General features: G+C 41.2%; 1 protein-coding gene across 3 annotated transcripts; it reads left to right on the forward strand.

Annotated features, from left to right (window-relative positions):
• Positions 1 to 14,668: 14,668 nt before the first annotated feature.
• GASK1A (golgi associated kinase 1A) lies at positions 14,669 to 53,939 on the forward strand. Of its 3 annotated transcripts, none has more exons than XM_081971139.1 (5): positions 14,669 to 15,175; positions 32,720 to 34,177; positions 50,158 to 50,280; positions 51,417 to 51,520; positions 52,633 to 53,939. In XM_081971139.1, the coding sequence occupies exons 1-5, from the start codon at positions 15,173 to 15,175 to the stop codon at positions 52,841 to 52,843; spliced, it is 1,899 nt and encodes a 632-aa protein (XP_081827265.1). In that variant the 5' UTR covers positions 14,669 to 15,172; the 3' UTR covers positions 52,844 to 53,939. The 3 variants fall into 3 exon arrangements, with proteins under 3 accessions (XP_081827265.1, XP_081827266.1, XP_081827267.1); XM_081971140.1 differs by having other exon boundaries at positions 51,417 to 51,556; positions 52,633 to 52,743; XM_081971141.1 differs by lacking the exon at positions 51,417 to 51,520.
• The last annotated feature ends 18,150 nt before the right edge of the window (positions 53,940 to 72,089 follow it).

Genomic DNA, 72,089 nt, shown 5'->3' on the forward strand with positions numbered 1-72,089 from the left:
AAGAGACACAGAAAGGAAGACTTTAATTGCATGCACTGCATTAGGATGAAACAAGCACACAAAATAATAGAAAAGGAAGATGACTGTCCTTTTCTGCATCTTCAACATCACCGACTGACCACCTTGCTCCAATGAATGGCCTGCACAAAGAGACACAGAAAGGAAGACTTTAATTGCTTGCACTACTATATTAAGGATGAAACAAGCACACAAAGCAATAAAGACAGCTACTTACATAGGAAAGATGATTGCCTTGCCGGTCTTCTACATCACTAAACCACACTTGCTCCAATAAATGGCCTGCACAAAGAAGAGACACAGAAAGAAAAACTTTAATTGCTTGCACTACTATATTAAGGATGAACCCAGCACACAAAGCAATTTAGACAGCTACTTACAGAGGAAGGATAATTGCCTTGCCGATCTTCTACGTCACTAAACCACATTTGCTCCAATGAATGGCCTGCACAAAGAAGAGACACAGAAAGGAAGACTTTAATTGCTTGCATTACTATATTAAGGATGAAACCAGCAGACAAAGCAATAAATAGAATAGAATAGAATAAATTTAATTTGTTAGCCGCTCCCTCTCCAAAAGGACTCGGGGCGGCGTACAATAAAAACCCATACAAATATACATATACATACAATACATATACACATACATATAAACACATACACGTACATGTACAAGGAGGAGGTAACAATCGTTAAAAGCATACAATAGTAATCATAGAATTAAAATTAACAATTAAAATACCCTCAGTTAAAATTACAAATTTAAAAAAGACTGTCAGGAGCAATGGGATAAAACTATGGTTGAGCCAGGCCAGCTAATTGGAAAAGGTGGGTTTTGAGCTTTACACGGAAGGAGCGGAGATCGGAGGTAATCCTGATGTCAAGGGGGAGGTCATTCCACAGGGCTGGGCCCATCACAGAGAAGGCTCTGCTCCTAGGCGTCGCCCCCCGACACTGTTTAGTGGACGGCACCTGGAGAAGTCCCTCTCTGTGCGAGCGGATTGGTCGCAGGGATGTATGGGGCAGGATGCGATCCCGCAGGTAACTAGGTCCTGTGCCATGGAGCGCTTTAAAGATCGTAATCAGAACCTTGAAACGCACCCGATAGACCACAGGAAGCCAGTGCAGCTCGCGCAGGAGAGGTGTTACATGGGAGTATCTAGTACACCCCATAATCACCCGCGCGGCCGCATTCTGGACCAACTGCAGTCTCCGAGTGCATCTCAAGGGAAGCCCCATGTAGAGAGCATTGCAGTAGTCCAGGTGAGACGTCACCAGCGCATGAGTGACTGTGCGTAAGGCATCCCGGTCCAATAGGGGGCGCAATTGGCGCACCAGGCGGACCTGGTGGAAGGCCCCCCTTGCCACGGCTGTTACATGGTCGTCCATGGACAGCCGGGCATCCAGGAGGACGCCCAAATTGTGCGCCCGCTCCATGGGGGCCAGTTGCACGCCCCCGATGGCCAGAGATGGAAGCAACTGGTTGAACCGGGGGGCCGGAAGCCACAGCCACTCCGTCTTGGAGGGGTTGAGTTTGAGTCGGTTGTCATCCATCCAGACCCGTATGGCTTCCAAGCACCGGGACATCATTTCAACGGCCTCGTTGGGGTGGTTCGGGGTGGAGATGTACAGCTGAGTATCATCAGCGTACAGATGATATCCCACCCCGAAACCACGAATGATCTCGCCCAGCGGCTTCATATATGTGTTGAACAGGAGTGGCGAGAGGACCGACCCCTGTGGCACCCCACAAGTGAGGGGGCTCAGGGCCGATCTCTGCTCCCCTGCCAACAAACGTTGCGTCCGGCCGGAGAGGTAGGAGCCGAACCACCGTAAAACGGTGCCCCGAACCCCCAACCCCTCCAGCCGGTGCAACAGGATACCATGGTCGATGGTATCAAAAGCCGCCGAGAGGTCTAATAGGACCAGGATAGAGGAACAACCCGTATCTCTGGCCCTCCAGAGATCATCAACCAACGTGACCAAGGCCGTCTCCGTGCTGTGCCTGGGTCGGAAGCCGGACTGGCGCGGGTCTAGATAATCATTTTCCTCCAGGTGTCGTGGAAACTGATAGGCCACCACACTCTCTACAACCTTCGCTAAAAAGGGAAGGTTGGAGACAGGACGATAATTGGCTAGCTCCGTTGGGTCCAGGGAAGGCTTCTTGAGTAAGGGCCTCACCACCGCCTCTTTCAAGGCGGCCGGCAGAGACCCCTCGCCCAATGAAGCATTCACTAGGCCCAGGAGCCAGTCGCGTGTAACCTCCCAGGATGCCAGTACAAGCCAGGAGGGGCACGGGTCCAATAAACATGTGGTAGGTCGCAGACGTCCACGTAACCTGTCCAAATCCTCGATGGCAACCGAGTCAAACTCCTCCCAGACTGGTCTCTCAAGACTCGCCTCGGACGTCTCCACTAGACCACTGAAAGGGACCCATTCCCTCCGGATTTGAGCGATTTTATCCTGCAGATATTTCCCAAATTCCTCTGCCCTGCCCTGTAAAGGGGCTTCCCGCGGCCTCTGAAACAGAAGGGAGCGGGTCACCCGAAACAGGGCGGCAGGGCGGTTCTCTGCGGATGCAATGAGAGCGGCACAATGTCGACGTCCTTAAGTGGGTTCGTACCTGTGCTCGGTCAAATTCGGAGGGGGAGGATCTCCAACGACTCTCTAGGCGTCTCTTGTGGCGTTTCATCACCCTTAGCTCCTCGGTAAACCAAGGGGCCAGGGTGGTTCGTTGCCGCAGGAGAGGCCGCAAAGGCGCCACTCGGTCTAGGGCCCCGGCAGTCGCATTATTCTATGCGGCTACCAGGTCCTCTACCCGGGGGCGGGTCAGGTCTACAGGAGGTGGCCCAAGCTCCATCTGGAACCTATTTGGTTCCATCAGGCACTTGGGGCGGAACCATCTAATATCTTCCGGCTCCGCCTCCCCGCAGTGGGGGGTAGCACCAGGGAAGTCAAGTCGGAGAAGTGAGTGATCTGACCATGACAGGGGAGTGATAGTTAAATCCCCTACTCCCAGATCACTCATCCACTGGCCAGAGACAAAAACGAGGTCCAGCGTGTGGCCTCCCTCGTGTGTAGGGCCCTGAATCAATTGAGTCAGGTCCATGGCTGTCATGGAAACCATGAACTCCCGAACCCCCTCGGACGCTTCTGCCACCGACGGCAGGTTGAAATCCCCCATCACTAAAAGACAACTACTTACAGAGGAAGGATGATTGCCTTGCTGGTCTTCTGCACCCCCACCTCACTACCTTGCTCCAATAACCTGCACAAAGAAGATACACAGAAAGGAAGACTTTAATTGCATGCACTTACACTTTACATAAGAATAACACAATGAAGGAGATACACTCAAGTACTTACTTGTGTTATTGGTTTTCTGGTTGTTGATATTTCCATATTGTTCTTAGGCTTCCAGACTCCTCAGTTGTAGCTTTCTTGGTCTTTACTCGTGGCTCATCAGCTGTCTGGTGGTGTGCTCTGAGCCATTTTTTCATTGCAGGAATTGGGTCCCATCTCTCAACAGGCATGCCAACAACACTTATCACCATCAGATTACTTATGTTTGGAACAAAATTAGGCTGGTTCTTTGTTCTGAACATATGAGGTTCATTTTTGAGAATCCCCTTTCTGCCTCTGCTGAAGTAACAGCAATTGTCCTGACAATATCGCTACCTTTTCTGATACCGTCAGGAATTTTGTATTTGTTTGGATTTTTGAGCACATTTTCCAAAAAATCTATGTAGTCGTTCAAATTAATTTTGCAATTAAAGATTTCACTAAATTCAACCAATGCTGCCTCTGTTTCTGCCCATGGAATGACTACATCTTCAATGTTCCACTAATCTGGCTCCAAATATGGGATAAAGTGTAACTTGTTTGCAGCTAGTAATTGGCTGTTTTTAGATGGTCGCAATCCATCAGCCGGCCACCCCCCAACCCCCTTTCGGCCACGTGGCGTATGCAAGACCGCGGTTTTCATGAAGGAAGGCCATGTGGCCTTCCTTCGCAAAAGCTATGGCCTCGCATACTGCAGGCTGCCACCGCCACTGCCACCCAACCCCCAACCCCCTTTTGGCCACGAGGCATACGTGAAGCCGCGGCCTTCCTTTGCGAAAGCTGCGGCCTCGTGTACCGCAGGCTGCCGCCACTGCCCACCCCTCTTTCAGCCACGAGGCATACGCGAGGCCGCGACTTTCACGAAGGAAGGCCACATATACTAAATGGAATCATACACCCAGACCAAAATGGATTTCTACTCAACAGACATATAAAAAACAATATATGAACGATAATGGACATATTAGAATGCTACAAAATACATTCAGAAAAACAAGCAGCATTGATATTTATTGATGCATAAAAAGCATTCAATAATCTGAATTGAGATTTTCTTATAAATCAATTAACTGTAATGAACTTTGAAGAGAAATTTATTGGGATGATCAGAGCAATATATTCTAGTCAGAGGGCAAAAATAATATTAAATGAAGAAACAACAGAAGGTTTCAGCATAACTAAAGGGGTAAGACAGGAATGCCCTCTATCCCCCCTGTTATTTATCCTCTCAATAGAGACATTGATGTTACAAATTAGACAGAACCAGGACATAAAGGGATTGAAAATTAGAATACAGGAATACAAAGTGCCTTTGCAGACGATCTAGCATTTATCATAGAGGAATCCCTAGCAACTGGATTAATATTATTACAAGACATAAACCAATTCGGTAAAGTGGCAGAGCTTAAAATAAATAAACAGGAATCTAAAATATTAACTAAGAATTTAATCAAAAGACAAAATGAAGAACTGGAGGAGAAACTGGGAATTTCGAGGGCCAAGAAAATTAAATATTTGGAATATGGTTATCGCCAAAATGTATTACAATAAACGAAGATAACTACAATAAATTGCTACGACAAATACAAAAAGATTTGGACAATTGGACTAAATTACAGATATCGCTAATTGGCAGAATTTCAACAATAAAAATGAATATATTACCCAAACTACTTTATCTTTTTCAAACAATACCAATTAAATTAGAGAATTATTTTTCAAACAACAACAAAAGTATCCAAATTTATTTGGTCAGGGAAAAAACTGTATTAAATACAAACTTCTACAAGATAGTAGAAACAAAGGCAGCTTTGGCCACCCAGACTTGGAGCTTTACTATCATGTGGCAGCCCTGACATGGCTCAAAGACTGGATTCAACTAAAAAATAAAAGGATTCTTATGCTAGAAGGCCATGACCTCCAACTAGGCTGGCATGGCTTCCTCTGGAAGGGAAAGAAAATCTCATTCATACTTCCAGAGACACATAGTAAGGGATGCCCTGTTGAAGGTTTGGGAAAAAATTTAAAAAACCCATTACATGAAAATCCCAATCTGGTTATCAACGATGGAGGCAATGACATATCCAAATACTATAGATCTCAGCAAAATGGTAAGCTATGCAGAACTCTTAGATGAAAAAGGAAAACTAAAATCAGTCCAAGATCTGAAAACACAAGGAATAAATATGGAATGGTGGCCCTATTTACAAATTAAAACAATATTCAAAAAGATCGGGAACAATATGGAGTACATGAGAAACTAATGAAATTGAATAAAATATTATTAGGAACGGGAGGAAAAATGATTACCAAATTATATAATTTTCTTCTAAGATATAAAATGGAGGAAGAGACAGTAAAGGAGACGATTAGCTTGGGAAGAAATTTTGGCCATAATATAGAGTTAGAAAAATGGGATAAACTATGGGAAAGAAATTATAAATTTACAATGGCAGTAGTTTACAAAGAAAACCTCTATAAAATGCTTTATAGATGGCCTTTGCCCCCAGCGAAATTGGCTAAAATGTACCCAAATTTATTCCCCAATTGTTGGAGATGTAGTCACAAGTCTGGAACATTCTACCATATGTGGTGGACGTGCCCCATCACAAAGAAATACTGATGCAAAATTTGGAAATGGAAGAAATTACGGAGCAAAAAATAGAACTAAAACCAGAAGCATTCTTATTAGGACTATTAGATCAAAAAATGGATAAACAACTTCAATACATAATATTACATATACTCATTGCAGCTAGGATTGCTTTCGCACAAAACTGGAAAAAAAGCAATACACCCGCAGATGAAACAATAATTAGAAAAGTACTCAAATGTGCAGAGATGGACAAAATGACAACAGAACTAAAAGAAAGAGAAGAATTGGATTTCTATAAAATATGGAATAGAATTTATAAGTGGCTAGAAAACAGAAGCCAAAACAGAAAATAGAGAATGTAAATATGAAGGTGATATAAATAATTAATATTATTATATTACTATTACTGTTTTTATATTATAGGACAAAGTAAAAGCAATAGGAAGGCAATGCAAAATGGAGAACTAGAAAGACTAAATATGAAAGCCAATAAAGAAGGCTGTATAATTGCTTTACAATATTATGTATGTTTTGTTTTTTGTTTTTTCTTGGTTTTTTTTTCTGTTTTTAAAGATTAAAATGTTCAATAAAAACTATTTTTAAAAAAGCCAATATGGAGATAGGCTAAAAATTAATATATTGAAATATTGAATAATTAAGGAAAGAGTATAGTACACAAAATATGTGTATTACTAATTAATTGTGTTGAATATGAAGGGTATTGTTTTATTTGTACTAAAATGTAACTCTGGTTCCACACTGTTCACACAATGATGTGTTTGTAGAAAAATAAAAATAAAAACTGTTTAAAAAAAAAAAAGAAAAATCTGGAGCTTCAAGTGATTGCTATGAATAGCAACATATCACAGGAAAATTGTGAGTGAATTCAAAACATACAATGTATGAAATTAGTGCAATTAGTGATTACCTGCATTTTGCAGTTCCAAATTGTACTTTTAAAGTGTTAATTGTGGAAAGCCCCTCCTCCTCAGAATAAAATATTCCCCAGAATATTAAAAGAGGCAGAATAGAATATTTCCCCTAAAGGAAAAGAGGAGAAAAATCACCTTAACAAAGGTAGAAAGCAGCCCCAGTCTTTCTGCTATAGGAACACAACCTCAAACAGAAGCCTGAAGAGGATAGGTTTTTGAATGGATATTCTGTACCCATTCATAAATCCAGGCCAATCTATTCATAAACAAAGGGCAGCCAGCAACTCCTAATAAGCAGCACAATAGGTAAGGAACCCAAAGATTAGCTCAGACAAACAAACACCCAGGATTTGCCTTTTGCCTGTAAAGCCAGTCATGACCCTAGAGGAATCTTGCAACAGCCATTAAAATATTAAAGGACATATTCTTGCACAGGAACAGACATCTCAATCATAAAGCCCCAAAATTGTATATAAAACCATCTACTCTCAACCTCAATTTGTCAGACACCCCAGAAACATGCTGCTCTCACTGTTGTTATTGGCCAACAAATAAACCGAGATCTCCTTTCCAAGTATATCCTGCCTCCAATTATTTATCCTGCATCTTTTCCCAGCTTGGAATAAAAACTGGACCAGATTTTACTTCCAATATTCTATTTTCAATATATATGCAACAGTGCTCAAATATAAAAAGAGCAGAGCTTTGATCTCATCATTGAGGCTGCATTCTTGATTTTTTTTTAAAAAAAACACGTCTTTATGGACACTCTTACAAAGCATATACAGCATGTGTAGCCAAATATCCATCATATGTATTGCAATTGCTTACAAAATATATGAAAGTACTGGTGATAGTAATATTTTTTAGGACACAGTATTAATATTTAAAGTTATTTGTGTTAAAAATGCATAATTACTTTGAATGTTTCTTGCACCTTCTGTATCATAAAACTTACACACTAGGCCATGATGGAGAACCTATGGCAGGTGTGCCAGAAGTGGCACACAGAGCCATCTCTCCAGGCACGCCAGCCGTCGCCAGTTATTCTTCCTGGTTCCAGTGTGCCATGCATGTCAGTCAGTTGGTCTTTGTGCACGCAGGGTGCTGGAAACCGGAATAGCAGATTCCTGGCGCACATGTGGTCTTCGCGCATACATGCATGCTAGAAACCAGAAAACCAGGTGACCAGCACTCATGCACATGCCAGAGAGCTGCTCTTCTGGTGCCCAGCACTTCCCCCACCCCACCCCCCAAGCACTGCCATTTTGACACTCGGTGCTGAAAAGGTTCACCAACACTGGACTAGGCTTTTTTTTAAAAAAAAAATGCTGTGCTTCATTAAGAAAAAAAACTCCACCAAAGTGCTCACCAAAAACCAAACTTTCATTTTTAAATGAAATCACTGTGAAGGAGTATATGAATCAATATGAATCAATATTGGCTTCTGCTTATATTATTGTATGCTGTTTGAAAATAGTTGTTTTCTATCTTAGCAAATTGTAACCTTAATACTTGACTGCAAATGTTATCTCACTGCTGTGTCTTGCTTCTATTCTTGGCTTCAAAGTTAGGGACATTCTTGAAAACATTGAAGAAACTGTTACATGGGCTGCATAGATAAAGGAACCAAACTAGGGAGTTTTCCTGGCTCATAAATCCTTAAAGCATTCTGCCGAAAAACAACTTGGCAAAGTGGGGCAGCCACCCCCTAAGATATAGGAATACTCTACAGATAAGGTAGACAGAAACAGGAACTTGAACAAAAGAACGCTTTAAAGATCACGTTGGTAACAAATCTTTGTCTCTGATTGGATAAACTTCATTTCTATCTGCCTAAAATGTATATAATACTCTGAGCCACTCTTGTTGAGTGTGGCTATTCCTTACATGCATTTGTTTGTATGCTTTGGATATAGTTTTGTCACCAGCTTTTGCTATGGCCATAAATAAAAGCTGATACTTTTTGAAAGCCTCGTCTCGAGTCTCTCTTTTTGGCATCTCAGTGGCTCGGAGGAAACTGCTGGAACCTTACAACTGGATAAAGAGCTAAAGCACCAGAGTGAAAGAATGGAAGGAAACCTCTTTATTCCAAATACAAAATCACAAAACCTGAAGACATACTGCACTTTCTCAAGAAGACTCATCATCATCATCTTCCTTTTAGCCATTGTCTATCCACTGCAGGATGAAGGTTTCCAACCAATACAGTACTGAGCTTTCTTTTACCAATTGGGCCTGCAATACATGCTGATATCGTCAATCCATCTTATTTTAAGTCTCTTTTGTGGACACTTTTTATCAAGTGGGATCCATTCTATGACTACCTTGGTCCACCTGCCATCAGTTCAGAGATGGGTTGCTCCCAGTTCGGCTCAATTCAGCTGAACCGGTAGTGGAATTCAGGCCTGGGTCGCAGAACCAGAAACAACCCAAGCCTGCCACACCCCCAAACCGGTTCCCTCACCGCCACTGAGCCATTGCCATTTTGGGTTTTAGTGAACTGTATGTACACAGTTCACTGTAAATTGTTCTGTGCATGCGCAAAGGACAATTTACATTGAATAGTGCACACACACACAAGTTGCGAACCGGTAGTAAAACCGGCAGCAACCCACTCCTGCATCAGTTCTTCTTGCTATGTGATCACCCATTTTCCATTTCAATTATTTTACTCTCTTGACAATAACATACTGTATACTTTTATTTGTTCTCTAATCCATGTGCAGGTCTTTCTGTCTTGTCTTGTAATGTCCGAACATGTGTCTTTTTATGGCTCTTTGTATCATTCATAGCTTTTGTATTGATTGTGAGATTACTGCCCATGTTTCACTGGCATATTTTAGAGCAAGGAATATATCTTAATCAAAAACTTTTATTTTCAGGCATAGTGGGATGTTGTTCTTGAAAGTTTTGCTTAGTTTGCCAAATGTCTGCCAATCACATTTAACATGCCATTCAATCTCCTTTACTGCATCACCTACCATTGAGATACATTGGCCAATGTAGTGGTCTACTATGTCTAGTTGTTCTCCAGATATAAAAAAAAATCTTTGGTGAATTTATTAGACATAACCTGGCTACATCTAGTGCATCTGATATCCCAGAATATATAAATGTCATACAATGTAGAGTTTACCATTTATCAAAGTCTAGTAACAAATCATCTATTGAATGATAACGGTAAATTTCAAATATAGCTTGTCAAATCTTGATATATCTTATCTTAAAACAATCTTACGTCTTTATGAAAACCTAGGTCAAAATTTGTTTTGTAAAATCAAAATCTATAAGTAGTGAAAACATTCAAAGTATTATTTGGCATCGTATTTACTGCCTATGCAAGTTCTGGCTTCAATGGCTTGTTATTATGGTATCTGTATTGAAATGAAGCCAATATTAGAGATAGCTGACAAGAAAGGACATTTCAAAATGTGATAAGAATGCCCTTCCTGGCATCTCCACATGAAATATAACACTATGATGATGGTTCAAATCCCTATTCATGTTTGTCAGGTAGTATTACTCAAATATTTCTCATGCTCTTCACAATTTTAAATGTCCCCATTATCTCTTTGAACATGAATTTTGCTTTGGCATAGAATACAGTTTTAATTATATTTAATTTTATATGTTTCAGTCTATCCCATGCTGCCTAGGCTATAGCTTTCATTATGTCCTCATGGGCAATTCCTGAAGAATTATGGCCATCTACTCATAAGCTAAGCCAAACTTGTGTTCAACAGGCTTTTGTATAAATCTATTTTTATTTTATTCCTTGTTTAATCTGGATTGGTTATAGAACAATATGTACAGTTGATATTGTATAAGACAACCACCACCATTCATTAAATAATATCTGGCCTTTTTTTCTATGTAAGATTTCCATCCTGCCTTTTTATATATTACTCAAGGCAATGGACAGTGAATAATCCTGTCTCTTATATTCCGCACACTAACACACTTATGGGTTGGACTGAGTTTTACTAGCCCAAAGTCACTCATTAGCTCTCATGACCAGAGGAGAAATAGAACTCACAATCTCCTGGGGTTTCTAGGCCAGACCTTAACCACAACATCAAATTGGCATTCATTTGTCCAGAAAACTTTACTTTCTATATTATTATGAAGCTATTCTCAACTTGAACAGAATTGGAGTAATACTCTGGTAGACAGATGATGAATGAATTTTATGACAAGTTGCAATAATTGTAATACAAAAATGTCACAAAATGTTCACAAAGTTTTCCTAAACAGAATGCAGTCTTCTCAACCTGGGGCTCAATCTAGGGAAGGGCAACATAATTTTTAGTTCTTTACAAATTAAATAAAATAAGTAATTTATAGACTACCTGACTTGTACACTTACCAGCTATTTGAATAGGCAAAGGAGGAACCAGACAATTGAAAAGAAGAAAGGGGAGGCGGGGATTGACGTCGCAATGACACGACATGCAATCTTGGGGCTCCAGGATTGCTGTCGATATCTCTGTTCCTGGATGGTCCTTTTGGACCTAAACTGTTCTGAAGGAACAATGATAGAGAAAAGCATGTCCTGCTGATCTCAGGGACATTGCAAAGCCCCTGATTGATCCAGGAGAAAGTTCTTTTTGCCAGCTACAAGAGAAGCAGCCAAAATGGCTGCAGAAGCTTGGGACAAGCCCCTAAAACAGAAGCAGTATAGGAGAGACAGTGTGTCAAAATGGTGAGAAAATTTTTTATTATTAGAGAAGGGAAAACCCCAAAAACTTGGAGTTTAAAATAAAATTGAAGACAGAAGAAAATAAGCAGCGAATTAACCCTGGTTTAAAAGTATCATGTTATCTTTTCTACCTTTTTTGTTTTCTATGGATGGACTTTTTACAAATGCCTTTTACTTTTAAACTGGACTGGTCTCTTTTTTTCCTTCTTCCTCTATATTTTTTCCATTTTTTGTATTCGTGGATTAAAAGTTTCTTCTCTCGTAAGGTTTGTTCAGAAGATAATTTTTAAACATTTTTTTCATCTTCGGAGTTTGGGGTTTACAGAGAGAGGCAAAAACAGATGGAAAAGATGTAACACTGCCAACTAGCCTCAGGCTAGAGGCTGAGTAATATCTGATATTACAAACCTATAGGCTTTGTTTACTGAAAGGGTCAGTGGAAAATGTTTTGTTTATACAGGTGTTCCTTTGAAGGAAAGAGAAAGCTTTGATTTGAAAAACTCCACTGAATTTGTTTGAAACCTAAAAAGTCTCGGATGTTTTGGCAGTGTTTATAACCTGGAAAATGGCACAATGTGAAGAAGAAAAGGCACTAACTTTGCAAAGAATTTTCTTAGAAATTCAAAAAGTTTTAATAATCACAGAGAGAATTGAAAAGAGATTTGAAATTATAGATCAAAATACAGAAAGTACGGGGACAGTGATGAAGTTTGAGGACAGAGCTGAAAAAATCACAGAGACATATGAAAGTGATAAGAAAATTGTTGACACTGACAACAAACTGGGAGTGGAGGGAAATGACAAGTGTGGAATATGGAAAGGAGCGATCGATGAACCGGAACTTTATTTCAGATGTCAGAACATAGATGAAGAAAGGAGACAAAATTTGGCAGAAATAATGAAAGTAATATCAGCAGAAGCACTAATGATAACAAAAGTTAAGCTGATAAAAGGAGCAGATAGAGGGTTTAGAATACTTATAAGACATGCAACGAACAACAAGTTATTAAGAGAAGTCCACATAAGACTTATCAAGAAAACACTTAGAATACAGACTTTACAAATGGCAAGAGATATTGGACTACACTATTTCTGGAAGGATACAGGATGATGAAATGAAATGTCACAATAAAATTTAGTTAAATATAGTTAAACTTTGAGTGCTATATACAACGTAATAATAGCTATAGTCAAATAAATGATTAATAATGATAACAAAGCATTTATATATACTAGATTTTATAATATGAAATTTTATACAAACTGTAAGTGAGGATTATGGAGATGATGTTGAAAAGCCTTTTTATAAAAGATAAACAATTATATATAGAATAGAATATAAAGATGTAATATCATTGGATGATTTCAGGATGATATAATGAAATGCCATAATATAAATTTACTTCAAATTTAATATGCCTTATGATGAAAGGATATAATAATAGCTAGGCTTAATGGATGTTTGTTTAATAATTATAACAATTTGAATACATGTATATTAGATTGATGATACTAATAATGGGAAAAAACATGGAATTGAAAATTATTAGAATGTTATCAATTCTAAAATAATAGAATGACTTAGAATAAGATAAAAAATAAATCTTTATTATTGGATATATTGAAGATAATATAATGAATTATTATAATATTAATGGTTATATATTTAGAATACCTTATCTAAAATGGAGAAACAATAGTGATAATCAAACAAACGAAGCATAATAACAATGTATACAAAGATATCTTGATTGACAATATGTGAATTTTGATAAAATTCAAGTGATGACTATGGAAAGGACGCAGAAAGACCTTGTAACCAATCAACACACTGTATGTAGTTGAAGAGGCTTTTATGTTATATGTGTTGTGTGTTTGTGTTTGTTTGAAAATAATAAAAAAAAAGAAAATGAGAAAGGAAGGGGAGAAGATGAGGGCACACTAACCATTTAGTTTTCTTGGCATCTGCAATCAAAATTATGGTGAAAACTGCAAGACAGAGAGGGGGAAGGGAGGGAGAGAGGGTAGGAGAGAGAGAGAGAGAGAGAGAGAGAGAGAGAGAAAGAGAAAGAGAGAGAGAGAGAGAGAGAATATCATACTTAACCCTAAATGTATATAAAATTACTTTTTAGTAGTCTAGATCTGGTTTTTTACTCAGAAGGATGTTCTAGAGACAGTTAGCTTAACTGGTTATTGTAAGATGTTGTCAATTTCAGACAGTAAGACTAATTGGAGGATACTTGAGATCACAGAAGGTGCTTGTAAGGTGGGGCCGGGGGAAGCTGCTCAGGAATACTTTGTTAGATATTCAAAAAGCTAGCAATATTTATATTTTAATTCTATGTCTACTAGACAGAGGACATGTGGACAAGAAGATTTGACTTTCAATGCTTGACTCTCAACAATTTTTGGTGGCTTACAATTAATCAGAAAAAAGCGTCAAAAGTTAAATTAATGTCTCTCCCATTAATGGGATGTATGATATCACAGAAATGTGAATTATATTATTTCTGGTGCAGGACAGAAATAGGATACACAAGGCTGGATCTGTTTTCTCCAAATTGAACAGTGGGACAATTTGCCTCCAGAACTTTTGGGTATTCTATCCATAGAGGTTTTTAAAGAAGAGGTTTTTCTGAAAAGGTATAGGGTTTCCCATTTGAGAAGGGGGTTGGATTAGAAGACATATTCCAAGGTCCTTTCTAACTGTTATTCTGTTATTCTGAGCTAAGAACCTAATCATTTCAGTGACCCAAAAATTCTGACTAGAGAACTACCTGTGCTGCAAGAGGCTCAGAATGAATGGATCCCTTTACTACACTTCATAAACTAAGGTCCTGATTTAAGACATTTTCATTCATCTTTGGCTATGTGGTTTTGTGCATGCATAATCGCAGTGTTTAGGGGGGATCCGAAAGGCAAGATGGCAGGAAGGAGAGTCATATTACATGTCTCTCCTCTTTTCCTCATGCCAGCGTGTGTGTGTGTGTGTGTGTGTGTGTGTGTGTGTGTGTGTGTGATAGGGCTTTTATTGTGAAAAGGACATCGACAATGAACAAATCTCCCCCTTACCCCTCTCCATAAGCCTGTAGGATCTGCAAACCTGGAGGACGTGAAAATTAAGTTGAGCTGGCTGCTTTAGCTCGATGTCACCAGACCTCTTTCTGGCTGTCATTAACGCACGTCTAAAATCAGTCCAGGAGAAACAAACGTTTCTTACTGCGGCCGCGCTGCGCCGTCCTAAACGGCTTAGCAACTGGTCGGCAGATATCTGGAGGGGAGGGGAAATTTGGCCTCTTTTTGGATGGGTGGGTGAATGTCAGGAAGCGTAAACTATTCGAGTTCTCTGGCGGGGTGTTATATTGGCGAGGGTGCGTGTGGTTGCAATTACTTCAAAGATAAATGTAGAAACACCAACTACTTGAATGCCTGGTGTTCTGAAAGACCAAATTGCTATTGGAAAAGAGATCGAGTGGAGTGGTAATGAATGCAAGCGAAAAGGAAGGAGATTAAAGCCCTGTCCCGGAGTTTTATATAGGATATAAAACAGGACGTGGCAAAAAGGAGTAGGCACGCCTGAACATGGTAAGCCATTGCCTTATTTTTACCAATATACTCCCAAGCATCTTTGTTGCGAAGTAATCCGACGGAGGTCAATGGAGAGAACTAATTGTGCAGTGGATTACTGCCTACTTAAATGTATCCAGATATTTAATAATAATCTATTAGAAAATCTTAACAGAAGATGCATTGATCCCTTCTTTCTGGCTATTTCTCTTGGCAGTTCCTCTGGTTACAACCACGAACATCCCATTTATTTTTTGCATTTCAGCGATGCTACCTTGAAGGATGCTATGCATTAAATTCGTTAGGTTAATTTTAAGAATGGGCCTGAAATAGCACAAAAGTTTTGCATCAGACCAGAACAAACCACCATTCCAGGATCTTCCAAACTATTTCAAGTGATCTACCATTTGACAGAACTGACATCCAGAATAGTTTGGATGTTTTGAGATTCAGATGAAAGATAATCTGAACACTATGAGTCAGGCTATGGCTGGCTTCATTACATGTGTTAACCATGGTTTGTTAAATGTTACAAGGACTGATTTAAGAACTAACACTCTACAGTATGTTGTCACTATGATTGGGTTCACACAACACACTGCTATTGTACTGTTGGAAGAAAAATCCATCTGGTTCAGTTCCAAGCTGGGAGAAAGACGCTGGAAACATGGAGGCTGATTGGAAAGAAAGGTTTATTGGTGAAGCAGAACCACCAACCACATGTGATTCTGGGCAGCTGACAAAATGGAGTTGAGAATGGGTGATTTCTTTTGGGCTTTGTATTTGAGCTTCCTGTTCTGTGCAAGAACATGCCCTTTAATATTCTATTGGTTGTTGTCAGATTCCTATGGGGTCATATTAGTGATGAAATTCATTTTTTTTTACTACCAGTTCTGTGGCATGGCTTGGTGGGCGTGGCAGGGGAAGGATACTGCAAAATCCACATTCCCTCTCTACTCCTCGGGGAAGGATGTTGCAAAATTTCCATACCCACCTCACTCTGGGGCCAGCCAGAGGTATTTGCCGGTTCTCCGAACTACTCAAAATTTCCGCTACCGGTTCTCCGGTACTGATTCAGAACCTGCTGAATTTCACTTCTGGGTCATGTAGTTATTATGTAGGGGTTACATAGGGGTCATAGCTGGGTCTATAAGCAAAAGAGGAAATGCAAATCCTAGGTGCTTGTCTGAGCTAATTTTGTCAAGCTTTTGTTAGTTGCTTATCTGAGTTTCTCTTTTGATCCAGTCTTTCTGAATGGATTACCAAATCTACATTTGTAAAAGTTGGCCTCCTCAGTTTCTGCTTGGTGGCAGGTAGACTGGTGCTGGTTTCTGCTTCCCTTAAGATCTCCCACCCCCCATTTCTTCTTTAGGGGAAATATTCTATCACACCTTTTTAAATATTCCCAAATTATTTTATTCTTTTTGGGTGGGGTGGGGGTGGGTTCCCACAGTACATAGACTGAAACAAGTCACATTATAATTTAATGCATCATCTTAAACCAGAAATGCAGAAAACTGTTGATGAGCATAGACATAACTGAGCAAAATTTGAAAATGTTGCTTTTTTGTATTTTAAGAAAAGAGATGGATACATGAAGACTGAGGGTTTTGGGAGGATCATACATTTCTAATAAGACTGGGAGAAAGCTGTGTCCTGGACCTTGAAGAGCTACTTATAATTGAACAACACCATTCTATTCAGCAACCATTAGACGTTACAACAGTGCTGAACAGAGGGACCTATGACTGATCCTCAAAGTGGCCATTATAGTGCCCCCATGGTCATATGATTGTGATCTCCTTGATTTACACTTAGAACTGGTTGCCAAGTTCCCCACAATCATATGATTTGCATAAGAATAGAACAGAATAGAATGGAATATGGAAGGTGCCTTGGAGTCTTCTAGTCCAACTCCCTACTCAATCAGGAGAACCTATACTACTTCAGATAAGTGGCTGTCTAATCACTTCTTAAAATGTTCCAGTGCTGCAGCACCATGATTTCGAAAGGCAAACTTTTCTGCTGGTTAATTGTCCTTACTGTTAGGAAGTTTCTCCTTAAGAAAAGAGGTTGCTTCTTTCTTTGGTTAGTTTCCAACCATTGTTTTTGTCCTACCATCTGGTGCTTTGTAGAATAATTTGACCCCCACTTCTTGTGACAGCCCCTCAAATACTGGAATATTGCTATTACGCCACCCCTAATTCTTTTCTTTAGACTAGTCAATGTGTGTCATATGTTGTAGTCTCTAGGCCTTTGATCATCTTAGTTGCTCTTCTCTGAACTTTTTCCAAGGTGTCAACATCTTTTTTGCAGAATGATGACCAAAATTGATTGCAGTATTCCAGGTGTAATCTTACTACCCTCACTCAAATGCACCTTGACCCCCCCTTCTTTCCTTTGCTCTCTCTCTCTCTCTCTCTCTCTCTCTCTCTCTCTCTCTCTCTCTCTCACACACACACACACATGTATGCACACGCATGCGCAAATGCGCCCCCCCCACTGCATTCTCCCCCACCTTCACTCACATGTATCACAGTATTTCCTCCAACTTGTGTGCAGCCTGCAGATCGAATCTCACCAGGCTCAAGGATGACTCAGCCTTCCATCCTTCCAAGGTTGGTAAAATGAGGACCCAGATTGTTGGGGCAATATGCTGACTCTGTAAACCTCTTAGATAGGCTGTAAAGCACTGTCTGTCTGTCTGAGTGAGCCTTGAGCCTGGTGAGATTTGAACTGCCAAATTGCAGTCAACCGGCAGTCAGCAGAAGTAGCCTGCAGTACTGCACTCTAACCACTGTGCCACCGTAATCCCAGTATATTTGAGACATACCAAGATGAAGGAATGATATTTGTTTATTAAAGAGAGAAATTGTGCTAGAGTAGCTATGATTGTATGCTTCTACCATTTCTTCAACATGATTGCTTGTAGTAATTCAAGATGCTTTTCAGCATACTTACTAAAATATAGCTAGGTAAAGAAAGTATTTTCTTTCTCATTTTTTGGTCCATTTACTGTACCATTATGCAGTAAGTTTTGTTTAATGTCTGCAAACATTCCTGGCAAAGGTACCTAATAATCCATTTAATCCATCTGATGTTAGCTGGACAGCAGGAAGAAAGCAGTTCAGCAATGGATAATGTAGGGGAGTTATTGGAAGAGAGAAATGCTGAGCCAGTTTTTTTTTGAAAGAATTTTAGCTTTTCATCAAATCTGCAAAGTTGCACTTTTCAGTACTAATATAAACACGGAGTGTGCATATTAAATTGAACCATAATGTTTTTGGTACTTCAAAGTGGTATTAATCCAGAACTGACAACCATGCAATTAATATTTCATAGTTGCTCAAGAATGGGTTACAGTACTAAAAATGGAACTGGGTATCCAATTTAGTCCACTGGATTATTTGGCATTTTCATTCTTTGTATTCCTACAGTGCATGTGAATAAAGTGTTTTGATGTGTTTTGGCCACTTTTATTGTGGTTCCTGAACCAACCAAAAATGTCATGGCTGGAAGATGGGTATTACTAACTACCAAAGAGCATTTGTCTATATCTATAGCTATTGGATACACCTAGGACAGGATTTCTCTTAATTTCTATTGCTATAAGTTGTTGCAAGTCTTTTGGATTGTTGCAGATTTGCAACCTGGAGAACATCTGATGTGCAATCAATCATGTGACTAGCCCAGAGGTGGGTTTCTATCGGTATGCACCGGTATGCCTGGACCGGTACCAGAAATTGGGCATATGTTTGCCAACCGTTAGAGTTGGAGGCCCCATACAAGTATGGTCTCTCCCCTGGCCTGTACCCCCTCACTCCCCCCACCCCCCTGCTCGCCACTCTCTCTCTCTCTCTCTTGCCCCACCTGTCCACACCATGGTTGTCCCACCCACCCACTTCCATTGCTTCTGCTAGGGACAGCCTTCTCCTCCTTCTCCCCCTGATTTCTCTACAGGTTATGCTTGCCTGCACCGCAGCAAGCATGGTGTGTGTGTGTGGGGGGGCTGGATGGGACAAATCAGCTGTGAGGCTGGCAAAGGAGCATCGGTTTCCCCCTCCACCATGGCTTTTGAAGGAAAGAAGCAGGGATGATGGCCAGTGCTTGCTTCCCTTACGGCGTTACTGCTCCCTCTCCACCGGCTGCAGCCCCACTGCCCAGCTTATCTGGGCAGCTGGCGGAGAAAGCAGCGAGCTGACAGATGGAGCTGGCCTGGCTTCCAAGTAGGAAAATGAGTGCCTAGACCCGGCAAGTCTAAAAGAGAGAGGCAGCTGAAAACAGCTGTGTTTGTGTTCCGTTTTTGTGCCTTCAGGTGGAGCAGAGTGCAGAGCCAGGATGCCGTGCAGGGCTCACTTCCCTCCACTTCCCTCCACCCGAAGGAACGAAACCAGAATGCAAAAGGAGGAACCCAGGGTGGGGTGAGGGCACCATGCATGACGACAGGGCACAAGCACGTGCGTGCAATTCGGTGTCGAGTCCCATTGTGAGGCTCACCATACTTCTGAGTGGAGGTGGTGAAGGAAGAGGCATGGAGGAGTCCGGTGACAAAATCCACCACAGCGGCAAGCTCAGGAGTTTTCTCCTGGATTCCGCTCTGTCCTGCCTTCTCCGATCACCCCAATTACTTTCCCCAGCATGTGATAGTTTCCTCCTGGATTCCTCCCTGTCCTGCCTTCCCCGATGTCTCCAATTGCTTTCCCCAGCATGCAATTTAGGCCCTTCCTCCAGCAGTCTATTTTTGGGAGTTTCCCCCTCTCTTTCCTCCCATCTTCCCTTCATCGGAGTTCCAATGACTTGGGTGGGTGGGGGTCATGTGACTGAGTGTGCATGAGTGATGTCAAGTTGGCCCTGCCACCCAGTCACATGACTGCCAAGCCACTCCCATTTGATCACACGATCGCCGAGCCACTCCCAAAAAACAGGCCGCACCTACATAATAGATTCTAAAAAAAATTGAAACCCACCACTGGACTAGCCATAAGAGACTTGGCTATTCACAAAATGGTTGCCATGTTGGATAATAATAAACCAATCATTTACCCAAACACTAATTTCCCACCCCAAGCATGCTCTTTACTAAGTAAAATTTTTGTGGGCAACTATTGGAGATTTTTATATACATTTATCTGGAACATCTTGTTGCTTCTTATAAAAATGGGAGCTAAAGTAGGAAACAATATATATTTCTTTGTCCTTCCCTTTTTCCTCTTTCCTCTTTTATTTCTGCCGCAGCAGCAAACAATTATTCTCTTTGCCTTAGGTTGTTGGCTGCATTTTCAAATCAGAACACTAAACCTGCTTTTAATTTAGATCAATGTGTTTTTAAAAAAACCCAAAAGAGTGAAAATTACAGTAGCTGAGATTCCAAGTTTGCATACTTACTTGAGTCTTCTGACAGGATCTTGGTGGAAGCTTCCAGAAAGAACCCCTGTGTTGATTGACAAAGATGCTACCTATTTTTTAACCTCTTGGAGTATAATGGTAATAACAACAGAAATATTGTGTGTAAAGCAAGCCTTGCTAGGAACTTTGCCAGAGAAGATCACAGAGAAAACTAGCATGTTTGTTTATTCTTGAGATTGTGGTCAGTATATACAGCAGCTTTCTTTCAGTCTATTGGCCTCCAGATGTGTTGAACTACAACTCCCATAGCCCCAAGACATTTAGAGGACTATAAAAGCTGTTGCCTGAAATATCTGGAGACCATATGTTTGAAGAAGATTGATCTATAGAAGGCTTTTAGAAGAACAAAGAGCGCTACTTTTCATATCTGACATTGTTGGATATGCATACTTTCTATTCTTTTCTAATCTTTTCCCCCTGGGAGTGGCAGAAGCAGGGTAATAACAGTCAGCACAATTCTTTTATGTGTGTTTTCCTTTTCCAACAATGCAGAAGGAAGAGAAAGGGTTTGAAGGTAAAAGAAACAGATAAATTGTTTCAATAGGCTTAATCCTCCCAAAGCTATAGTTTTAGGACCACTGGGACCCCACAACCATGAAGACAATATTCAGACTTTGTGGGAAGATGGAGAGCTGAGCTTAAAGAGGTCTGCCAGGGACCAAGATTAAAACAATATTCTCTTTGTTGGCATAATGTCTGTTTCATTTTAAGGATGATGTACCAATCATGATACAGATCAATTCATGGATTAACTGGTATATAACAATTACCTGACCACTGTTGTATGAGGTGGTATTTCCCATCTGCAAATAGGCTATTTCTGATTAAATGCTTTTAATTTTTGATTCCACCAGTCTTGATTGAAAACACTATAACTCTCAGCCTGGTTTGAAATGACTGACTGTGTTGGTAACGTAGAAAAAGCAGACGCAGACAGGAGTAAGGTTGTGCTGGGAAGGCCACCCAATGGAAGGCACCCTGATGGGAAGGGCACCCACACAGAGCATTGTTCGGGGCTCCCTTTTATTGTCAAACTTCTCAGAATAGCAAAAGCTCATTGGACAGAAAATACACTTGGCAACTATTGATTGATTTACAGATGCATGCTTTTCCTCATGGACACTTCATGATCACTTCATGATATAGATACGTGACTCTACTTAGTTACTATTTTGCTGCATGGAATATGATGTCTACGTGTAAATTCCATCGTCTCTTCTTGTAAGCAAAAGGATTAAGAGGAAGGAATGTGGACTTTGACTGATTTAATCAGCATGGTTTGCCAACTACTGATTAACCAATTAACCCCACAGACTGCTATGAACTTAAACTGACACAGTAAAATATTGGCAATTGACTATCATCCTTAAAAATAAATTGTCAAATTCTGGGAAGGCATGGCAAATTGAAGATTGCTCTGCAAAAGTGAAGCTGATGACCCAAGCATAGACCAAAGAATGGTGAGTAGACTGGCTCTTTGGAACCTCTTCAGATAAAGAAAAAATTTGAGATTATCAATATATGTTTTGGATGGCTGCTTCTCATGAAGAGTCTCAGGACAGATGTTTTCTGGGTTTAAGCACTGGAAGTGATATGACTGCAAGTACAGCAGTGATTTTTAAAGGAGACTAAGTTTACAAAGTCCACTTTCCAATCATTTTCAGAATTGCTTATTCACTATTAAACTATTGTAGAATTTCAGAATGACACTTTTAAAAATCTGGATGAGTCAGTCTTTCATCTTGAACATAAAAAACCCCTTAACCTTAAAAAAATTTAATTATTTGAAATAAACAGCAAAAAGTAAAAATAACATTTTAATTTTGCAAACATTAAGTATCTAGATAAAATTAGAATATTGAAACATTTACAATAAGATTTCTCAATTATGAAGTAGAAACAGCTTCTCATGGGAAATAGATCCTGCTTTGGTTTTTATAAGAGAGAACATATTTAAATAATTTCATGTTTTCAAAAACTGGACACTAGAAGAGACTAAAAGTTTTAGAATGAGGAAAGAATGAGAAATATAACCATTTTGCAGTGGTTATGACAATCAGAAAAGATTAGTCAACGATATCAACAATGTCTGTAATGCTGTCTTCTTCTGTTAAAAGGCTATATACAAAAGTTCTTATCGAAGAAATGTGAGATGTAAACAAATTTTATCTGTCAAGATAGAGATGATATTGAAAGAGGACTTACAACTGATAGGCCAGGAATGATTTAGAAAAGGATATTTAATTAGATCTACAAAAGAAAATGACTGAAGTTTTAAAATTTTAAAAAGAAAATATCTATGACAAACCAAAAGAGTGACCTGAATATTTTTTTCATACTGGTTTTACAAAAGAGGTTCCTTAAAGCCTTGAAGAATTTTGTGATGGAACAAAGAAGAAATGAAGAGAAATCAAATCCTACAGCAAAATCTATATGTACTAAAATTTTAGAGTGTTTAGAAGTAAATTGAAAGATTATAAAGTTTGTTTATTTGATCAAGGCTAAAATAAGATATGGTGTTACCTCTGGTTACCATTTTTGGATTTTCTGCTGACACAAGGACTAACAAGATAGTCCTTTATGGAATTATCTATAGATAAGATGGCATATGACAGTGATGGCTAACTTTTTTCCCATCGCGTGCCAAAAGCAGGGGAAATGAGAGGGTTGTGCATAATTCTATGCATGCATGCACTACCCCCCATGTATGTGTGACCTCCACCACTGCACATGCATGCACGACCCTTGTCTTTCCCCAATTTTTGGCACACAATGGACCTGTTTTTTGCCCTCCCCAGGCTCCAGAGGCTTTCTAGGAGCCTAGGGAGGCTGAAAACAGCCTCCCAGCCCTCCTTGAAGGCCCTCCGGAGGCTTCAGGAGGCTTCCCTGAAGCCTCTGGAGAGGAAAAAAATGGTCCAACGCGCAAACTGGAAGTCCGTTCCCGAACTTCCGGTTTGCATGTTGGGTTGTTTTTCACCCTCTGGAGGCTTCAGAAAAGCCTCTGGAGGGTGAAAAATGGCCGAAAATGAAGGCCAAAGTCAGCTGGCCAGCACACATGCGCATTGGAACTGATAGGGCAACACTTTGCATGCCATAACAAATGACTCTGTGTGCCATCTGTGGCACATGTGCCATAGGTTCGCCATCACGGGCATATGAAATGAAGAGAGAAATGTTTGTAAATTTAGAGATGGCTACTACATTTGTTTATATTTGTGCTGAAGATTGGAATTTTTCTCTTTCTTCTGTTTTTATTTTTCCTTTCTTTTTCCTTGCATTTTTTACTTCTCTCTATTTTGTTAAAATTCAGTTTGTATTAGATTTTATTATAATAAAAATGGTGGAAATCCATTTATCTATCCACCCATTCATCCATCTATTATGTGGTTATCAACTAGATACAGCTGGTGGCCAAAGTATTGCCATACAGTTAGTAGTCCTGAAGCATGCATAACATATTTTCATTCTTTTTTCAGAAAGGCTGAAGATTTTCCCGGAATTTTTCTACATTTGCTTTTCTCTAGGCCTGGGCAAGGGCATGGGCCAATGTTTTAGAGAATGCTTGGGCAGATTTCTTTGCATTAAGAAGCAAATTGTGTTACTCTGAAAATATCTTTGCAATGTTTGAGAAAATGAGTTATATTCAAAGCATTTAACATCAAGAAGCACCATTTGCATGAGACTGCTTTTTTAATGTAATATATATTGGCTTCCAGGATTAAAGCTTTGAAATGACAGCAGATACTGTGTCAGGATGCAAAGCAGTTTTTCCATGAATTACCAGCTGCCTTGAATGTAAATTCCTTGAGATTGGGAGATTTTTGATGCCTACTGAAGATCAGAGATTAAAAAAACACAACCTTTTTCTCTCTGGCTAAATCTGCAAAAAGGGTAGTTATGGAATGTATTTATTCTCCCTATGTTAAAAATTAGATTGTGTCTTCCTGCTTTGCTTATCAAGTGCACACATTTTTTTAAAAGACCATTGGAATATTCAAGCAAGGAAAATTTTTGAATAACCGTAAGGCTCAGATTGCAGTATTAGTTAAATATATACATGAAATATTACACACTTGTCGTCAGTATATTGCATTGTATCATATCCTCCCTTTCAAGAGTTATCTACCTATGAACGCATGGAAGATATTTCCAAAAACCGAAATGCTAAGGCACTTTTTGTTGCCCAAATAAAACTATGGAAAAGATTGTAATGAAAAGTCATATTCATTTGAAAGCATTCATAGCAAAAGGCATGTTTACTTTGGAATTGCTCATATAATTTTTAAAGGAATGAATGTCTTCACCTCTAAAGAAATCAGAAGAAGAACAGACAAGGAAATTAAAGGCAGATTTTTGGCATGGTTCCTTTCATAACTTATATTGATTCTGTTTCCACAAGGCAAGACTATGTTTGGATCATGAGCGCTGGGCAGAATGAATTACAATAATGGGGTGGGGGGGGACCTGGAGGAGAAAAAGGTGCAGATGGAGGAATGAAATTTGTAGCTGAGAGAGGTAAAATTATTAGATAGAGAGTGGGACATTTATATTGAATAAACTGAGAGGCAGCAGAAAAAAGGGAGCTGTCAATTCTAAGTGCAGCTTTACTGAAATTCCATCTACTTTATGGGTACGAATTATGAGAATGAATTTTAATAAGGTTGGAGTCAGCGCATTCTGCTTTTGCTAAGAAGCTTTAATGTTAATGCCAAATTCCAAAGACATTTGGAACGGTTGTTTTCAACTGCTTATTGGGAATGCTCATTCAGTTATTAGAAATGCTTGATTTCTCTCAGATTATTGAACATTTGGTCCTACTTGCAGCTATCATAGAAATATAGCTAAGTCTTAACAAGTCATAACTAAGTACATCACCTTCAGTTGAGACTGCTAATTATTGCCAGTTTCTAGACTCAGTATATGGTGGCAGACTTACAGTATTGGAAAACTAGATTTACTGTCCTCTTTAGCTTTCCATCATTTGAATCTCCTCTGATTATATAAATGAGATACTATTAAATTATCTCAATGCAGCTAGCTATCATCCATCCAGCATTAATAATCAGCTTATTGAGGAACTGACTTAGTGGCTTTTAGGACTGTCAAAGTCAGTTCTTCCTCTGATGATTCTGGGAAATTTTAACATCCCAAATAAATATCCACCTTTTTTTAGAAATGTTACTATCTTTTGATTTATAGCAGTTAGAGACTCCATCTATCCAAACATCATCCTTTATTTAATCGGACTAGGTATATAGAACTCTTTTTTGCCTGCCAATAGATATATGAGTTTCAGCTGCTCATTTTGGCTTCTCACACTTTTTCTAGCTTGCTTAATTCAGCAGTCTCAATCATAAGGATATCTTCTAATGCAGTGATGGAGAACCTTTTTCAGTTCGGGTGCCAAAAGCATGTCCGTATGCGCTATTACGAGCGTGTGTGATAGCACACCCTCATAATTTAATGCCCCATAATACAGCCCACCCCCATAATTTAATGCCACCACACACACCATGCCTCCTGCGCATGCGTGCACGACCATCACCACCACCCCGCTGGCCCATGCATGTGCGCATGGCTTTTGGAGTCTGGGGGTATGAAAATTGCCTCCCTGCCCCCCCCCAGAGGTCCGTTTTTTGCCCTCCCCAGGCTCCAGAGGCTTTCTAGGAGCCTGGGAAAGGAGAAAAATGGCCCAACAACAAACCGAAAGTTTGGGAATAGACTTCCAGGTTGCCCCTTGGGCTGTTTTTCTCCTTCAGGAAGCTTCCCTGAAGCCTCTGGAGGGCAAAAAACAGTCCAATGTGCAAACTAGAAACCTCCAGAGGGCAAAACACGGCTGAAAATCAAGGCCGAAAATCAGCTGACCATCGTACACATGAGTGCTGGAGCTGATAGCGCGACACCTTGCGGGCCCTCAGAAATGGCTACGCATGCCACCTGCAGCACGCATGCCACCTGCAGCACGTGTGCCACCTGCAGCACGCGGGCCATAGATTCGCCATCACGGTTCTAATGCATTCCACAGGATATATCTCTGCAAGAGTCATGTGACTGAGTTGCTGATCAATAAAAGTTTGCAGAACCAGTCTCTGTGACTTGATCTACTGTTGAAAGAAAAGAACAAGAGCTGAATATCGGAGTTATATCTTTTAAGAAAACTGAAACTGATACATTTATTTTTATTTTTTAATATTATTCTTTGAGATCTTATTCCTTTCATAGTACTTCCCAAAAGTATAGCTAAGCCAGATTTATAAGATGTTGTTTATTTGTAGGAATTGGTCCTACATCACACTACCAGCATAAATGTTAACAAATAAATGAAAATCACATTATTTGTATGTTTGATTAAAGCTAATGACTACATTTCAGAATATTGAAGAGCTTTGTTTAATCTTGTCTATAAAATCAAAACAAAACGCCAAGTAGTTTGGTAGAGCTTCCACCTTAATAAATTGTACATAAGTTTGCAATTACACCCAATAAACTTTAAAGAGTTTAGAAGAAAGTGTCAAATGTCTGAATTTTTATGTAAAGATTTTAATAACTACATTGTCTCCTTTGAATATATTGTAAAATATATTCAGGGATCTCTTATTGTCAAAGCTATGAATTTGCCTAGGCAGGGATATCCACAAGGGAGTTTAGTTAAGATGATGGCCATAATGCATACAATCATTTATATGCATTGATCATATAACACATGTTTTAAAAAGCCAGTGTTTCAATTGTCTGCTCTCAGCTTTCATCTTGATATTTTTACTCCTGCTTATTGGGCACGTGGCCTAAATTCCATCATTATAAAAGTTTTCCCAGCTAAGTGCCTCAGGGCATATTGGCTTCTAGTACATTACTTTTGTAGGCTAAGAAATGTAATCATGACATACCGTAATTGTGGATGCTAGCTGGGGATGCTAGCTGAGGAGTTTTGAGAGCTGAAGTGCCCACTCTTAGGTTTGCAAAGTTTGAAAAACACTGCATTAGACCATTGTGCAAGAATGCAGAGTTGCTGCTGGCTGTATGTATGTTTTTTAAAAACCACGCAGCGGAGATTTAGTAAGTAGAATTTGTCTCCAGGGCAATCAGGTAATTGTTGTCATAAAATGATTTATTTGTGGAAATCTTAACCTTTTAATAATAGTCCTTTTTGAAATCCAGTATATATCAGCCACTTCAATAAAAGCATGGTGTAAAAGAATTTGCAAGGTGCTTTTACAATCTGTTGCAAGGCACTCGGCATGAGATTGCCTTTAAAGAAATCTTAACTCAGTTCTGAAAGAAAATTAACCATAACTGCGTTTACATACTGTTGTTTTTAATCATTTAGTCATATCTGACTCTTGGTGACTTTATGGGCAATTGCTCTCTATGCTACCCTGTTAAGCACAGCTTCTTTCAATTGTTGCATGTTCAACTTTGCATCAGATTTGATGTTATCAAGCCATTTACATAAACCTATATTCTATTCTTGTAGTCACTCTCTTTTCTTGCCCTCCATATTTTCTTGTACCACTTTCAATATTTAAATTCTAAGTACATCAAAGGAAGGCCCAGGATAGAAATTATCTTTTTTCTATGTTTAGGATAGCCATTTGAATATAATTGATATATGTTAAGCTGTACCTTTAGAAGTGCCTTTGCACTGTTCTTTCTGAAGAACATGCTTCTCCAAGTGAGAAACGGGGAAAGTTGGACTTTAGGAGGAGAATGCAGTTATAGCTAGTCCTCAACCATTCATTCACAGGCTGTTTGGGTTATGATTATTCAGAAATCAATTTCTGAAGTTACAGTCATTGCAGTACACACACACACCCCATATGATAAAAATTCAGGTACTTGGCAGCCTGACTGCAGGGCAGTGAAAATGGCTAGGGCCGCTAGGCTGAGGTAGTTTGGAGGGACTGCTGGAATGGCCGACACCAAGTGATGTGATCAAATGTATGGGAGTAGCCAGTGCACAAGGGAATATATGATAATTGTTGGCTGGGAGATGAGAATTGAAAAAATATAATTTACTTGTACTTTAGTAAGGCATTTGATAAAATACACCAGAACCTATTACTTGATAAGATAGAAAAATGGGGGTTGGACAGCATCAGCACTAGATGGATTCGTAACTGGCTGACCAACCACACTCAGCATGTAGTCCTCAATGGAACTGCATCAACAGCACTGAGACAGCCTTGGTCGCATTGGTCGATGATCTCTGGAGGGCCAGAGATAGGGGTTGTTCCTCTATCCTGGTCCTATTAGACCTCTCGGCGGCTTTTGATACCATCGACCATGGTATCCTATTGCGCCGGTTGGAGGGGATGGGAGTCGGAGGCACCGTTTTGCGGTGGTTCGGCTCCTACCTCTCCAACCGGAAGCAATGTGTGTTGACAGGGGGGCAGAGGTCATCCCTGAGGCCACTCACTTGTGGGGTGCCACAGGGGTCGGTCCTCTCGCCTCTCCTGTTCAACGCATATGTGAAGCCGCTGGGTGAGATCATCCGTTGTTTTGGGGTTGAGTACCATCTTTACGCTGATGATACTCAGCTGTACATTTCAACCCCAAACCACCCCAACGAGGCTGTCGAAGTGATGTCCCGGTGTTTGGAAGCCGTCAGGGTCTGGATGGGGGACAACAGACTCAAACTCAACCCCTCCAAGACCGAGTGGCTGTGGGTACCGGCACCTCGGTTCAGCCAGCTGACTCCATCGCTGGCCATAGGGGGCGAACAACTGTCCCCCGTGGAGCGGGCGCGCAACTTGGGCGTCCTTCTCGATGCCCGGCTGTCAATGGAGGACCATGTGGCAGCCGTGGCAAGGGGGGCGTTCCACCAGGTCCGCCTGGTGCGCCAATTGCGCCCCCTACTGGACCGGAGTGCCCTGCGCACGGTCACTCATGCGCTGGTGACGTCTCGCCTGGACTACTGCAATGCCCTCTACATGGGGCTTCCCTTGGGACGCATCCGGAGACTGCAGCTAGTTCAGAACGCAGCCGCGCGGGTTATTATGGGAAGTACACGTTACTCCCACGTAACACCTCTCCTGCGCGAGCTGCACTGGCTACCTGTGGCCTTTCGGGTGCGTTTCAAGGTATTGATCACCATCTTTAAAGCGCTCCATGGCATAGGACCTAGTTATCTGCAGGATCGCATCCTACCACACACGTCCCTGCGACCTATCCGCTCACACAGGGAGGGGCTCCTCCTGGTGCCGTCTGCTAGGCAATGCCAGCGGGCGACGCCTAGGAGTAGATCCTTCTCTGTGATGGGCCCAACCCTCTGGAATGACCTCCCCCCAGACATTCGAACTACCACCGACCTCCGTTCCTTCCGGCAAAAGTTAAAGACTCACCTATTTCAATCAGCTGGCCTGGCACTTTCTTAGTTTTACCTCCCGGGGATTTATTTTATTTTAATTGGGTTTGGGGTTTTAATTGTGATGTTTTTAGGATTAGAATATATTTATTTCTTAGTACAGCCTATCTCCCCCTCCAAATGTATCTTAAATGTATTTTATTATTATGACCGATTTTATTTGTATTGACTGTACACCACCCCGAGTCCCTTTCTGGGAGAGGGGCGGTCTAAAAATCTAAGAAATAAATAAATAAATAAACATGGAGGGAAGTACTGTATGCAATTCAGTGCCCCAAGGCTCTGTTTTAGGTCCAGCACTCTTCAACATCTTCATCAATGTCTTGGATGAGGGGATAGATGAGGAACTCACAAATTTGCAGATGACATCAAGCTGTCAGGAATAGCCAGGACTCCAAAAGATAGGCGTAAAATACAGAAGGATCTTGACTGACTTAAACATTGTGAGCTATCTAACAAAATGAAATTTACCAAAATGGTAAAAAAAGTAATTTAGTCAAGAAAAACCAAATGCAACATAGGTGGTACCTGGCTCGGTAGTAGTAACTGTGAGAAAGATCTTGGGGTCCTAGTGAACAATCACTTAAATATGAACCAGCAGTATGCTGCAGCTGTCAGAAAAGCCAACACAGTTCTAGGATACATTAACAGAGTGATAGAATCAAGATCACGTGAAGTGTTAATACCACTTTATAATGCCTTGGTAAGGCCACACTTGAAATACTTCATCCAATTTGGTCGTCATGATGTAGAAAAGATGTTGAGACTCTAGAAAGAGTACAAAGAAGAGTAATAAAGATGTGATTGAGGACTGGAGGCTAAAACATATAAAGAACAGTTGCTGGTATCAAATGTCTAGTTTAATGAAAAGAAGGACTAGGGATGACATAATAGCAGTGTTGCAATATCTCAAGGGCTGCCACAAAGAAGAGGGAGTCAAGCTATTCACCAAAATACCTGAAGGCAGGACAAGAAGCAATAGATGGAAAATAATCAAAGAGAGAAGCAACCTACAAGTAAGGAGAACTTTCCTGACAGTTATAACAATTAATCAGTGGAACAACTTGCCTCCATAAGTTGTGAATGCTCCAATACCAAAAGTTTTAAAGAAGAGATTGGACAACCATTTGTCTGAAATCGTATAGGGCAGTGATGACGAACCTTTTTTGGCTCCCCTGCCAAAAGTGGGGTGGCAGGGGGTCGTGTGCGGGTGTGCCATACCCATAATGCTATGCGTGCGACACCCCCCCCCCCGCACGTGCATGCACACCCGACCAGCGGCACCACACACACACATTTTTGGCCCTGTTTTTTCACTCTCCCCAGGCTCCAGAGGCTTTCTAGGACAAACCGGAAGTTTGGGAAATGTAACCTGTTTGTCAGTAGGTCCATTTTTCACCCTCCGGAGCCTTCAGGGGCTTTCAGGAGGCTTTTCTGAAGGCTCTGGAGGGCAAAAATCAGCCCTATGAGCAAACAGGAAGGCTCCGGAGGGCGAAAAACGGCCCTACAACTAAAGCAGAAGTTTGTTCCTTAATTTCCGGTTTGCGCCTCCGGAGGGTGAAAAATGGTCTCAAAAGGTGGTTAGCTGTGCCCTAACAAATGGCTCCTTGTGCCACCTGTGGCACGAGTGTCATAGGTTTGCCATCAGGGGTATAGGGTTTCCTGCCTGAGCAGGAAGTTGGACTAGAAGACCTCCAAGGCCCCTTCCATGTCTATCATTCTAGTCTACTCTAGTCCAGCCCAGTCCAATCCATTCTTATCTGTACTAAAATCAGAGATCCATGTCTGATTTCTAAGTAATCCATAAAAAACATATTTTCCATTTTGCAGTTTTTCTACTTCTTTAAGTGTTATTCAGGCATTGATTAGTCAGATATCCAAATATGATCAGGGAATTTACAAATATTTCTGTCTTTTTGTATTCTTCATCATATAGACATCCCATGCTGTATTTACATATTGTAGTCCCTTTTTTCAACTTGTGTCTCTTTATGAAGTCTGTGGAGCCTCTAAAGGGCTAGATGAAATAAAGCAAACTAAATGTGAATTCCACAAAACAAAAGTAGTGTTTTGGAAAAGAAAAATCTGGCCCCAGTGGAATTTCTGGATAGAATCACCCTGTCTCTGAAAGAGCTGGGATGTTGTTTAGAGTTCTTCTGGATTTGCAGGTGCCAGATAAGAGAACTTGACAAGGATAACTTCTGTGCATCTGGGGCTGGTGTTCAATTAGTGGCACTCCTTGCATCATTGATTCCTGTACACATCACCTCAAAGTAATACAGTTGGAAAATTGTCTACTGGAGAAGTTTCTAGAGATTCTGTCATCCAGGTCATGGTTGTCTCAAAGGTGCTTTTTCAGGAGACACCTGGACTTTCTTGTTTTTTCCTTGAAGATGTTTTGCTTCTCATCCAAGAAGCTTCTTTAGCTCTGACAGGATAGTGGGGAATGGAAGGATTTAAAGTCCTGGCAGATAGCTGGTCATTTGCATCCTTTTAAGAGGGTCATTGAAGCACTTGGAGATTTATCTATGTCTGAGAACACAGATAAACCTCAGAACAGAAAAACATCTGAGAACACAGATAAACCTCTAAGTGTTTCAACAATCTTCTAAAAGGATGTAAATGACCAGCTGTCTGCAAGGAGTATGAATGGCAAAGGCATGGCAATTTTCTTCTCTGTCCAAACATTTTACATGTCATTGGATATTTCTGTGGGTTTGGTTTTACTCATGTGGAAAGCTCTGCATATTTGTCTTCTCTGGAAAATAAGATCTCCCTTTCTTATTTCACAGGCCCATAGAGTTTGGTGCAGAATAAGGCTGAAGAGATCTCCTCTGGCTGGTTACTGCTTCTTGCTTGCATTATCTGTGATTGCTTTTACAAACCTCTGTCCTACATCCTTGAACAAGTACAAAGATTTGAATTTCCAGGACTTGCCTAGAGAGATGCTTCATATGAAACCTGACCTTTCTAAGCATCTGCAGATAAATGTCACTATCCCTCATGTACAACAGCAACAGCATTTCAGCTTAGGCAAATGGACTCAGGCACAGGGAAGACAACCCCTTTCAAATCCCAGTCCAGTTTGCAAACAGAAAAGCCTGCCACATAGACAGGGTGAAGTAAGTCATAAAGGTTTTAACAAAAGAAAAAAATTCCCTGCCCAAATTAAAAACCATAACATTGCAGCAGAAAATGACGTTGACCTTGGCAGAAGATTCCAACATGAAGAGTATCCATCCAGGTCTAATGGGGAAAAAAGCAGCTTTGATAGGACTTTGACTCTAAAAGATGTTGGAAGAGACCCGAGTTTCCCACTGCACCCAAGCAAGAAGGAAGTAAATTGGAAAGGACAAAGGCAGTTAGCCCCCTTTCTACTTCCTTTACAAAATGGAAAGCCTGGAGCCTTTTTATTTCTCAAGGACAGTCCTCTAAGCAAGCTCACTGTATCACAGGAGCAATGTAAGCCACATGGGCAGGCAGCTAGTGCTGCCCACCAATCCTTAGGTTTAATCAAAATTCTTATCTCAGACAAACACTCCGTCCAGATCACAATGAACACTCAGGAACAGAGGGATAATACTCATTTCCATAATCTTCAGAGATCTTATCTTTGGACTACAGATCCAGAGAAGCTGAAAAAATCAGAACAATGCAGAAACCTGTGGTACAATGGTTTTAATTTGAAAGAGGGGAACAGGCTGAGGTTTGCCGAAGCAAACCTTCCATGGTTCACTCTGGATGATGTGGAGAAGATGAAGCTTCTGGCCAATGGTACAGTGATAAAGAAGGACCGAATTCTTGGCCATGGGCAAATAATTAGAGTTGCTCTATCATATAATCAAGATGCCCTTTTTCACGACTCCCAAAGTTTGTGTTTGAATGGGCTATGTGGCTTAATCAAAAGGTCCACTGATCTCTATGAAGTTCTTGCATTCCATTTGGACAGAATTTTGGGGCTGCGCCGGAGCTTACCTGTAGTGGCCAGGAGATTTTGCAGCCACTTGCTACCTTACAAGTACACCAATGGTGTTGCTAGGCCCATTGTATGGTGGGCACCAGATATACAGCACTTGAATGATTCTAATAATGATCAGAACTCCTTTACTATAAGATGGTTGCAGTACCAGGACTTGTTGCAACAGCGGTGTGGCATGGAAGATTCCAGAACATCACTTGGGAAAAGTCCTTGTTTGACTGTCCTACATTCTGAATGGGCTAAATTGGCACTCTTTGATTTTCTTCTGCAGGTAGACTGGTGGTAGATCAATATTTTGGATAGGAGCCAAGTTACAATACAATACAAAACTTTGCAATTTATGACAAAAATGTCATCAAATCTGATTATATACAAAGAATACTCTATCAAGTTTACAATAGGAACGGGTTCATACTAGTTTTCAATTCCAAATGGTAACTGATTGTAATTTAATGAAGAATGGTTTAGACATAATATAATATATTAGAGGTTTGGGATACATTTTTCAGTTGATAATAATTTAAAGCAGTGGTTCTCAACCTTCCCAATGCCGCAACCCTTTAATACAGTTCCTCATGTTGTGGTGACCCCCAACCATAAAATTGGTGTCTCAGTTCCTGAGACCATTGAAAATATGTGTTTTCTGATGGTCTTAGGCGACCCCTGAGAAAGGGTCGTTTGACCCCCAAAGGGGTCCCGACCCACAGGTTGAGAACCACTGATTTAAAGAGTATTAATTAATAATTAACTGGTACATAAATATGCAATGAATATGTGCTATAGTAATTTCAGTTGACTCATCATAATAGTAAAATTCCATATTTCAGAGTTCAGAGTTTGGAAATAATCTCTCTGATTTCACAGTCAGGGATTATCTAATTGTGGAAATTTGTCCTTTGATAAGCAACTTGATGTGTCTTTTCACGTTATTCGGTAGTTTTAATCAACACAGCAGAAACACATGCTGGAGATCTATCGGTGACTAATTCCAATTTAGGACACAATAAAATCCAGAGTTCTTAAATAGCCTGCAGAAGACGGTTTCATACATTCCATATTAAAGCAGTAGAAACATCGTTTCCAATCTCCTTAGTTCACAGAATTATTATGATGGTAGAAGTGTACTAAATGAATAAATAACCTTCCCCCAGTAGTTTTGAAAACACTAGGCATGCCCCCTTGTTTTGACGTTCATGAATATGCATATGACAAATTTACTCGTTTTCTCACAAAGTACACCATTATTTGTGCTAAGTTGTTATTAATGGATAAATAGAAATTAGTTGTAAAGCATAAGGATAGCTTGTATTTTAGTAGAATTAGTAATAGAAAGATTTTTATTCTGTATTTTGATCACAGTAATATTTAGGATGCCTTATAAAAGTTCTTAAAGATATCAGAATACAAATATAAAATTCAAAAAGCATGCAGGACCAAATAGAAAATAACTAAATAGAAGTTGTTGTTTTTTTATTAAAAATGCATTTCATCTGTCCTTGGCCCTTGGTTAAAATTTTTAAATCCAAATTTAATTTGTATAGTGTTCATTGGTTTATCTTTAAAATAGAATTTTAGTTATTGCTTGTTGCTAATTGTTATAATTTCTATTATGAACACAGAAAAACTGAATGCAAGCTAATGCTTTTCTCAAATATCCAACTGTGTGACAGTGTAAGCTGTAATGGGTTCCGGGGAGGCGGAACCGGAAGGTATTAGATGGTTCCGCCCCAAGCGCCTGATGGAACCAGATAGGTTCCAGACGGAGCTTGGGCCACCTCCTGTGGACTTGACCCGCCCCCGAGTGGAGGACCTGGTAGACGCATGGAATAGTGCGACTACCGGGGCCCTAGACCGGGTGGTGCCTTTGCGGCCTCTCCTGCGGCGATGAACCACCCTGGCCCCTTGGTTCACCGAGGAGCTAAGGGTGATGAAACGCCACAAGAGACGCCTAGAGAGTCGTTGGAGATCCTCCCGTTCCGAATTTGACCGAGCACAGGCACGAGCCTATCTGAGGACGTACCTTGTGGCATTAAGAGCGGCCAAACGGCAACATTGCGCCGCTCTTATTGCGTCCGCAGATAACCGCCCTGCCGCCCTGTTTCGGGTGACTCGCTCCCTCTTGTCTGAGAGACCGCGGGAAGCCCCTTTACAGGGCAGAGCAGAGGAGTTTGGGAAATATCTACAGGACAAAGTCGCTCAAATCCGGATGGGATGGGCCCCTTTCAGTGGTCCAGTAGAGACGCCCGTGGCGAGTCTTGAGGGACCGCTTTGGGAGGAGTTTGACTCGGTTGCCATCGAGGATTTGGACAGGTTGCGTGGACGTCTGCGACCCACCACATGTTTATTGGACCCGTGTCCCTCCTGGCTTGTACTGGCATCCTGGGAGGTTACGCGCGACTGGCTCCTGGGCCTAGTGAACGCCTCGTTGGGTGAGGGGTCTCTACCGGCCGCCTTGAAAGAGGCGGTGGTGAGGCCCCTGCTCAAGAAGCCTTCCCTGGACCCAATGGACCTAGTCAATTATCGTCCAGTCTCAAACCTTCCTTTTTTAGCGAAGGTTGTAGAGAGTGTGGTGGTACAGCAGTTCCCACGTCACCTGGAGGAAAATGATTATCTAGACCCGCGCCAGTCCGGCTTCCGTCCCGGGCACAGCACGGAGACGGCCTTGGTCGCATTGGTGGATGATCTCTGGAGGGCCAGAGATAGGGGTTGTTCCTCTATCCTGGTCCTATTAGATCTCTCGGCGGCGTTCGATACCATCGACCATGGTATCTTGTTGCACCGGCTAGAGGGGTTGGGAGTCAGGGGCACCGTTTTATGGTGGTTTGGCTCCTACCTCTCTGACCGGACGCAACGTGTGTTGGCAGGGGAGCAGAGTTCGACCCGGAGGTCACTCACATGTGGAGTGCCACAGGGATCGGTGCTCTCGCCTCTCCTGTTCAACACATACATGAAACCGCTGGGCGAGATCATCCGTGGTTTTGGGGTGGGATATCATCTGTATGCTGATGATACTCAGCTATACATTTCCACCCCGAACCACCCCAATGATGCCATCGAAATGATGTCCCGGTGTTTGGAGGCCGTACGGGTCTGGATGGATGGCAACCGACTAAAACTCAACCCTTCCAAGACGGAGTGGCTGTGGCTTCCGGCCCCCCGGTTCAACCAGGTGCTTCCATCTCTGGCCATTGGGGGCGTGCAACTAGCCCCCATGGAACAGGTGCGCAATTTGGGCGTCCTCCTGGATGCCCGGCTGTCCATGGATGACCATGTAACAGCCGTGGCAAGGGGGGCGTTCCATCAGGTCCGCCTGATGCGCCAATTGCGCCCCTTATTGGACCGGGATGCCCTACGCACAGTCACCCATGCGCTAGTGACGTCTCGCCTGGACTACTGCAATGCTCTCTACATGGGGCTTCCCTTGAGATGCACTCGGAGACTACAGTTGGTCCAGAACGCGGCCGCGCGGGTGATTATGGGGAGGACTAGATACTCCCCTGTAACACCTCTCCTGCGCGAGCTGCACTGGCTTCCTGTGGTCTTCCGAGTGCGTTTCAAGGTTTTGATTATGATCTTTAAAGCGCTTCATGGCTCAGGACCTAGTTACATGCAGGATCGCATCCTGCCCCACACATCCCTACGACCAATTCGCTCACACAGAGAGGGACTTCTCCGGGTGCCGTCCACCAAACAGTGTCGGGGGGCGACACCCAGGAGCAGAGCCTTCTCTGTGATGGGCCCAGCCCTGTGGAATGACCTCCCCCGTGACATCAGGATTATTTCCGATCTCCGCTCCTTCCGTGTACAGTTGAAGACCCACCTTTTTCAACTATCTGGCCTGGCTCAACCGTAATTTTTTCGTTTTCCCCGACTGTTTTTTAAATTTTAAATTTTTATTGTATATTGGGTTTTATTATTGGGGTATGTAAATGGTTTTAATTGTCTAAATGTTGTAATTTATTACCTCCTCCGTACATGTATGTCTTCGTATATATGTATGTTTATGTGTTTGTACACATGTGTTATGTTTTATATGTCTTTAGTGTACGCCGCCCCGAGTCCTGCCTGGAAAGGGAGCGGCTAATAAATTCAATATTATTATTATTATTATTATTATTATTATTATTATTATTATTATTATTATTATTATTATTATTATTATTAATGCTTCAAGAACCATTTACACTCTGGCATAATGAATGGCTTTCAGCATATTAAGCATGAAATCTTTGTTGAAGTTGAAAAAACTATCTTGATTTTTTCTGACTCCTCTATGGATGTCCCTGATTAGATTGATGGTGGAGAATATTGTAAAAGCAACTTGCTTTAAGCTAAGAAATTTTCAGAAGGCCAGTTTAACACAGGCCTATTAGCATCATTGTTACTTTTCTATGGGATCATTTTCTTGCATAGAATCAAGTATAAAGCATCAGTAAAAGCAATATGGTCATAGGCAATAGCTGCAGTACCCAATGTGATTAAGAGCTGGGAAAGTAGCAACTATAAAGATTCTATCTGCTGATGTGCTGAATCCTATATTGCATCATTTACATTATCCTGAAAATGAATTTGTCTCACCTGGGAAAGTGACAGTTCTTAGATCAGATGTAAGCTTTTTTTTATTTCTTATGCTATCCTGGGAAAAACCTGTACTTGATGGATTGTAGAAATTAAACAGGCAAGTGTCCTGGGCTCTCAAATGTTTCAGGTCATGATGCTTTTTCTATGATAGAGAAGCTTTTAAGGACAGAAACTGCAGAGATTTACAGAGGCTTCTTCAAGCAGACAGTCTTATAAGAATTCTACTGAGACCAGTCACATTTTTACTCCTAAATGTTACTGAATAAATTATTATAATGTGTTCACAACAATGTGAAGTCACAGCTGCCAGTTCTTTAGCTGGTGTTGACCTTGATACACACTGAATTCTTCCCAAGAACCTAGAATGTTGTAATATATTGACATAGTATATGTGCAGTTTATTATTATTTTACTCACTGAGGAATAACACAGTTTAAGAAACAAAGGAATTGCATCTCCTCCTCCTTCTCCCACTTTCCCCTAAAACTGGCTGCCTTGATTGGAATCACAATCATCCCATAACTCCTCATACCCCACAGAAAGACATATTGAGTTTTGGTGGCACAATGATTAGAATGCAGTATTGCAGGAAAACTCTTCCCACAGCTTGGACTTTAATCCTGATGGGTTCAAGATTGACTCAGCTTTCCATCATTCTGAGATTGATAAAATATCCCAGATAGTTGCAGGCAATATACTGACTCTGTAAGCTGCCCAGAGAGTGCTGTAAGTGCTATGGGGCAGTATATAAGTCCAAATACTATTGCTATTGCTATATTGCTAATGTTTTTTGTGCTATGAATCACCAATAAAATTGTAATTGCTCTACCCATAGCTCTTGGCATGGCAAGGTTTTTAGGTGAGAAAAAATAACTTCCTAAGATGAGACTCTATGCCCTATAAATAGCTTTACTTTTTAAAAAATCAGACATTTCAGCCTTTCATTGTTAAATACAAAGTACAAAAGAAGCAGTTGGCTTTTGTGTTTGGCTCTTCAGCTTAATTACTTTGTTTTCCATGATATTTGATGCAGTACTATTCTTATGAGAAGGGGAGACATGCCTCTGATTAATCAACCACCAAACCCCCACCAGGGGTTCATTTTTTCTGCAGTCATAAAAGACAAGAGCAGAAACTAGTTTCAAGCCTCTTATCTAAAACACCTGGGAAGCCTACAATACCTAGTTTCCACTTGAAATGATGCTGCAACTGTGCTATTGTTATTTCAGTAAATTAAACATCTTTCTGAAAACAATAGGCAGTGTTAAAACCAGGCATCCATAGAACATGGAAAAGTTCTGGAGGGGCGGGGCTTGCTGCCAGCATGAATGGCTGCTTGGACAGAGAGCTCTGTTAGCAGCAGCCAGATCTAACGTCCGGAGGGGGTTTGCTGAAAAGATTTTGATAAGCCAAGCCTTCCTGGAGGGAAGACTGAAGAGAGAAGGTTAGTTTGACACAACCATAGGACGGCAATCCATGGTCTGTGCTTGAAATCTCCTTCATATCCCCGGACGTGGAAGAGGGCGACAGTAATGGCCGTCCCAAAATGCTGACAAGAGTTCAAAGCAAGCGAGGATTTATTACAGAGAAGCTGTCGGAGTTGCGAGTGATCTTGGAGAAGGTAATTCTATCCTAAAACAGCTCAAGAGATTAAGGGCTCCAAGAAGAAGTGGGGGGGACTGCTTACCCTCCTTTATCACAGCGGCGAGAGAAATATGCTGAGTGAAAAATGGAGGCTTTATCTTTTTACTCTCTGAACTGTCTGATAAGCTGAACCTAAACTAATCTGTTAACATAACAAGGCCGGCTGTAAATAACACAGATACATTCAGGGGGTTTTGAGTTAATTATACAAGTCTTGAAGGCTTGAAGGAAGAAATATATCTTAGCAACATATATATGTGGATTGATTGCAGTTGGTTAGCTTCTGGACAAGTGGAAGAGCGACATATACTGGCGAAATCTAGAATTTCCCCCCCTCTTAATACCTTAAGAGAAAACAGGATTTTTGCTGACTATATTCTCTGGATAACCTTTGGATACTACTATCTGGAGAGAGAGAAAGAAGATCTATCGGAGCAGGGGAACCCAGAACACTCTTATATAATTATCCAACACAGGAGGGACGCATCTAAGGTTGAACTTAAAAAATAGGAATTAATGTTATAATACTACCATCAAAGTAATATACCGTTTTTGTTATTGTTATTGTTGTAAGATTATTAATCCTAACTCCTTTCGATATTATTGGCACTAATACTGATTAATCTAGGAGATTGTTTGAGCATAATATAATAACTATAAGCATTCTACTCTTAGATTTTATTAAGTTATCAAAATAGATTAATAGAAAGTTAGGAGTATTATAAATGTGACATACACACACATATATATACAGTGATAAATCGATAAGTCTCTCACACTATCTCGCTATCCTATGACAGCTGTTCCCATATAACATACGAACTAATTGATATATAGAGTTTACTACCCCCTATCACTATTTAAAATTGATAATTGAGTAGAGGTAGAGGGAAGAGGAGAGGGAGAGGAAGGAAGGAAGGAAGGTAGGAAGGTAGGTAGGTAGGTAGGTAGGAAGGAAGGAAGAAAGAAAGAAAGAAAGAAAGAAGGAAGGGAGGAAGGAGGGAGGGAGGAAAGAAGGAAGGAAGAAAGAAAAGAAAGAAAGAAAGAAAGAAGAAAGAAAGAAAGAGAAAGAGAGAAAGAAAAAAGAAAGAAGAAGGAGGACTGGAGAAAGTTACGAGGGAGAGAAGTAAGTGGGAGTTCTGGAAAAAAATTAAAGTAGGGATCCAATTCCTCCAAAAAATGACAAGTAGTACAAATTTAACGAAAATTGGCACGGGGAAGAAGCCAGCATCCCAGCCATCCCTAGCAGCTGCCAGTCCCTTGAACCAAAGATCTTCGGAGGATATGCCTCAGAGACAAAGATCCAACTCAACTAAGGAATTGCAGATGATACTACAGAACATGCAGGAGGCAATGGCTAAAAATCACGAAGAACTTAAAAAGGATATTAAAGAAATAAGGAGTGATACGGTAGAATTAAAGGAGAGAATGCAGAAGATGGACGATAAATTTGAGAAGTTCCAGGAACAGATCAATAAACACGAACAAAGAATAAATGTAATAGAAGGAAGGTTGGAAAAGGAGGATGAAAAAATGGAGCAGCTGAGTGCTAGGCTGATCCAGGCAAACAAGGAACTTGAGTTAACGGTCCTCGCGTTAGAATCGGAGAAAGCAGCCCAATTCCTACGGTTCCAGAACGTAAAGGAAGAAAAAGGCGAGGATTTACCAGACACGATGGCAGACCTAATGGCAAAGGCTTTGGGAATAGAAAAGGATGAGATGGCAAGTGAGATTGACGAGACGTATAGAATACAGACAAATTACGCAAAAAAGAATAATCTACTAAGAGAAGTTCATGTAAAGTTTGTTACAAAATCAATACGTGATGAGGTGCTGAATAGAACTAGAGACAACCCGATAATTTACAACCAACGACAACTAACAGTTCTAAAACAGGTACCGAGGAGAATTAGAGAATTAAGAAGGCCCTATCAATTTTTAACATCTGTCCTGAACAAATTTAAAATTAACTTTAGATGGCTGATGCCGGAGGGCGTACTGGTAACCTGGAGAGATAGAAGATTTAGAATAGACACAATAGAACAAGTGGAAGACTTTTACAATACCCTTGTTGGGCAGGAGGAGGAGAAAGACGAAGGAGAACAGGCGGGAGCAAGGAGGCAAAGATCCAGGGCACAGATAAGAAGAGAAAAGGAACCATTGGAGACACGAAAGGAGAAAGAAGTCGTTCTAGACGAAAAAGGGGAAGAACCAAAGGAAGTGAGAGAAATAAGGGCAACAAGAAGCACACAACCCAAATACACATAGAAGTATGTCGGGAGAAGTCAAGATTCTATCATTGAATATTAATGGTCTAAACTCACCCCAGAAGAGGAAAACAATATTTAATAAATTAAAACACTTGAACTATGATATAATTGCAATGCAGGAGGTCCACATGACTAAAAGACAGATCCAGATCTTAGAATGTCCTAGATTGGGTAAACTTTACGCGGCACTGGCTGACCAAAAGAAAAGAGGAATAGCATTATATGTCAAAGACACAATTCAGACTCAACTAATCTATCATGACGAGGAAGGGAGAATACGAATCGTGGAAATAATGTTAAACCAAAAAAAGGTGTCACTGGTTGTAATATATGCACCTAATGAAGGCCAGGAAAATTTCTATCATAGACTACATAGCATTATTCGAGAGATGGGAAACGAAAATGTTTGTTTACTGGGTGATTTCAATGCTATAGTTGACCCGAAACAGGCTATAAAAGTGGAAAGAAGAGAAAAGGAGCTAGGAGAACTTTGCCAAGGTCATTCTTCCAAATGGCTGAAGAACTTAATCTGTTTGATGTATGGCGAGAAAGATGTCCAGAGGGTAAGCAATCTACCTTCTACTCGAATAGACACGAATCCTGGTCAAGGATAGATATGGTCTGGCTGCCAATGGAGCTAATCTCAGAAGTGAAGGAGATAGATATAGAACCCAATCTATGGGCTGACCACAATCCCATGAGGATTATTTGGAAAAAAACAAAAGGGCAGTTACCGTTGGTTACTCAATAGATCAATTCTAAAAGACCAGGAATATATTAAAAGAGTCAACCAAGAATTAAGATTGTTCTTCAAAGAAAACAGACCAGGAGACACATCCATACAAAACCTATGGGATACGACTAAGGCATTTATAAGAGGGGTCACAATATCAGCCACAGCCAGGAAGAAAAAAACCAAGAATCTAAAAATAAGAAAGCTGAAAGAAAGGTATAGAAATTTAGAGAGTGAACTGCAAAAGAAACCGCAGAACAGAAGTATAAAAGGAAATATGGAACTGATTAAACATGAATTGGCTATATTTGAAAAAGCAAAATTGGCACAATCTATAAAAAAAGCAAAACAAAACTTCTTTGAGAATGCAAATAAACCGGGGCGATGGCTATCCTATAGGTTGAGGAAGCAAAAACAAGAGAACTGGATTAATAAACTACAAGATGAAAAAGACGAGATCTGCTACCAACTAGAGGAAAAGAAAAAGATTACCCAAGAGTTTTATGAACAATTATATAAATAAAACTTTCGGTTACAATGTGGAATTAGCTAAGGGGGAAAAACTTTGGATACTTAATCAGAAATTAACATTGGCTACGGCGTATAAAGAAAATCTTTACAAGATGTTCTACAGATGGCATCTCCTGCCAGCACGGCTTTCTAAAATGTTTAAAAATTTGCCCCCAAATTATTGGAAGTGTAAAAAAACACCAGGCACTTTCTATCAAATGTGGTGGACGTGCAATGAGGCAAAAAAATATTGGAAAATGATTCAATCATGGTTAGAACAAATGGTGGGAGAACAAATTATGTTTAAACCAGAAACTTTTCTCCTAGGCATAATACCGGAGGGGTTTAAGAAAGATACACTCTATCTAATCATACATATACTAACTGCAGCGCGCATAACCTATGCACAGCATTGGAAAAAAGAAAATACACCATCAGAGCTAGATATAATCAGAAAAGTGTTGGCCTGTGCAGAAGCAGATAGGCTCACTTTGAAACTTAAAAATAAAGGGGAATCAGAATATTTTGAGGTATGGAATAGATTTTATGATTGGTATAAGTTAAGATGACAAGACTGGAACAAATGTATATATTGTGATCGAAGAGAAGGACAGACAATGTATTAAGTAGATTAACTGTTAATGGTTGAAACTAGCTGTACATAATGTGAATATATGATCACTCCGACTCCACGGCACTGCATTGTTTTAAATGTAAGATATATACATTATATATATATATATATATATATATATATATATATATATATATATATATATATATATATATATATATATATATATATATATATATATATATATATATATATATATATATATATATATATATATATATATATATATATATATATATATATATATATATATATATATATATATATATATATATGCTGGTTTTGTTGTATTCGGGTCTTTTCCCGTGTAAGGTTGAGATTGTCTTTGCAACGTTTCGGCAGGATCACACCTGCCATCTTCAAGCTGAGGGCTTTTTTTTTTTAAGCCCACAGCACAGCACTGTCACGTGACATCATGACTTTTCCCCCTTTTCTAAACCAGCCATGGGTGTGGCCATTACGTGACACATCCAGCCCACGAGTTTGACAGCCCTGCTCTAATGTTTCTTTACTCATACTTCCCTTGCCTGAAATTTACCTTTTTCCTTACCTGATGCTCTCCAGAAATGCTGGATTTATAATTCCATAATTCCCAACATATATGAAAGGAACCAGGTTGGGAAAGAAGAGCTTATAACCATACTACTAGGAGATAGTTCTAGAGATTATGTATCTTCACATAATCTCTCATTTAATTCTGAGTCCTGTTGAACTAGTTTAAAGTAAACATGCATGTGATAAGGCTAAGTAGATACCCAAAATTTATATTAAAATATTTTTTTAAATTCATAGCTGCAGACTGTTGTTTCTTTTCATGTAAATGTTTAGCAGGTCATTGGGATTATAAATGCAATTCAAAGAATAATGAACACTAGAGGGCCAGCGTTGGGAGCACTGGAAGTTGGTTTGTGTGATACAGTCTGTTGGTTATTACACATCACAGAGCAGAATACATAAAAGCAAAACCAATTCAAAACAAGTTATAACAGCCCTAAAAAAACCTAAAGAGGGACCAAACCATTAGCATCTAACCCTAGCACACAAACCAACTAAAGCTCTCCAAGACATCTTAACTAAACCAAAACCCCCAGAAGCCCATGAAGAAGAAGAAAAGTCATCTATAACACAGAGTGCAAGTACTGTAGCAACTACTATGAAGGACACAGGGAGAATATTAACTGTGTATCCATCAACCCACCCTTGCAGGCAGAAGACACAATGAATATTCCTTAATCTCACAATACCAAGACAGATTTAACCAGATATAGATGAGTTGGTTGCAAAGATAATTTGTGGCATAGGAATTTCAGAAATCTTCCCATTCCCACTCTGAAAAGGAATCTGTGGAGGAGTGGGTGAATAGCAGTAATTTCAGTGACACCAATTGTGTAAAACTGGTCCTGGGATGTTTTTTGAAAGGTGTCAATATTTTCCCTGGCAACTCGACAGTGAGAAAGCAGAGTGATAGTTGAACACCTACCAACTTTCACACTTTCAAATATTCTATGAACAGACCATCTGTTCTAATGCTGAGAATATCCACTCAGTTTTATTAAAGAAATAACTGAACTTTCTCCTGACATGAAATGAGCCCAAGAAACTTTTATTGCATGAGTGGATTTAAGTAAGCATATTTCACTAAACACATTTACAGAAAAGGAGAGCTATTATTCTCTGTGATGCCTAAATATATGTATATGTAATTAGTGCTTAAAATCTTTCAGTCCAAGAGATTGCGTTGAGGCAAGGATTCTGGAAGAGTGCTTCATGTTGAAAGTATGGATCTACCCCAAAGCGGTTCTACTTTATTAGGCTTTATTGGGCCTCTTAGAAGCATTCCCCAGTAAATGTCTTCCTATGCCATTGGATCCAGATGAAGCTAAGCAATGATGCTGTTATCTGGAGAAATAAGACTTTGGCTGGAAGCCAACCTTTCTATTTCACAGAGTGCTCTGATAGAATGTTCTTAGGACACAATGGAAAATTGAGAAGAGCTCATCAGAACATGCAAAAGGCATTAAAGTGAGGCCCTGCTAGATGTTGGAGATCATATTATTTGACTGAAGTCATTATATGCTGTGCTGTGCAAATACATCTTTCATTTCCTTGAAATGATGATAGGTCTGTCATTCCTATTATGAACTTTTCATCCGATTTACACAAGCCAACTGCTACATGAATCTGTACGGCACTGCAGTTGGCAGTATTTGCTTTTGTTTGTTAGAATATGCGAGCAGTGTCCCTTTTGTAAAGAACAACCACAACAAGGAAAGCAAAGAGTTAACACAGGAATCCTTGGTTGAACAAGTTAATATTGAAATGTGAGTCAAGAGCATGATGATTGGCTTTGGGGCTAAGTAAAAAAATAAAGCAGAGTATGTGGGGAGAGCAGGGAGGGAGGGGGAGGGGGAGAGAGATTTCGGCCATTTTTGGCCTGTGCGAGTCCCGTTTTTGGCCCGTTTCAGGTGGCAGGGATAGGTGGTGGTGGCTGTAGTGATCCCCACCGCCTAGAACAGGCCAAAAATGGGATGTGCAGAGACAAAAAACGGGGGGGGGGATGGAGGCCAAGAACAACTCATTATTGCATTCATCTGCTGAATCAAAAAGTTCTGACCTTCCCAGTATGAGAATGAACAATAGATGTGATTTAAGAAAAAAAAAGAGATAAAACACACTGACATATGTAAACTTCATATTGCAATATTAAGTACAGTGCAAGCAAACACAAGATTTAAACTATATGAATGCAATGCTGAATACTACTACTTTTTTTTAAAAAAAGATGTTTTATTTGCAGTTTTCTTTTCACACCGTACATATTTTGTGGACAGTGTAATGACTGGGTCAAATCTTTTTTAAACAACGCTAACAATAATAATACAAATAAGTATGTGTATCATAATCTTCCAACTTCAATAATACTATTCTTTCTTTATAATCTTTATCATTTTCCCCATTAAACCTAGATAACATTTCTTTGTGCCATGTATTTGTTATCCCCTACTAAATTACTAATATTTAATATTTTTAAGAATTATTCATTATTCCACTATAACTTCAATATTCCAAATGTGTAGTACTACTAATAAAGCCAAAATTAACAATATTTAATCAATCCTGAGAGTGTATCTCAAAATCCCACAATTTCTAATCCTTAATATTTTAAAATCACACTTTAATGCACTATTAATGTTGATAATACAATTAGATTACCTAATCCTAAATTTCCATCTACCAAGCTCAACTTATTTTTAGTTATAATAAGTTGTATTATCTGTTAATATATATATACTACCATTTTCCCTATTTGTATTTTCCCATTTTATTAATATGTTTTCTCATTATTCATCATCTCTTAACCTTTTTGAAATTTCATCATTTATTGACTTTTTAGTCAGCCTTTTATCTTTTGGAATCTTGTAGCTCTTTTTGATATATTTATGCCTACTGAACATTCCCTTCTGGGTGCCCTTTTCTCTTTCTGCTGTATTATTTCAATACCCATCAACAAGACTTCCTTTTTTTTAAAAGAGATTTTTCTTTTTTCTTTCTGTTCTATTATAAACTTTTAAGGCATTCTCTAATTGATTCATACTTATTAATCATTTCTCTTCTTTATTTTTAGCTTCTTGCATCTCATTTTGATTTTTCCCTTCCACTGCTTCTTTAAATTTCATCTATTTCCTGAATATCATGTTGCCCCCCCTCAATTGTTGAGTGACTTCTACATTCATTTTTGTGTCTTTAAACAATCCCCTTCTCTCCTTATTGTTCTTCATCGTTTCATGCACAATTTTTAACATCAAGAATATTTTTTCATATGCCTCCGTTATCCCCTGTAGATCCATTTAATAATAATAACAACAACAATAAGTATATTTATATGGTTCCAACATCTCAATATTTAAAAACTCCTGATTAATAAAATTTCATCAATCTCACAATTATACCTCCAAAACACCTAAATTTATAATCTTTAAAATTCTTTAGTAATTTACAGTGTTATAGTTTTCTCATTATATATCTTCCCAATTGTCCAAATTTTAAAGCCTTATTTAACTTCCCTTCTTTTCTCTTTTTTTCTATCACCTTTCTTCTTTTGTCTTATAGAATGTTCTGTTTGGATTTTGACATTAATAGTCCATATCCAAATTAACCCACTAGATTCCTTCAATCTTTCAGATCCATAATCCAATAGCCCCATGATGGCGTGTGTGTTGGAAGTGGCATGCAGAGCCATCTCTACGGGCATGCGGGGCTGTTGCCCCTTGCTCTTCTGGATTCCAGCATGCTGGCCAGCTGGTTTTCATGTGCGGGGGCATGCCAGAAACCGGAAGAGCAGCTGCCTGATGAGAATGTGTGTGCCAGGAAGATGATCTTCCTGTTTCTGGCATGCACATGCATGTTGGTCACTTGGTCTTCTGGTTTCTGGTCCGCATGTGCAGGCAAAGACCAGCAACAGGAAGAGCAACAAGTGCACGTGCCAAAAGACGCAGCGATGGGATCCTGGCGGTCACTTCCTAGGGGAGCAGAGCTGTCTGACAGGATGGGTGGGCTGGGGCTTCCCTCCCTCCCCATCCGAGCAAGCTTCTTGCGCAGCCCCAGCCCTCCAGCTTGCAACGCATCCATGGTCTGAAGAACCTGGCTGGCTTAGGTGTCCCAGAAGAGCTGGCCCCCGCACAGCCCCCCCCTCCAGCCATTTCTGCCAAGGAAGCACAACTGCTTCCCAGCTGGCGTGCTGTCCCTGACATTTCTCTCACCTGGCTCAGCTCCTGCGCAGTCCCACTGCCTCAGAAGAGCAGCAGCCACAGGGGGAAGGGCAGGAGCAATCAGCCTGCTCCCATGCCGGTGAGCTGGGCTCTCGGCAACATCTCCATGCGTGAGGAGCTGTGCTCTCCTCGGCCCTTCGGGGGCAGCTTGCCATTTTGACACTCAGTGCCATAAAGGTTTGTATGCGTTCCTGTTTTGGCACTTAGTGCCGAAAAGGTTTGTCAACACTGTGTAGGATCTCCCGATAGTGGTTATCAATTGGATTTCACAAGGCTTGGTGTTTTCTATTACTATTTTCCAGCAATTCTCGCCCAAACGTCAACCAGAAGTCCTTGAATACTTCATGGAATTCTTTAAATGGTTCTCCAAGGTATTGGACTCACTTTGCAGGTATTTTTGGGGAGCCTGCATGCACAGCAGTCTCACTTCTGCAGATCTCCATGAACAGCTATGAACATAATGGAGATGCCAATAGGTACAGCAGTCAAATGAGGATGATTATCCCTCCAAAGCTCATCCTGTCTGGCTCTGAATTCAAAGTTGCTACCCTTACAAACATTCAAAATTTCAAAGGCAATTTATATAGAGAAAATGATAATATCAGAGTCAGAAAAAGACATACTGATGTTGTATACAGCAGTAAGGAAGAGAACTAGGAAATCTTTTAGAAAAGAAGGTTATAACTTAAATAGATGCAATATTTTCACAATTGTTGGAAAGAGAGAATGCATATCTCTACTTGTCAGTCAGGCAATCGGGCTTTTTTAGTAATGAGACCCATTGATGATAGAGGCTTGTGTATATCCATGTACCATGTTGGACTTTGTAATTCCTACACCCATTATGTTTACACTCTTCATTAACAGATGTAATTTAAAAATTAGCAATCTAGACTAGAATTTAGGTTCGAATTTGAGCTAATGTGCAATCTACTAAACCACACTGTTTTTATCTTACTTGATCACACAATGTCCAAGAAAGACTATCCTAGTATTGTCACTTATCAATTAGCAAATACTGTAGTTGCCTTATGTAAAATGAAAAGTTCTTTATCTGATATGACTAAAATAAAACTCTGATCCCCCTCCTACTTTCCATATTTTTCACAGGTCCATGATCGTCTGGATCGATACTGCTGTGGTTTCCAACCAGATTTCTCTGAGCCTTGTGTTCAGGAATTGCTCCATGAGAAATGCCGAAATCCTGCAGAACTGTTTTTGGTCCATATTTTGGTACGCCCAATTATTGTTGAAGCTAAGTGATTTACAGAATACTCAACTTACGTGGGCATCTGTCTGTGTGTGTGTGTGTGTGTGTGTGTGTGTGTGTGTTTCTGTATGTATGTGATCAGTTTTAAAAACTAGTGACCAGCTTGAGTGCCCTCCTAAGGAACTGGGTGAGCAATATACAAACACACATACACCACTGTTCATTACAGTAGCTACAATATAAAGTGGGGAGCTTGCCCCATGATCTAAGAAATTAATAAACAACTATGCATATGTATAACTCTTAAGGTATAAACTGGGAAGTACTTAAGGTGCTCCTTCCCTAGGTATTAAAGGCATTCTACCTTGCCAGGGAAGGAAGGGAAACTTATTCTATAACTTTGTTGCTTATGCTTATCCAATTCCTTAGGAGATTCCTCAAGCTATAGTTTTTAAAATCCATCCATCACTTAAAATCCATCCATCAGTGATTTAACTGAAATTTTCACAGAAGAACACTGAACTCAGAAGTGCCTTGTAAAGATTTTTGAGTTAGAAGCTCCAAATTTTCAGAGAAGACTCCCTCATTTTCTACAGTTATTTATTTTTCATGTTTCCTCCAGTGGTGGGTTGCAGGCGGTACGCCCCGGTATGGGCATACCGGAGCCTGCCCGGAGCACCGGATACTGTTCTGGTACGGTGCTCTGGAGGGCCCACCCACCCGCCCAAGCTCCTTACCGGTCTTTTAAGTCTTTGGCACTTCCGTGCATGCGCATGGCGCGTACAGCACCTGTGCGATGCTCCGCTGAGCAGCTGGAGTGTTGTGGAGGCTCGTGGAGGTGCTAAGATGCATGTGTGTGCTGCGTGTGTGTGCATGTGCACTGCGTGCATCCATGTGGACGCCGCTGGGCCCGTTCCAACCGCACCGGTATGAATGGGATCCAGAACCCACCACTGGTTTCCTCCCATTGGTCTTATGTTGTATGTTTCCTTTTTCTTGAATTTTCTTTTTCTTGCAATATTGTTGTAGAATAAGTAACCCTAAATATGATGAGCAGCAAGGCAAACTCTCCAAAAGTTCATCAAACATTGTATTAGTCCATTTACTTCATTACTCTCTTCTCAGTTAATTGCCAGTTGACATTTTTTCCTTCTTTCAGGTGCGGAAAAGCAAGCCTTCTCAGTTAGTATTTATTGACAATGCAGGAAGACCTTTCCACTCTGAAGCGAAACTTAATTTCAGACTTCTGCAAGGGATAGATGGGTAAGAGGGATGATAGAATATCTGAGCTAACAGAAGGTCAGTTTGATGGGGTACAAATAACATTTCCAAAAAGAAGGGAATCAAGTGATGATTTTAATCAATTTTCCTTTCTATTATATCCTGCAATGTCCTGGAAATTAGCATTGATGGGGACCCTCAAACTCTCAAACATAATGCATAAAGGGAGAGGAACTGGACAAAATCATTTGGATCTGCAGAGTGAATCTCCATTGGATTTTGGTCTCTCTACTCATACAATTTAAAAACCTTTCATCTGTAGAAAAAGTCAAATCTATGTAGATTGAAGACTAATCAGTGAGGGAGAAAAGATAACTTACAAGTCTTTTTGTCTGAAGTTTTTTTTTTCATGTTGCTTCCTTTGAGTCAAGCTTGACATGATATCAAGTGTTCAGTTGTGTTTCGTGTGTTTAGTATTTTTTAAATTACCATTTTGGATTTCTTCTTGTCATTTGGGTGAGAAGGTTCTTAAATCCAATCACATTGTCTGCTAAACAGGAGGAGACAAAATTTGGTTACAATGAAAACAATGATAGCACGATGATGCTGTTTATTTATTTATTTATCATATTTAGAAACCACCCATCTCTTTCATAGAGCAATTCTGAGTGGTGTACAAATAAACATAAAAACATAAAAGATACTTGTGAGTACTATAGTAAAAATAATTAAAAGAATAGAAGACTTAAAATTGAAAATATGAGGAGAGAGCCCTTAGAGAGTTAACCAGCCGATGGTGATGTGCTCTTCTATGGACCCTAAGTGAGTCAGTAATTGTTTACTGCAATTATATATCTGTGTTCCCAGATGAAAACCTGCATACAAAAAACATGTAAGATTACAGACTTTAAGACACAAAATTTTCTGCGACATATAGTTTTATGGACTACAATTCTTTTCTTTAGATGAATTGAATTATAATTCTTGATAATTTATGAATGTCGTTAAGATTAAGTATGTTTTTAGTCAACACCCTTGAAATCATGTCGTTTGCAAGAAATATAAAAATGTTGTGAATCTGCATGTTTATAAAGTAGAGGTATTATTCTGTTAAGTTTCAGGGGAATCCCCTTCTCTATTTATATTCTTTTCAGGTTTCCTCGGACAGCTATAACAATGCTCCAATCAGGATGCCTACAAAACCTGCTTTTACAATCCTTGCATGTAGATACAGAATTCTGGGGAAGTCAAGGTGGATATGAAGGTCTGAAGTATTGGCTTAATACCATTGACAGGAGAGGCCAGGTTCTGCTTCAATACATTAAAGAACATAATTTGACCATCACTGAAGATTCCTTGGATTAGCTTTTAATGAAAAGTATTATACATACTCTGCTTTAGGAAAGAGCATTGAACTCTGGAAAGACCCAGTGCCCTGGTGACAGGCAGGCATCCTGCTAACTACAGAAGCTGTTCTACATGAATTCAGAGAAATAAAATGTATGAAATAAAATTGTAAAGGGTAGTATGGCTGGATAATCATACACCAGAAACAGAATGAAAATGTTGTAACTAATATTAATACAGCCTCAGATGGATATCCTTGTGAGGGATTTCCACAATACATTTCCATATAAAATGTCCTCTATTTTCCTAATCAAAGTTTGTTTTATGATGGCATGATGTTTTAAACAGATAAGAATTCTGACTTGACACGCATGATCCATACCACTTTAATGATATAGAACCAGCTCCCCTAATCTATTGCCCTCCATGTTACAGGGTGGAGATTCTGAGTTGCAATCCCAACATTATCTAGAATGTATCCTCTTGAGAGAGACTAAATTAGAAGGAAGGGGTGGAATGGACCAGACTTTGATTATTTTGTTCCAAATTGTCTCAAAATCCAGAAACTCCAATTTTCTAATTTCACAGAGTCAAAAGGAAGTAACTTAGTTAGAACTCAGCAAATTTCATAAGGATTCAATTATATTGGTTAGAGCCGGATAAAAATGCTGAATATTTCTTAAAAATGTGTTGCTTGCCATCATATTGCTAGTGATGCTTCTTTAAAATGGATTTGATTGACTGCAGGGGCTGTAAAATGGATCAGCAACACAAATTCACCAGGTCTTTCCATAATCATGTATTATTGAACCTTCTCCATTTGTAAGCATGTCCTGGATTCCAAAATGTCTCAGTATCAGGTAACTTTGTATAGCAGCCTGGCACCTTCACTGCTTGTCCGTTCCAGCAAACCACAGCTTTGAAAAGCTCCATCTTAAAATTGTTTCTGCCTTTCCTCAGTCACAGTTGGTTGTCATGGAAATTATTAAGGTGGCTTGCCATGGAAGGCAGCCATCAGCAGCTAAAAAAAACCCTTTATGAAATAAATACCTTATTTTCATGTAAATCAATTCTGCTTATGAGATGGGAGAAGGTGAGAAAAGCAAAGCTGACACTGTCCGCAGTACAGAAAATAGCGTTTTGTGATATTTTTGGTGTTTTTATTCTATTAAAAATCCCAGGCTGCTCCTCACAACTCACTAGGCAAATGTCAGGTAAATAATTTCTCTCCCATAACCCTTCATATTCTTTATAGGAAAATCAGATGAGATACCGACAGTACTGATCTGAAAGAAACAAACAATTCAGAATCCATTTTTATATAGGTTTTCTATTAAAGCCTATTAAAATGAATGAAGCAGTTTTCCAATTTGCCAGATTACTTCTTCATACTGTACAAAATCCCACACAAAATGAGGTGGGTAAAATACAGACAAGTTCAAAAAGTCAGTGCTTATTTGTAAGGTTAAAATGAAAACTCAATATTAAAAACAGTAGCTGCAGTTAGAATTAATTTGTCACCAATGAATAGGCTTATTAATTTGGTCCCTACAAAATAATTTTCTACTACCAAGTTTTGAAAAGCAAGGCTCAAAGAATGCCTTAAGAGAAGCATGCTAAATCAGAAATGAAAAGAAAGGCACCAATCTTTATTTTAGTGAAGCTTGAGATTCACTATATCATCGTATTTTATTTTCAAATGTTATTGATTAGACTTGTATGCTTCCCATCTCACCTTTATGTGACTTTGGGTGGCTTACAAACATTAAAAGCAGATAAACATTTAAAACAACAACAACAATAATGAAAATGATAATAATTTGACAATAACAAAATCTGGCAATGGCTAAGAGCAGGAAAGTTGGAGAAAGAGTCAGAAGGATTCTAGCTGCACAAGACCAAGCCTTAAGAACAAATGCATACAAATCCAGAATTGAGAAAACAGCAACAGACAGCAAGTGCTGCTTCTGCAAAGAAGCTGAGGAAATAGTGGATCACACCACAACAACTGGAGCACCATCAGCATTGACAAAATCACCTCCAAAAGGCAGCTTTATTTGGAACATCATATATATCCTGTGATGATACCTTTAATATCATCAAACATCCACATTTGCCTATCCCAGGTCCTTGGAATAGACTCAATAAGTGGATAAAAGTGCCAAATCCAACCTGAATAGCTGGCTGACTGTGATGAACCATAATAATAATAATAATAATCTTGCCCAATGGAAAATTCCCAAAAGCTTGTATGCTCCCTGAGAGTTTCAATGTTTTTATTAAAAGTATTACTCGCTTATAGATTACAGAAGAGATCTGTTGGAAAGAGCCACCATCATTTTTATTTGCTTTAATGTTTGTTCAGGCATTTCCAATTTAACTCTTCAAGAGGTTCTTTTAAGTTCAAATGACTTCAGGCAAAAGGAATAATAAATTAACTCCATACATTTGTGCTTGCCCCTTCACTGCTCATTCAAGTGGCATTTAAGCTATGAAATTTAGAAGCAAATATTAGCTCTTCATTAAAGGGATCTTTATGAGTCAAATCACAAATGGGCATTGGAGTTTAAAGAATGATTCATTGGCTGTTTCCACCTATTATTAACTTAAATTGGAAATCTACTAGAATTTATCATCACTCTAAATCACATTACTGAGAGGTGAATTTCCTAATTCCCTGTGTGGATATTAACATAATATTGTTCTGCCATGCAGGAGCATTCTTTGAAAATATTTTTTAAAAGCACGGTAAAAAGGGCTGTAAGAATTAATAGCAGTTCATAACTCCCAATTCCTCATACATGTGATTCTAGTAATGCTGTTCCAATTAAGTGATGGTCCTCAAACTTACCAAAAGGATGTTTACAAAAGGTGACAGAAAAAACCCACATCAACTCCCCTGCCTTCAAACTGCAAATGCTAAATTGGCACACAATATATCTCACCTGATTTCTCATTAAGTCATCTTGCAGCAAAGATAATTTCCGTCTAGTTCCAATGCTTGGAATCTAAAAAATACACAATTCTTCCACCAAATGCATACATTTTGAAAGTGCCAATGTTGCAATTGGATATGCCTACTGCTGTTTCCATTTTATGTGTACTTGTGTGAGGCAGAGATTTTTCTAAAAAAAACCATTGTAAGCAAAGGATTAGAATTATTTATTTCTTAGTACAGCCTATCTCCCCTCCAAATGTATCTTAAATGTAGCTTAAATGTATTTAATTTTATGACTGGTTTTATTGTATTGACTGTACACCGCCCCGAGTCCCTTTTGGGGAGAGGGGCGGTCTAAAAATCTAAGAAATAAATAAATAAATAAAAAATAAAAGGACACCCCCCCTTCCCCAAAACCTCAGTCAAACCAAAGGCTCAGTAGCAAATAGTGAATGAGACGCAAGAGAGAAGGAAGCAATCTCTGGTGGAAACATCAGGACCATTGATTGGACAAGGCAGACTATGGAGAAAGATGAAAATGGGGGACAGAGGGAATATTAACACAGTAGACAGAGATAGTAGGGAAATTTTTCAAGCTATCCCACACATTGATTTAGCTGCTATGATGTCATAGAATGTTTTGGAAGAAAATTGTCATTCAACACAGAAGATAAGTAGAAAGATACTTCAGCTACTGGGAAGATTGCAAAGAAAATTGGGAACGGATATCCAATACGTTCTTGCTCCTATATTAAATTTCTGGCATCGTTGAAAACTATCTACTATATGTTCTTATGAATTGCCAATAGCTAATATACAATAGTACCTCAAAATACAAATGCATTTCTTAACCATGGAAGAAATACAGGGACAGAAAAGTTACATTTATTTACAATAGTGTAGTCATTTAGGATTATTATTATTAATAACAATAAAGCTTTCTATGCATTTTCCAGAGCTTCTTTTTATAGTTACAGTAATAATAGCTGATACTAATAACACTTCCTGGTTTTCCAGAGGTAATGTTATGTATTTATATTGTCTGGTAGCTGGGTCACAAAAGACTCTCATAAATAAGTTATCTCATAGTAACAGTAAACATAATGATGAGAGGATATAAATTAGTGTAATGTTCCATTTACAATCAACAAAGAAAGAGAAAGTTCCTACTGTGATGGATTTTGTTCATTAGTACTAACTCAAGATCACTGATTTTTTTTGTTGAAATGAGCAACAGGGGGCAAGTTTTTCTTAGACAGCTCAACATCTGATCATGCATATAATCAAATGGAGAGGGGGGATACACATGTCACTAAGTTTTTCAATTATTTAGTTACTAAACAAAATCACATCCATACAAATATGGAGCCTTGGAAAAATATTACAAAAACCAATACCTCTCTCTTTTAGCCCAGGTAAACAAGGTTGTTGCTGTGGGGATAAGATAAAGGAAATGAAGCAGGGTGGGTTCCACTTGTGTGCACTTTATGCTCATGTGCAGTGCAATAAACTTTGTTCTGCGCATGTCGTAGAAGAGAAAAACAAGATGGTGGTGTTTATGACGTCGCTCGGAGAACTGTTTCGGGGGCATGGCAGGCCTGGGTTGCTGTTGGATCCAGTGCCCAGGCTGCCAAACCACTACCAGTTTGGCCAAACTGGTAGGAACCCACCACTGAAGTGAAGGTTTAAAACAGAGGTGGGGTTTTTTTGGGCGCAAAACCGGCAATAATGCTGGCAGCAACCACTCCTGGTTTAAAGTATTTGGATTCAAAGTATCTGCCACACTTTGGATATGAAAACTACACAACCTAATAAATCACATTTAAGTTGCTTTGAACTCTTGGAGGAAAAGGAAGATATAAATAAATTAGTAGTCATTTATTTATTCATTAGATTGGGCGTTGGTGCTTACCTGATACGCTCATTCTCTGTGACGTGGAGACAGCAGCCAGACTGGGCTTGCTCTGTCCAGTAACCAATTGGACTGAGTCTACACTTGTGATGTCATCGAGCCCTGGTGATTCCCCCCAGTTTAGACGAAGCATACTGAGAATTGTGAACCCCCCAAAAAAAATCAACTGCGCAATGCATACTCTCTCTCCTCCGCATAACAAGTTGAGCTCAAAAAAATTTAGGGTGGGGCTGGCTGCTCTCTCTACATCAGAGAGAATGAGCATATCAGGTAAGGACCAATGCCATTCTCCTACGATCATGGAGACAGCAGCCAGACTGGGACATACCAAAGAATGGGTGGGAACAATAGAGTAAGGACTGTTTAAAACACATGTACTTGCTGCAGCACTCTGCAACCAAAAGATGCATCAGCCAACGCATACTTGTCTAGTTTGTAGTGACAGATGGAAACCATGGGAGACATCAATGTGGCTGCCCGGGAAACCTCTTCCAAGGAAGTCTGTGTAGACCATGCTGCCGTAGTTGCCGCACTCCGGGTAGAATGGGCTGTAATGTTGTGTGGGACCTTAAGGACTGAAGTTCATAAGACATCTTAATACAGGCCCTGAGCCACCACCCTAGACAATGGTGAGGCCTTATTTCCCAAGGACGCCTGATGAAAAGAAACAAAGAGAGATTCGGAATGGCGGAGCAAGGCCATGCGGTCGATGTAGATTTCCAGGGCTCGGCGTACATTGAGGATGTGCCATTTTCACTCCATCTCATGATGAGGAGTCAGACAGAAATCAGGTAAAGTCAATTCTTGGCCCCTGTGAAAATGACTATTGACTTTAGGTAAGAAGGTTGGGTCAAGACATAACACAACAAGGTCTGGGTGGAATATGCAGAGATCGTGTCTCACAGACATGGCAGCTAACCCAGAAATACGTCTGGCAGATGTTATAGCCACTAGAAACAAAGTCTTGAGTGACAGCAATTTAAATGATGCGTACCTCAATGGTTCAAATGGGGTGGAAATGAGAGCCTCCAGCACCTGGGACAAATCCTAAGTCGAGTATCTATGGATGACAGGAGGTCAGAGGTTCGAAGCTCCACGGAGAAATCTCCAGGCCAAGGGGTGCATGGAAAGATGTTCTGAGGGAAAGCTATCTAGAACAGAAGACAAAGCGGCCACCTGCTGCCCTAACATGTTTGGAGTGAGACCTGATCAAAACCTCTCTGTAGGAAGTCCAGTACTTGAGGAATGGAAGCCGTTAGTGGATCAATAGAGAGGTTAGTCACCATGTGGCATCATAAATGTGGTTTGTGGATCTCCTACGAGATGCCTGGATAGTAACGATGACGTTGAGGGAGATGTTATCAGCTGTTAAGGCCTGCCACTCAATTGTCATGTGGTTAATCACAGCCACTGGGGGTCTGGATGTAGGATTGACCCCTGATGAAGAGAGACTAGTGACCATGGTATACCATGGGGGGGGGGAGAGACTGACAGTGCCAAGAGGTTGGCAAACCAAGGCCAGCGTGGCCAGTGGGGAGCCAGGAGCAGGAGCTCTGCCTCCTGTTCCAACATTTTATGGACTACTCTCTGGATGAGGGGGAGTGGAGGGAATGCATACAGGAAGCTCCTGGGCGACTGGCACCTGAGAGTGTCTACTCCTTCTGCGTTGGGATCCACAAACCTCGAAAAGTACCTGGGGACCTGGTTGTTGTCCGCTGTCACAAACAGGTCTAGGATTGGCAGGCCGAATCGAAGCATGAGGTGGTGGAAAAGGTCCGGGTGAACATTCTACTCCACCTGGTCTATTCTGGCTCGACTCAGTCAGTCTGCCTGGAGGTTGGAGACCCTCGAGATATGCTCCGCCCTGAGGGATGTTAGATGAGATTCCGCACAACAGCATAACAGGTTGGCTTCCTGCACCAACAGCCAAGATCGAATGTCCCCCCCACCCCGTCTGTTGATGTGTGCCTTTGTAGTGGTGTTGTCTGTAGGATTAGGACATGATTGTCCTGAACTGTCTGTTGGAATCAAAGCAGGGCAAGGTGGACTGCCCTTAGCTCTAGCCAATTGATGCTGTTTTGGCTCTCTCTTCTAGTGACCACTGACCCTGGGCTACCAGGTTCTGTATGTGTGCTCCCCACCCCATCAGGCTGGCATCAGTCATAAGAGTGAGACAGGCTGGCTCGCTGAACAATGTACCCCTCAAAGTTGCTGAGGACTGCCACCACTTCAGAGACTGTGTGACTTGTCTGGGGAGGAGGACCTTGTTGAGGGAGCAGCTCCTGTCGCTTTTCTGATGCAGGAGCATGAACCACTGCAGGCACCTGCTGTGGAATCTGGCCCATGGGACTACCCCAAAGGAGGACACCATCTTTTCTAATAACTGGGATAGAAGAAGCAGGGACACCTTGCAAAGATGCATGACCCTCCCTGAGGCTGAGAATGCGGACTTGGGACAAGAATACCCTCTTGGCCATGGTGTCTATGACAACTCGGAGATGCAGAATGCAAGTCCCGGGGACGAGGTGGCTTTTCTTGAGATTCACTCCAAACCCGTGATCCCTCAAGGTCTGGATTGTTAGGGTTAGGTCCCTCTTTGCCTGATGGGGCGACCTGTACAATAAGAATATGTCGTTCAGGTAGCAAAGGATTCTGATGGGCGATGACTTGATGTGGGCGGCTAGAGCTGCCAGCACCTTCATGAAGACCCTGGGGGTGGAGGAGAGACCAAATGGGAGGGCTCAGTACTGGAAGTGCCTCCCCCATAAGAGAACTGGAGATACACTATATTGCCAAATGTATTCGCTCACAACTGCTTCTGATTATGTGGATAGGTGAGCGAATACTTTTGGCAATATAGTGTATCTTCGGTAGTCTGCAAATATGGGAATGTGAAGATAAGCCTCGGTCAAGTCTACCGAGGTGAGGAAATCGCGCTTTCTGACCCCTGTAGGATGGTGTGGAGGGAGTGCATTTTGAACTGCCGATAAACGATGTGATGATTCAATGACTTTAAGTCCAGAATAGCTCTCCAGCCCCCGGAAGCCTTTGGTACCACAAATGGGGAGGGACTGGTTGGATGGCCTGAATCTCTAGCAGATATTGGATGGCCTGATCCATCAGCAGCCTTTTGCGAGGGCACTGGGAAATTGGGCAAGGTACAAAGTGTTCCTGGGGTGTGGAGAGGAACTCCAGACGAAGGCCGAATTTGACTGTTTTGATTACCCAATTGTCTGTCATGGGCTCTTCCCAGTGATGAGTGAAAAACGCTAGCTGACTCCCTATTGGGAGAGAGTCCAGACAGTCACTTTCGCTTTGAGAAATGGCAGTTGCCTCCTCTCCGGTAATACTTCTTAGAGGGGAAACGTTGGGTGTTCCAGTTAGACCTGTCCTGATTGGATCCCTATCGGGGGTTGAAGGACTGATGCTGTGGATGGAGGAAGGAAGATTACCCGTCCATTGGCTGAAAGGGCAACCTTCTATAGAAAGTGGAAGGACGGCTGTCCTGTTTTTTGTAAATAGAAGACAGGACCTTGCGTTTATCCTTAGACTCTGTAAGGTAAGGGTCCAAGGGAGTTCCAAAGAGCTGAGTGCCACTGAAAGGGGAGGCTGTGAGGTGCCACTTAGTACAGACATTTGCCTGTCATGGTTTGAGCCATAGCAGCCGCCTGGCCGTGACCGAAGTGGCCATGGCTTTAGAAGCAAACCTGGCCGCATTTAAAGAAGGGTCAACTTCAATGGCAGCCCTAATCTTATTCAGATCCCTGTATGACCTGGTATCCATGGAAGCAATGTGCTCCTGGAGTTGTTCAATCCAGACTAGCGCAGCCCTTGAGGCTCTAAATGCCCAGGCACCTGTCTGATAATCTTTGACCAATGTTTGATCTGACCTTTTCTCCTCAGGTTTGAGGACTTCTTCGGGAGCTCCAGAGACCACTGTGGGTGGTTAGTTGGTTGTGGACCTGTACCAGGGGAATCCCACTGTTGTTGGACAACATTCATGAAGATCTTTGGAAATGGAATGATTTCTTTTTCCACTGTAGATTCAGAGAAAAGAGTGTTAGGGTGATCAGAGGGAGACGGCACAGCAGTCTGATCCTGGGTAGAAGAAGCAGAAGAAGACGACGAAGGTAAATTAGCAGCTTTTATTGCTTTGAACAGAAGGGATTTAAAGCGATCAGTTTTGAATAATCCAGCAAAGGTAGGGGCATCTGGAGTGATTCCCTCGTCATCAGATAGATCAGTCTCTGAGGGTGTTCTGATCCCCAAAGATGGAAGCCTGAGTGGCAGAAGCAGAAGGAAGGTGTTGCTGGGTATCCCCAGGTGATCTATGCCTGTTTCTGTGAGATGGGCCAGGAGGAGGGCGTTCCTGGAGCCCAACAGCAATGCCTTGTTTTATGGCTTCTGAGATTATTGCTGCCATTTCTGTAGAGGAGGAAAGTGAGGCCTGAGGTATCCCAGTGCCCTGAGTTGGAAGGAGATTGGCCTGTTCAAAGATATGATCCCTATTGAGAGGGACATCAAAGAAATTTCCCCGTATCAGATTCTATGGAGGAAGATGAAGAAGAAGAGAGCAGCTCCCCATCTGAATCATCCAAAGACTGGCAAGGACCATGGGTGGTACCGGGGGGCCCCAGGGAGGCAGCTTGATCCCCCATGGGAGGGGGGAGAGGCCTGTATGTTCTGGCTCTCTGGTTTCTGGATCCGCTGAAGTTCCTTCTCTAAGGCCACCTATTTCCGTTCCTCAGCCTTAAAAGAGGACTTGGAATTTTTGGGATTTTTTCCAGTAACCGGAGCCTCCTTAGCAGCCCTCATGCAGCTGCTCCTTACTCCTGATGGTCCTGCCCCCTGCTGATCCTTCTCTGGAATAGCCTCCACTATTGGGAGATCAGCCATGCCTGCTAAATGTGGCCCCTGGTAAAGAAATGGAGCGATCTCACTGCAACAGTCCAGGAGCAATGCCGCTGCTGTCTGGAGCATTTCCTCAGCTTTCATGTCAACCTCAGAATGCCGAGTGTGTAAAAGGGTGTCTGCTGCTGCTTTGCATGCTTTTCCCGGGTCGCAAGATGGCAGGCATTGCTTTCGCACTCTTTCCGACTTCCATTAGGTCCCAAAATGGTGGCCGGCTCTTCTGACATTGGCAGGAGCTCCAAGTTGCAGTCCACAAACCTTCAGAGCCAGCAATCCTCTCACCCAGCCAAGAGAAGCAGAGCACGCTGATTTAAAAGCCTCTGAGCTGCAGCTCGTTAGCTAAAGAGTCAGCGCTGCGCTGACTAAGTCCGTAGTTTGTCCCAGAGCAAACTCGTGGTCGCGAGGCAGACAGGCAAGCTAGAAGAAGCCTGAAGGCAGTTTTGAATCTCCCGTCCAATTTAAAGCAGTACAAATAAGAGAAAAAATATTTTCCAATTAAAAAAAATAATTTTTGAAAAATGGCAATAATAAGAAAAAGGGGGGGGGGAACAATTTGGAATAATTCCAATGAGGAGAGAGAAATTCTCAAAGCTAGTCCACGTTGGACTGAGTCTAACCTGGGAGGAGTCATCAGGGCTCAATGACATCACAAATGTAGACTCAGTCCAATTGGCTACTGTAAAGAGTAAGCCCAGTCTGACTGCTGTCTCTACGATCATAGGAGAACAGTGACGTGCGGTGAGGTTTATGACTGGTGAGGCACTGACACAGTGCTGAGTTTCAAATATTTTTAGACTTGTGGACTTCAGCTCCCAGAATTCCACAGCCAGGCATGCTCAGTTCCAATTTAAAGCGACAGCATTTGTTTTTCTCCTTTGCTCCTTCTTTCTTTTTCTTTTTCTTCTCCTTCCCCTCCTTCCTCCCTCTCTCCCTTCCTCCCCCTCTCTCAAACACACACACACACACACACACACACACACACACACACACACACAGAAGTTGGATTGGACTATCTCTCCTACCCCTTCCCTCTCTCACTCACTCTCAAACAAACCCACACACACACAAAAGTTGGATTGGATATCTTTTCCAGTGGCTTGAAAGCAGCTCCTCTGCCATCCCCCCCCCCATTCAATACAATGCAATACAATACAATACAATAGTAGAGTTGGAAGGGACCTTGGAGGTCTTCTAGTCCAACCCCCTGCCTAGGCAGGAAACCCTATACCGTTCCAGACAAATGGCTATCCAACATCTTCTTAAAGACTTCCAGTGTTGGGGCATTCACAACTTCTGGAGGCAAGCTGTTCCACTGATTAATTGTTCTAACTGTCAGGAAGTTTCTCCTCAGTTCTAAGTTGCTTCTCTCCTTGATTAGTTTCCACCCATTGCTTCTTGTTCTGTCCTCAGGTACCTTGGAGAAGCTGCCCCTGCTGCCTTTCCCAAACACCTCCACAATTGCAAATGCAACCTGCTGTCTGGGTGGGAAATGCCTGGAACACAATAAAGCCCACCCACCACCTCCTGCTGGCAGGCTGGGGTGAGAAGAGAGGCAGAGAAGCCGGAGGGGAGCCGAGCCTTCCAAAAGAAAGAGGCTGGGGGGAAGTGTGTGTACTACAGCATGGCTCTTTGCCTGGCTTCCTGCCTCCTCCTGTGGTCTCCTCAGTGCTCGCTTGTGCTCTCCCTCCTCAAGTGTAGTTTGATTGCAGATGGAGCCACGTTGCCTTTTCAAACTTGTAATCAGTGAAGCTGGGCTAGATTTTTATATAGTTTTATCCAGCTGTGTGTGTGTGAGAGAGAAATGAATGGGGGCCTGGGGAGGAAGTCACTACACTTGGGGAGGGAGAGCACCAGTGAGGTTAAGCAGAGTCATCCACGGTGAGGCAGCAACTGGCTCAGCTTTTTCCTTTTACTTTTTTTTTCATGATGAGAGTGGTGAGGCTGTGCCTCACTTGCCTCACCTGACTGCACGTCACTGTAGGAGAATTATGTCTACCTTTCATACTGCAGCTCAAGGCAGCATACTGAACATTCTTTTATATTTTTCTTCACAATAAGAAATATTTTTCTTACCAACTTGACCACTCAGGGTTTTAATTTAATTTAAAAAGTAATATGCCTATATCAATCTAGCAGTCTGGTCTGAACCACTTGCATGGCAGATAATGTTCCTCTAATATGTGCTATTTTTTCTATTTACAGATGTGACAGTATTCCCAAATAATCCTCCATACCATGTAACACATGATTCACACATTAAGTGTATTTTGTCATCACAGGACGAAAGCCATTTTTGTTTTTAGTACAAAAATTAGTAGTCTGATGGAAACTTTTCTGGCTAGCATTTTTTATCAAAAGGCATCAGCTTGTTGTGTAGTGCTGTTCTATATCTACACAGAGCTACTGTAATTATACAATCATGCTGTAGTTCTATACCAGGGCTGTCAAACTCCTGACCTGCAGGCTGGATGTGTCACAAGCTGGCCGCACCCACACCTGGTTTAGTGAAGGGGGGAAAAGTCCAGATATGTCACATGATGACGCCATGACGATGGGAGTTTGACATCCCTGCTCTATATCATTCTCCTTTTGAGGTATCTTTTTGGCTATTGTGGGAATCCCCACTAGGCTAGGTCCAAGTCTGATTTGATCCAGCTTGCTTCTTCATTTTTAAGTGACTGAGTTTGCACAACAGCCTAAATCTGATTTTTCCATGAATCTATTTGCTGATTTTTCATAATATATTAAACATTAAAATAAATGAGCCCAATAAACCACAAGCCAGCCTATCCAAGACTGAAACTGATCAGTCTTAGAATATAGTCAGCACATATTTAATGTATGGTAGAAACACATTCATGATATGCTAGCAATGTCAGTCATTTACTGAAGTATTTGGGGGATAAATTAAGTCAAATATTTAAGATAGCTAAGGCACCAGATTAGAAATCACTATGAGTTTTAGTACTGCCTCAGCCAGAAAATCACATGGCTGACTTTGGGCCACTCCCTCTCAGCTTTAGGAAGAAGCTGGAAAGTGTTTCCAAAAATATTGCCAAAAAATTTGCAGGGACTAGTCCAGGTAGTCACCAAGAATCAAGGCTAATTTCAAAGGTAGACACCTAGTCCCAGTATTAAACTGGAGATCCCTAGAGTGACTACAGCCTCTGAACTCTTTTCCCATCAATGCGCATCCAGCTTTACATAGATTTATACGGCTATATTCAAACCTGATTTGACGATCAGACTGCAACCTGAATAGATAAAAATATTTGTTGTGAGAAAGGCTGCTTTAACTCTTTCTCTAGCTCAAGTGATAGTCATTACAGAGTCAAAAACATTAGAATGAGAGAGAAAAATCAAGAACATCAAGAAAACAAACCTTAGGGAAAATCTCTAAAAATAAAGATAAGGAATAGAAACGTCGTGTTTGTAAGGAAAGAAAATGAGCAAAATCTGTCATAGCTATAGTCCTAAGCAACCCATTTTCATTCTCAGTTATGAAAATGGGGGGAAATCATTCTGTTTGTGTGCTTTCTGTATATGTAAAAGAAGAACCTGGATTTTAGATTGTCTGGCTTCGATAGCTGTCCTTTAAAGCCCTATCATATATTTGTCAAAAGAGAAATAGTATCATCTCCTAAAGCAATCGAATACAGTGAAACTGCAGTGGATCAATTAACCACTCTTCAAACATTTCATATTTCATCCCATTTATTATCTCTATATTTATATTCTTCTCTTCAAGACCCAAACCATCACAAAGCTACTCAATATCACCCAGCCAATATAAATCCATTAAAAACAAACCCATCACCTGGGAAAAAATCCATGAGCAGAGTTTACATGGATAAACTGCAGCCACAAAAGGATTGCGGGAATAATCTGGAGCTGTTTGAATAGATATTTGTATACATAGCTAAGTGTCATGAAAAGCTCTCCTGCTCTAGCATCCAAAAGGCCCTCTGGTATTACCACCTGCTTTGTGTGGTATGGTGTCTTGCATGAAAGACAGCTATAGTTTTATATGTCTTTTAAAAATATATACTTTGTCAACTCAAGGCAACAATCATACCTACTACTTTTATTTTTTCCACAACAACCACCCTGTGAAGTGAGAGTGAGTGAATGACTGCCTCAATCACCTAGTTAGCTTCATGTGTAAGGAAGGCTTAGAACACACAGTCTCTGGTTTTCTGGGCCAGCATGTTAATCGTGATGCCAAACTAGCTCTCAAATGTGTTCACTCAACTCAGGAATGCTAATGAACCCTAGGATTTCATCTATCAGAGTCAGATTGGAGCAGAATAATATCAATCTGGAGGAAAGCTACTAGTAAGGCATAATCTACAGCAGTAGTTCCCAATCTTTCCAGCTTGGTGAAGGGAGGATGGTTCCATGCAAATGACAGGCATGAATACACACAACTCCATTTGTGCAAGTGTTGGGCATTGCTAGGTCCTCAACTTATGATCTGGTGGCCGGCAACAGCCAAGCTGCGCCTGATTGGTTAAGACCCGGCTTGGCTGAGCTCGGGCTGCCAGGGTCGCTCCTATTGGCCGCTCTGCTTGACAGCTCCGTATAAATAGCTGTCAAGCAGGGAAGGTGCTGAACTTACTCTGTACATAGTTTTCAGTTGCTGTTTGCGAATAAAGTGCTGTTCATTTACCTCAGCTGCCTCACACCTCATTTGTTCGTCCGAACTGCTAAACTGTCGACGAGGATGGGATACTGATGGTCCCAGCTGAACAGCCACCTAAGAGAGGAAGAAGTGATTTTTCCTTCAGTCTAAAGAGAACAATTTTTTTCTTCTTTTTACCTCACGATGCCGTGACCATGACTTCGCTACCTCCCTTCGCTCCTTTTGGAACCGCCAGCAAGTCGTGGGCCGGGTTCCTGGAGCGTTTTGAATGCTTCCTGACAGCCAATAATAATCATAATTTACCTTCGGACCACAAGTGCAGCTTCTTTTTGAGCTGTTTGCGGTCACGAAATGTTCAATTCGGCCAGGGCTCTTGCTGCGCCCCTGCCTGTCTATGAGCTCAAATGGGACACCCTGATTATGAAGCTCAGAAACAACTACCCTCCGACACCATCGTGAATCGCCCGCCGCTATGCATTCAGGAAATGCGTTCAAAAGGAGTCCGAGACTGTGAGCCAGTTCCTCCACTCTTTCAGGATGGCGACGATCCAGTGTGAGTTCGCCGATCTCAATGACTCACTTGTGGAACAATTTGTCTGCGGTGTCCGAGACCTCCGCCTGAAGGGGCGGCTGCTGGCACAGGCTGAAATCACCTTGCAGCAGGCGGTGGAGGAGGCCGGAGCCGCAGAGCTGTCTGAGCAGTCCACGGCTGAAATGCACCGAAACCATCTGCCTCCTCCATCCAATCGCACCTGCCTCATCGATGAGCTCATGCCCCTCGATGAGCTGGAGGAGGACCAGGTGGACCAATTGAGGGCTCTGCCCAGACGCCTACCACCACAGCCTGCCAGCCGCACCGCCATGTCAGCCTGCCTCCATTTGTGCAAGTGTTGGACATGTGTGCCTGCCGCTTGTGCAGCCTATTTCCAAATGACCATGGCCTGATAGTGGGCCGCACCCAGGTATTGGAGACCTATGGAGTACAGAGATAAAATGTTGGATTACTGTACATGTAGGGTACCCTTGACAAGAATTCGGAAGCTACAATTGGTACAGAAGGCAGCAGCATTGAGAGTCCTGGGGGCCTCCTGGATGGCACATGTTGATTATTAACTTTAAAGCCCTTTATGGCATTGGTCCAAGATATCTGAGCAGCCTTCTCAATCCAATGGGTTTGGCTTGTTCAGCAAAAGAGTCCTACTTTGGCTCCCATATGTGAAAGAATTTTGGCTAGTGCGTCCAAAAGAAGAGCATTTTCTGCTCTTTTCTGTGGTCTTCCTTTGAGATATTCTTTTTCTAGAAATTGGTCCAGCCCCTATTCTTCTGGCCTTCTGCAAGAGTCTTACATCTGATTCATATGGCTGGGCTGGGGCCCCAATAAGGCATTCTATGCAGGGAGTGGTGGGATAGAGAAAAGATCCCCATCACTATAATCATTATTTAAAAAGATAATCTTCTCATTCCACACATAATAGCTGGAATAGTGAGATGGATGGCATATTATATATTAAATAGATTAATTAATTAATTGTTGGAAGAAATGTCACTCTGAGTTCAGCTCCAAGTGGGGAAAAAGACACTGGAAAATGGAGGCTGTTTGGAAAGATGGTTTTAATTGTGGACAGGATCACATGGCTTGAGGTCCTAGGCAAAAAAAGCTTCAAAGATGTTGACTGAAGTAAAAGAAGGGGAAAAGGATCTTGCTGAGAGTCTCTGAGTTTTTTATAACCCTCTGTTCAGCCCCACCCCACAGCTTCCGGTTCCTGTGCAAGAAATGCATCCAGATTGTTTGTCAGATTCCCAGGCGGTGGGGGTCTTAGCTAACTTTGTAGCAGGGGTGGGTAGCTGCTGGCATTACTGCCAGTTCGGTGCCTGCACAATTTTCTACTTCTTTTTTAGTGGAAATATTCTGCCTTTTAGTATATCCTAAAATATTTCATTTTTCTAAGAGAGGGGTGGGTTTTAACTTCCAACAGAATGAAGTTTGGATCAAGTCCAGAGATTTGATCTGAGGAGTCAGAATATCTTCATTTGATCCAGAGATTCAACTTTCCCACTTCAGAAACTCAGAACTTTAACATTTGTTATAAACTCTTGAGGAACAGTTGGTTTAATCTAGCCAATGTTTAAACCCATAGGAGGTAATAATAACCAATGTTTCTCTTTAAAGCAGTGGCGTAGCTTGGGTTGTCAGCACCCGGGGCAAGTAATTTGCGCCCCCTAACCCGAGGGTGGCCCGACTGCAGCTGCCCCTTGGTCCGCATCAGTCAAGTGAGGCTCTCCATGCTGGCCTCCTGCCTTCCTCCCGAGGAGGAGCTCGACAGGGCAGCGGGAAAAGGCTCAACTGAAGGGAAGCAGGTGCCGCGGGGGTGGGAGGCGCACCGGGGGCTTCGGGAAGGCGCCGGCTCCCCGGGGCGCTCCAGGCAGAGCGGGAGGACGCGGTGGTGTTGCAACCGTGGGCAGACGGAGCGCAGCGCCGCTCTCCTTCGGCTCCTGTGGGGGCGGCGCGGCAGGTCTTGGCAGCTCCGCTGGGAGGTAGGCGGTGCGCAGGAGGGGCCTGGGCGGGCCGGGGCCGGGGAGCTTAGTTCGCAGGCCAAGCCGGGTGCGGAAAGAGGCGGCCACAGTCCGGCAAAGGGCGGCGCGGGGCGAGTCAGGGCGCCCCCCCAGATGTTGCGGCCGGTGCGGCCGGCACCCCCTGCACCCCCCACGCTACGCCACTGCTTTAAAGTTTAGCAGCACGATATATAGTCTTTCTATTCAGGCAAGGATAAATTGTGCTCTCAAAAGTTGAAGTCTGAAGTTGTTTGATCAGGAATACATGTTCTTTTTTTATATATAATAAAACACAGTGGGTTCTTAATTAAGTTCTTAATAGCAGAGTTGGAAGGAACCTTGGAGGTCTTCTAGTCCAACCCCCTGCCTAGGCAGAAAACCCTATAACTGGGATGGTGAACCTATGGCACGTGTGCCACAGGTGGCACGCAGAGCCATTTCTCAGGGCACGCAAGGCACTGCCCTGTCAGCTGGCCAGCGCGCATGTGCACACTGGCCAGCTGAGTTCACCCTTTTTTAAAGCCATTTTTCACCCTACCCAGGCTCCAGAGACTTTATAGGAGCCTGGGGAGGGCGAAAAGAGCCTCCCCCGTCCCCCTGAACAGACTTCCAGTTTGCTCAGAAGGTTGTTTTGAGTGTTCTGAAGGCTTCATGGAAGCCTCCTGAAGGTCCCTGAAGCCTCTGGAGTGCTCGGAGGGTCGTTTTGACTGCTCCGGAGGCTTCAGGGAAGTCTCCTGAAGGTTCCTGAAGCCTCCGATGGGCCTCCGGGGGGGGCGGGGGAGGCTGTTTTCGCCCTCCCCAGGCTCCTATAAAGTCTCTGGAGCCTGGGGTGGGCAAAAAAAGCATGCAAAAAATGGGGGAAAGCACCTGTAGTGCACTCATGTGCACTGGGGGGCTCGCACATTGCATTATGGGTGCGGCATGCCCGCACATGACCCCCCCGCACTCCCCCCACTTATGGCACGTGAGCCAAAAAAGGTTTGCCATCTATACCATTCCAGACAAATGGCTATCCAACATCTTCTTAAAGACTTCCAGTGTTGGGGCATTCACAACTTCTGGAGGCAAGCTATTCCACTGATTAATTGCTCCAACTGTCATGTATTCTGGATATGTTTACACAAAACTGTGGCTCCCAAGAATTACAAATTAAAGGCAAATTCTAGAGAAAGCAATGGGAATTGTACTTCCAAATACATATAAACAAAGGTGGCCTTTGGCTATTCCCCCCCCCCCCAAATTTACAATAGGGTAATATACATCTTAAAGATATTGCAATAACATCCTCCCTCTTACTCTCTTTTTCAAGGCAAAATATTACAAATGGTAGAATGTTACAAAAGTAGAATGGAGAGCTCCTATTCCAGCCCAGAGGTTGGAGTTAATTAAAGACTTATTATTCCAATATTAAATACATCCATTATTCTGTATCAAAGGCAGAGAACCTGTGGGCCTCGGGGTAATACTGAACAAATACTCCCATTTATCTTTAACTATGTCAGCTAGAAACTCATAAGGCATACTCAGGAGATTGGAAATTAAATATTAAAAAGAGACCAAAAAAACCAGGCAGCTTCTTGTAGGCAGCTTTTTAGATTTCCAATCTAATCATCAATCTATTCTACTTAAAATAAATATTTTGTCACATTGTGTTTGTCACATTGTGTTCAAAACTCTTGTCATAAATATTGTCCTAGGTTATATTGCATTCAAAGCAGATTTTTTCCACTTGTCTGCAAAACTTATCTGTTCAGATAAAATCTTAATATCCCCTCCCCATCTTCTTTTATGACATCTTTATATTTTAGCTAAACATTAATTTGACAGCCTGGAATCTTTCTGTCCCTGAATATTTACTCTGTTTTCTTATTGCTAGCTTCACATTGGAATAGCATAGAGCCTTTCAAGATTCATCAGTATTCACTTTCCTCATTTTAGTACCTGGAAAGCTTAAATAACTCACCCTAATAAGATGCTATTTTGCTGACATTGTGACTTTTTTTTTAACCCAGCTCAAAACTAATAGTCAGTTCCTCACCTTATTCTGTCCTCTTTTTATATTCATTTATGCCTTTAAAAAGATTCTAATAATTTGCTTTTAAATATTTATTTGTACATGAATTTTCTCTCAGAATATAAATGTGTTCGTTGGTGCATAGTGGTTGGTGAATAACTACATTCTAATCTGCATTTGAAGCTAACAGATATGAATCAGATTATGTTATATTACACTCCCCGAGCTTGCATTTCCTCAGGTTCCCTATGGTGTTTTCATTTTGTATTGTAATAACAATTTAAGCATGATTCA

This window comes from Natrix helvetica (genome assembly GCF_964273705.1).
Source record: "Natrix helvetica genome assembly, chromosome: Z".
Classification (NCBI taxonomy): Eukaryota; Metazoa; Chordata; class Lepidosauria; order Squamata; family Natricidae; genus Natrix; species Natrix helvetica.

Bases quoted from the DNA above. Each gene is read 5' to 3' on its own strand.
- GASK1A (XM_081971139.1), top strand. The intron at 34,178-50,157 runs GTAGACTGGTGG...TATTTTTCACAG, and splicing joins TCTTTGATTTTCTTCTGCAG to GTCCATGATCGTCTGGATCG. The intron at 50,281-51,416 runs GTACGCCCAATT...TCCTTCTTTCAG, and splicing joins TGTTTTTGGTCCATATTTTG to GTGCGGAAAAGCAAGCCTTC.